At 35.3% G+C, this 72,089-nt stretch overlaps 1 protein-coding gene across 1 annotated transcript; it reads left to right on the forward strand.

Moving 5' to 3' along the window:
• Window positions 1-24,337: 24,337 nt before the first annotated feature.
• On the forward strand, window positions 24,338-24,739 carry LOC148951323 (uncharacterized). The gene has a single exon (XM_089091064.1). It carries the CDS (start codon window positions 24,338-24,340, stop codon window positions 24,737-24,739), a length of 402 nt encoding a protein of 133 aa, XP_088947190.1.
• Window positions 24,740-72,089: the final 47,350 nt, after the last annotated feature.

Genomic DNA, 72,089 nt, shown 5'->3' on the forward strand with positions numbered 1-72,089 from the left:
AATTCAGGATTACGAATCATTGGGGCCTCACCAGATAGTGAAAGCTCCGATTTTTTATCAGGAGCATCCTAGTTGGGAGGATATAGTAGTGCCTGGGAACCAGTCAAAATTGCCAAAATAGGGAATACAGGGCCATAGTGAATCGTGCTTAAGTTTTGTAGTTTGGAATTTACAAGGTTATAGTAGGGAAAAGTTAGAAAATCTATTAGAGTTAAGTACATCAGCCGGTTGTGAAAGTTGGGATGTTGTTTGCCTTGTAGAGACGTGGAATTCTCCAGATGATTTTTTTTCATGTGAAGATTTTGATGTTTTTGAGTGTCGGAGAAAAGTCTCGGAAAACGGCAGATGCTATGGAGGAGTATCCGTGCTTCTAAGGAAGGGTGTATTTAATTTATTTCGTAGGCTAGAAAGTGAGTCTGAAAATTTATTATGGTTATTATTATCAGTTAAAAATTTTCACCTTGTTGTGTGTGTTGTTTATTTGCCTCCGAATAATAGTTCTTACAGCCGTGAAGATACATGGGAATTGGTTGTAAATGGAACTCAGTTGTATAAAAGAATGTACCCTTGCCGTAATTTTATTTTTCTATGAGATTTCAATGCATATACTAGTGAAGAGGACGAGTTTCAGATTGGTGAACCCCTTGTAAATGAACCAGGTAAGAATGTTTGTTTGGAGAATGAATGTGAGTATGTTTTCCCTATTGGGAAAAGTAGGGATAGGTCTTGGAAATTAAATAGATGGGGAAGGAATTTAATAAATTTTGTAAAAAAGAGGGGTTAATAATTATGAACTGAAGGTTGGGGGGAGATTTTTGGTGTTGGTGATTTTACGTGTTATAGTGGGTTTAGCCCGGGTTTAATTGATTATATTTTATGTAGTTTTTCTCTTTGGTCCCGGGCGGTCGACCTCAGGGTCCTAGAGTTGGTTGGATCTGACCATCTGCCAGTGAGTATTATGCTGAGAGCGTGTATTCGACAGTCCGAAAAGGGAAAGGAAAGGTCTACGTGCAAGAAAAGGATCCGTAAACCAGTTTGGTTAGCCAAGGAGAAAGAAGAATTGGTTAAAATGGAACTAGAAAGTGAGGAATTTCAGAATGATTGCCATTCCATTTTGAATTTTTCAGAACCAGCTGATTTGCACCAAATTGTTTGCCAAATTGCTAGATAGTGAAAGCTCCAGTTTTTTATCAGGGGCAGCCTAGTTGGGAGGATATAGTAGTGCCTGGGAACCAGTCGAAATTGCCAAAATAGGGAATACAGGGCCATAGTGAATCGTGCTTAGGTTTTGTTGTTTCGAATTTACAAGGTTATAGTAGGGAAAAGTTAGAACATTTATTAGAGTTAAGTACATCAGCCGGTTGTGAAAGTTGGGATGTTGTTTGCCTTGCCGAAGCGTGGAATTCTCCAGATGAATTTTCGTCGTATGAAGACTTTGATGTTTTTGAGTGTCGGAGAAAAGTCTTGGCAAATGGCAGATACTATGGAGGAGTATCAGTGCTTCTAAGGAAGGGTGTATTTAATTTATTTTGTTGGCTAAAAAGCGAGTCTGAAAATTTATTATGGTTATTATTGTTAGTTAAAAATGTTCACCTTGTTGTGCGTGTTGTGGATTTGCATCCGAAGAATAGTTCTTACAGCCGGGAAGATACATGGGAATTAATTGAAAGTGGAACTGAAAATGAAAATTAAGTTGTATAAAAGAATGTACACTTGACGTAATTTTATTTTTCTAGTAGACTTCGATGCATATACTATTGAAGAGGACGAGTTGCAGGTTCGTGAATCCCTTGTAAATGAACCAGGTCAGAATGTTTGTTTGGAGGATGAATGTGATTATGTTTTCCCTAGTAGGAAAAGTAGGGATAGGTCTCGGAAATTAAATAGATAGGGAAGGAATTTAATAAATTTTTGTAAAAAAGAAGGGTTAATAATTATGAACGGAAGGTTGGGGGGAGATTTTTGGTGTTGGTGATTTTACGTGTTATAGTGGGTTTAGCCCGAGTTTAATTGATTATATTTTATGTAGTTTTTCTCTTTGGCCCCGGGCGGTCGACCTCAGGGTCATAGAGTTGGTTGGATCTGACCATCTGCCAGTGAGTATTATGCTGAGAGCGGGTATTCGACAGTCCGAAAAGAGAAAGGAAAGGTCTACGTGCAAGGAAAGGATCCGTAAACCAGTTTGGATAGCCAAGGAGAAAGAAGAATTGGTTAAAATGGAACTAGAAAGTGAGGAATTTCAGAATGATTGCCATTCGATTTTGAATTTTCCAGAACCAGCTGAATTGCACCAAATTGTTTCGGTACTTACAGATATAATTTATGAGAGAATCAAGCCTTTATCTCAGGATAAAAAAAAATCCGGCCAGTAAAAATGAGGTTTTTTTCGATGAGGAATGTAGGCAGAAAAGGGAAGAGGTAATTAGGGTTTTCAAGCTACTTAAAGCAACAGACCCATTGGATCAGGAAGCGAATTTGAGCAGGTTAGCTGAATATAGGAAACTAAGGTCAGATTATTATAGGGTTAAAAGAGTTAAAAAGAGAGAGCGGCATATGAAAATTAATGAGGAAATTAAGAGAGCTTATAGTGTGAATAATTAAAGAGAGTTTTGGTCGGTTGTTAAATGTTCAATCCAGGGCCCTGGAATAAGAGGTGACGTCTCAGCAGTTGAGACATGGCCAGATTATTTTGAGAATAGAGAGTCAGAATATGTTAGGGCGATTGAGTCGAATGGTTCAGAAGATAGAGAGCCAGGTCTAGGGACGGCAAAATATCCTTTAAGGCAGAAAGATTATGATTAAATTAGGCCTGTATCTCAACAAGAAATTTGGGATCAGTTGAAAAGGATGAATGGAAATTCGTGTCCAGGAACAGAAGTTAGGAACGACAACTTTAATACCCATGTTGGCTGCAATTTTCTCGTTTGTAGTAAAGAAAGCTTGTTGGCCTCGCTCATTGGACATTTCTGTAGCAGTGCCTCTTTTTAAGAAAGGTAATAGGAAGTTACATGAAAACTTTAGGTCTATCTTTATGGGGAAAGTGGTAAGTAAATTGTATTGTAAGGTTCTGAAATTTAGGCTAAGAGATTGGTTAGATAAGGAGGAAATACTTAGCCCGATACAAGCTGGATTCAGATCGACATTCAGGTTAGGTTAGGTTAGAGGAAAAACTGGTCGGCTATTCGTAGCCTTTTTAGACCTGAAAAGTGCTTTTGATTTGGTAAATAGGAGGTTATTAATTGAAAGTCTGTTAGAAATAGGCTTGCCGTCTTGTTTTGTAGCAATAATAGCAGATATGTATCGGAGGGTGAAATTTTCTGTGAAGGTTATGGGAAATTTTTCTAGGCTGGTCACATCTCACGTGGGTGTGAAACAAGGATGTACATTATCTTCTAAGCTCTTCTCCTTGTTTGTTAATGATTTAAACAGGTTTATCAAAAATATTGAAGCCCCTTCTTTATCTTTGGATAGGTTTAGGTTATCATGCATGTTATTTGCGGATGACAAAGCTCTAGAGGCGGATAGCAGAGATAACCTTCAGAAGCAATTAGATATAATAAAAAATTATTTAGAAAGCAAGGAGTTTGAGTTGAACGCTAAGAAATCAGTAGTATTAGTATTTAGGAGTAAAGGAGATGTTGATTCAGAGGTTCATTTTAATTTTGGAGGAAAGGTTTTAGAGGTTAAAGATGAATTCGTTTATTTGGGTGTTAAGTTTAGTGCTTTAAGGGGGTTGTCTAGGCATGTAGAAGATTGTAATTTAAGGGGTAATAGGCTAATAAATATGCTTTTGAGAAGTAATTTAAATCAGCTAGCTTACATGAGGATCCAAAAAAGAGTTTTCCGGACAAAGGTAGCTTCTAGTCTACATTGGGGCTCTGAAGTTTGGGGTTTTGCTAAAGGAGCTAATCAGCTAAGATATTTTAAGAGAATTCTAGGCTTGAAGGATTCATTTAGTTCAGTGGTACTGAAAGGAGATTTGGGCTTTTTTCTTTAAGGAGTGTTAGATTGGTTAGAATGGTAAAATTCTGGGAGAAGATAATTAGGCTACCTGTTGTGAAGTGTTATTTGTGGTATTTGGGTGTTTTAGTCGTAGATGCCTTTATTCTCCCTTTATAGGGGAGATAAACTCTGGCCCTAAGGTAATTAAACTTTGGTAGCGTGCCTTAGGCTATGACCGAACTAATGAGGCGTACCGACTGGGTATGTTCGAGGGCTAAAGGTAGATCGTAGAGAGGTTATCTAAAACACAATACTTTTATTCAATTTACGCATAATAATTACAGGTATAGATATGCTACTGTGACTGGCTGCCCCAAGTAGACCACAAGTCTCAAAAACTACAATAATACATAATAAGATACAGACACTTACAATGATCCGACAAAATCCCAAGGGATTTCTAATGACAAAATAAACGGGCAGAGGTTCACCCGGCAAGTCAAAAAGTCTGCGCCAGTCTCAAAAATCGGGGTATATGTATGAAAAACTAACCACGTCCTTCCGGTACATTGACGCATTTAGCCAGGAAATTGGTTATTGAGCAAGTTCCCTCCAAGCCCACACATTCCACGATTTGTATCTTTATCTTAAAAAGTGGTATTTTGAAACTTTGTTTTTGCGTCTTAATATATTCTTATTCAATTAATAATTAACTAAATTAGAAAGCTTTACCACATACCAAGATTTTGGCTTCTTAAGGCAGCTTATTTGGAGACCTTGAAGGATGGTAGACGTGATACATAGTCAAACCAGGTTAAGAAAATACTGGACTTTTGTGGAATTTCAAAGATGTGGAATTAAGGGAAGGGCCTAAAGGGTGAAACCGTGTTAGCATGGTAGGAAGTCCAGCAAACCCTAAATGACCAAGAAATCCAAGAGTGGCAAGCTCATAAGGACCAATCTATGTCTTTGAGGTTTTACTCTCAAGCCAAAGACGGCTGGGGGGCTGAGGTTTATCTTAAATTTGGGTTATAATAAAGAGGATTTGAAGAATTTGTTGTTGGTAAGAGGGGATAGTTTGGATTTAGGTGAGAGAAGGAAATTTCTGGGAAAGTTTAGACTGGCCCTTATTTTTGCCCAATGTATGGATTGGTGAATGAAAACTTATTTCATTTTGTATCCAAGTGTGAAGAGCTGTCTGAGTTGTGGAATGAATGTTTCGGACGAGTGTTTGGGAGCGAATGCTGGTTAATAGAGCGGATGGTTGAGAGGAACGCATGTGCTATTAAACAGTTGTGTAAGTTTCTTCGTTTAGGGACTAAATATAGGGAATCATGTTTGAGGGGATAGCCTGATACTATTTTTATGATTTGAATTTTATTATATGGTGTTTGTTGGTTAAAAGTCGAACCTTGCTGTGTTTCTTTTTTGTCGTTTTGTTGTTCTTTTTCTTTTTTCCTTTTTTTGATTTTTACTATCTAAAATTGTATTTTGGTCCTGAGTTTTCCTTTGTATATTGTATGATGTGTTTTTATGGGCCAGAGGCTTTTTGCGATAAATCGTATCTTATCTATCTGCATTACTTTAGGAACAGGTAAGAGTATGAACTTGAAACTTTCAGAGCCACTACTACAACTGCTACTATTGCAGCTGCAAATGAGACTGGTTACAACTGCAAATGTGACTACTATCAACTGTGACTGAAACTGTTTGCAACTACTACTAAATCTACTTGTTACTACTTTCAGGGAATGTTGAGGGGGATGTTAAACTTTGAAACTTAATAGTGACAAAAAAACAACAACACTTTGATGTTTTGATACTTTGATGAAACTTTGACGTTGAAAAACTTGTAACTTTGACAATAAAAAACAAAAAAAAAATAATTTATAAAAAAATACAAAAACAGAAGATTTTCAAAGAAAATTTAAGAACCACATTAATTTTAAGACCAGCAGAAATAAATTCCTACAATAAATTGAACTCAAAACAAAAAAATATTACTGACGAAGAATAAATGAAACCCAAAACAAACCAAACTTAAAAAAAAACAATCAGAATAAAATCTCCACCAGAAATAAATTCCTAGAATAATTTAAACTCAAAACAACCAGAAATTACTATTAAAAAAATGAAACCCAAAACAAACACAAATTAAATAAACAATCTCGACTTCAGAGGACAAATTATGTTATGGAAAGATATTTTTAAAATCCCTCTTCCCCCCAAACTCAAAATTTTCCAAAATTTTACTTTTGAAGCTTTTTTAAATATTTCTAAAGCACTAAGACATAGAGCGCTACAAACATCAGAATCAATTTTAGAGGACAAAGTATGTTATGTGTACTATTTATTAGATTAATTCAACATGACAAAAAACATATACCCCCAACAGAGAGCAAAGCTCGTAAAGATGTTATGGAAAGATGTTCTTGAAATCCCCCTTCCCCCAAACTCAAAATTTTCCAAAATTCTACTTTAGAAGCTTTTTTAAATATTTCTAAAGCTCTAAGACATAGAGCACTACAAACATCAGAATTGATTTTAGATGACAAGTTATGTCATGGGAAGATGTTGTTGAAATCCCCCTTTGCCGCAAACTCAAAATTTTCAAAATTCTACTCTAGAAGCCTTTTAAATATTTCTAAGGCACTAATAGATAGTTCGCTACAAACATCAGAATTGAAATTAGAGGCCAAACTAATTCTACAATAATTCCCTCATATGATTTTCCCCTCAAATTCTGCTCAAATTATTTTCAGAACTAAAGCCAGAGAAAAAGAAACTGATAACTGAAAATTAAGGTAAAATGTTGTTTTGTCAAAATAGTTTGGGGTAAAGGGGGATTTCAAAAACATCTTCCTATGACATAACTTGTCCTCTAAAGTTGATTCTGACGTTTGCAGCGCTAAGTGTCTTAGCGCTATAGAAATATTTAAAAAAGCTTCTAAAGTGTAATTTTGGAAAATATTGAGTTTTGGGCGAAGGGGGATTTAAAAAAAAATTAAGTTTTGGGGGAAGGGGGAATTATTGTAGAATTAATTTGGCCTCTAAAGTTGATTCTGATGTTTTTAGCATGCTATCTATTAGTGCATTAGAAATATTTAAAAAGCTACTAGAGTAGAATTTTAGAAAACTTTGAGTTTGGGGGGAAGAAGGATTTCAAAAACATATTCCCATGACATATCTTGTCCTCTAAAATCGATTCTGATGTTTGTAGCACTCTATGTCTTAGCGCTTTAGAAATATTTAAAAAAGCTTCTAAAGTAAAATTTTGAGTTTGGGGGATTTCAAAAACATCTTCCCATAACATAATTTGTCCTCTGAAGTCGATTCTGATATTTGTAGCGCTCTATCTATTAGAGCTTTAGAAATATTTAAAAAGCTTCTTAAGCAGAATTTTAGAAATTTTTGAGTTTTGGGGAGGGGGATTTCAAAAACATCTTCCCATGACATAATTTGTCTTCTAAAGTCAATTCTGATGTTTGTAGCCCTCTATCAATAAGTGTTTTAGAAATATTTACAAAGCTTCTAAAGTTGAATTTTGGAAAATATTGAGTTTGGGGCAAAGGGGGATATGAAAACCTCTTCCCATGACATAAATTGTCCTCTAAAGTCGATTCTGATGTTTGTAGTGCTCTATGTTTTAGGACTTTAGAAGCATTTAAAAAAGCTTCTAAAGTAGAGTTTTGGAAAATTTTAAGTTTGGGGGGAAGGGGGATTTCAAGAACATCTTCCCATAACATAATTTGTCCTCTAAAGTTGATTGTGATGTTTGTAGTGCTCTATGTCTTAGCACTTTAGAAATATTTAAAAAAGCTTCTAAAGCAGAATTTTGGAAAATTTTGAGTTTGGGGGGAAGGGGGGTTTCAAAAACATCTTCCCATAACATAATTTGTCCTCTGAAGTCGATTCTGATATGTGTAGCGCTCTATCTATTAGCGCTTTAGAAATATTTAAAAAGCTTTTTAAGTAGAATTTTAGAATTTTTTGATTTTTGGGGAGGGGGAATTCAAAAACATCTTCCCATCCATGACATAACTTGTCTTCTAAAGTCAATTCTGATGTTGGTAGTGCTCTATCAATTAGTGCTTCAGAAATATTTAAAAAGCTTCATGAGTGCAGGGCCTTATAAAAATAAAAACATATTCTCATAACATAATTTGTCCTCTAAAAACAATTTGGATTTTTTTACTGCTCTATCTCTTGCCAAATCCTTTCCCTAATTAATAAAGTTTAAATTGCTTATCAACACAGAGTCGTCTTCTACCCCATGGCGCCTGCATGCTACTGTTTAAGGGGTTATGATAAGCAAAGTTGTGACATCACAAACGGGTTCCATAAGCAATGCCAGCTTGATAGTAAATAAGTTAAAGCAATGACTGTTAAATGAAAATAGAATTTTGAAATATATTTTAATGAACAAGGTTAAAAGCTGAAGTTTTGTAAGGTAAGCAGTGATTTATAATTATGATAGTAATATAGGATGAAATGTGAGCTAAAACAACTAGTAATGTGCAGTAATTTACCATTATATAGAGGGGGGAGGAGTGGAGATAGGTACTTCTAAGTACGTTCCCGGGACATACCTTAGCATGTAGATCCATCACTGAAAGTTTCATTTTCCTAACCCAACCCCTTTCTAAGATAGTCAAAAGTAACTAGAGTAGAATTTTACCTTTCATTTTCCTAACCCCTTTCCAAGATAGCCAAAAGTAGCTAAAGTTGAATTTTACCAGGGATGGGGGTAAATTTTATTTCTGATGTAAATGAGAGGTGAGTTTAAACTTTCCCCCTCCCCCTAATGTGCAAATATATCCTAACTTTCCTCCTCCCCCCTAATGTGCAAATATATACCCAAATTGGTATAGATAGGGGTGGGGATGAAATTCATTTCCAACAGAAATGATTATTATATTTGAAAAGAGCATAAAAAAAGCATTGAGTGGTATGTTTACTTTATTCATAAGTCAATAATATGATTAAAAAAAAAATTTACCCATAATTTAGCCTATAGACCCATCCCTGAAAGTTTATTTTCCTAGCCTAACCCCTTTCCAAGATAGGTTAGCTAAAAGTAGCTAAAGTAGAATTTTACCCACCTAATGTGCAAATGTATACCCTGAATTGGTATATATAGCAGGCGGGGGGAGGGGGTTAAAATTCATTTCTGACAATAATGATTATTATATTTGGAAAGAGCATAAAAAAAGGCATTGCGTGGCATGTTTACTTTATTTGTAAGCCAATAATATGAATAACAAAATATTTACCAAATTATGTCAGAGGAAGGTATTTTGAAGTGCTTGCCCCCCCCCTCCGTCTCGCAAATGTAACTGCAAACCGTGGATAAATAAAAAAAAATTGTGCCTAATAAATGAACGAGATAAAATCTTTAAGGAAGGATTTTTCCAAGAATCTCAAAAGCTTAGAAACACAAAATATTTACCAAATTATGTTCCAGGGGGTATTTTGAAGTACTTGCCCCCTCCTTATCGCAAATCTAACTGCAAACCGTGGATAAATAAAAAAAAATGTGCCTAATAAATGAACGAGATAAACTCTTTAAGGAAGGATTTTTCCAAGAATCTCGAAAACATAGAAACATTGTTGTTAGCAAAAACTGTAAAGCAAGAAAGGAGCATGGTGCGCACATGCTCAATAAGTTATTGTATTCAGGCCCTAAGAAATTCCACAAAAGTGTCCAAGATTTCATGGGAAAGGTCTCTTCAAAATTTTTCTTACTGGGCAGCAATGGTGACCCAGTGGGTGTGGATGTCATAAATGATCATTTTGCTTAAATTTATAAAATTCACCCGTTACTCCAGCATATGTCGACCAACAGAAGAGTGAGTAACATTCCTGTGATTGAAATTCATCAGACTCAACTTAAACTGGAAACTCTTGTCATAAATAAGTCAGTATACCCAGGTGATATCCCTACCAAATTGATTGTGGAATGTGCCCAGTACTTAAGTGTACCTCTAACTGCTATTTTTAACCAATGTTTTTTTAGATGGTATTTTTCCAGTGTGTTTTAAACGAGCTATTATATCTCCTATACCAAAAACTAAGACCCCAAAATTTCCCTCTGACTTAAGACCAATATCAAAAACCCCCATTTTCTCTAAACTTTTTGAAAGTTTTATTTACCATTTCCTTTTTGACAATATTCATGAAAATCAACCCAAATCAGTTTGGATTTAGGCTGAATCATAGTACTATGCATTGCTTAATTTATATACTTGATACTATTTTCAAACATCCTGAGTTGAATAGTTCCTACGTTGAGGCTGTTTTGGCTGATATTAGCAAAGCCTTCGACAATTTGGATCATCACACAGTTATAGATAATGCAAGGGCTTTAGGTGCAAGAGATTTCTTTTTACGTATGTTAGCTAGCTTTTTGTCTGGCCGTGAGCAATGTGTAGTCCTCCCTAATGGGGATTTATCAGGTGCTTCCTCGATTTCCTGTGGAGCACCTCAAGGGACTAAGTTAGGTCCTTTAGCATTTTTAATAGTTTTTAATAATGTTTTTACCAAGTTTTGACAACTCTTTTAAATTTGTGGATGATTTGACATTACTGAACCTTTGTCAATCATCTAATACTTTGAATGTTAGACTTGATTCACTAATTAACAATTTAAAGAATGATCTTGACAATGTTAAACTCAACTTAAGCATATCCAAAAGCAGTTTCATGTTATTTTTTTTTTTTTAAATGAACCCCCTATAAATAATTACCTTTACATACCAAATTTAAATATGGTTAAACTGCTTGGTGTGCGATTGGACAACAACCTTAAATGGAACTCCACATTTCCCACTTATTTAAGTCAGGTTGTTTTCTCCTTAAATCTTTCTCCCTTCTCAAATGATCCTCCATATCAATCTAAAGCCTTAAAATAATTTATCGTTCTTATATTAGACCCTGTCTGGAATATGCTTGTCCTGTCTGGCACCCTGGGTTGACCAAAGACCAATGTTCTAAAATTGAACTTGTTCAAAAACGAGCAATAAAAATTATTCTGCGGACGGCCTATACTACATACGATGAAGGTTTGGCTAGACTTGAACTTATTACATTGGAATCACTACGCCACATCCTTACCATGAACTTTGGTCACAAGTGCCTTAGTTCTGACTATCATCGACGTTTTCTCCCTCCCTTTAAAGAAAATCCCCCAACCCTTCCTAATACAAGAGTCAATGCTCGTAGAGCTCTTAATACCCAACTGGACCTGTATCCAAATGATGACCATGAGGTACAAAAAACTTTTTGTCCCCTATTTTGTTTCCCATTTTAATAATTGATATAACTTTTGTTTTATGTTCATCCCCTAACATCTGTTTTATTATTGATTCAATTTTTTGTTTTATGTTTATCCCATAACATTTGTTTTGCTATGGTAATTCTGACGTGCTTATGCTAGCTTTTGTGCTATTTTAGCCAATAAATCCTATTCTATTAGGAGGGTTGGGGTAAATTCTATTTCTGATGTAAATGAGAGGTAAGTCTAAACTCCCCCACCCCCCTAATGTGCAAATATATACCCTGAACTGGTATTATATAGAGGTGGGTGTAAAATTCATTTCTGACAAAAATGATTATTATATTTGGAAAGAGCCTAAAAAAGGGATTGAGTGGTATGTTTACTTTATTTGTAAGTCAATAATATGAATAACAAAAAATTTACAGAAATTTTGATTACCTATACCTATTTAAATTTTGACAAAACAACATTTTACCTTAATTTTCAGTTGTCAGTTTCTTTTTCTCTGGCTTTAGTTCTGAAAATGCAATTCCTGGTATTTGAGTAGAATTTTAAGCCTAATCAATGTTTTTCTTCAAAATTTAGGAAATCGATTTGCATATTTTTCAAACCTTATAAATTAGGAGTGAGGAAAGTTGTGAAGCAGAAAATAATTTTATTGTAGCCTACTTCATTTATGCAGAAGATCTATTTTGCAAGGTTTCACTTTTATAACACAGATTTTTAAAGATCAGGACTCTCAAGAGGGAGAAGGAGGTAAGTACTTCAAAATACCTTCCCATGACATAATTTAGCCTGTAGATCCATCCCTGAAAGTTTCATTTTCCTAACCTAACCCCTTTCCATGATAGCCAAAAGTAGCTAAAGATAAAACAAAAAATCGCAAAGAAAGGTAGAAAACGAGGACAATTAACAGCCAGTGAAAAAATTGAAAAATTATGCAAATATTTCGGTCAAGACCTCCGCTTGACCGTCCTCAGTGCAGAATAAAACTGATAAAAATATAAAAACCAAACCTTAAAATAAAAACACCAAACTAAAATTGGACGACCCTTTCCTAGTAATGGTGAAAGGGTAACACCAGTTACCCTTTCACCATTACTAGGAAAGCGTCATCCAATTTTAGTTTTTTTTTTATTTTAAGGTTTTGGTTTTTGTATTTTTATCAGTTATATTCTGCACTGAGGACGGTCAAGCGGAGGTCTTGACCAAAATATTCGCATAATTTTTCAATTTTTTCATTGGCTGTTAATTGTCCTCGTTTTCTTCCTTTCTTCGCGATTTTTTGTTTTATCATTATTAGCCAGCGTGGTCTCAGAAATTATTTAGTAGCTAAAGTAGAATTTTACCCACATAGGAAATAGCCGAGGCCTACACATTTTGGGATGTATATTTGTGCATGAGGGGGGGGGCCTGAGAAAAGAAGAGGAGCATGTATCATCTTAGAGGGTCCATAAAGGGCTTAAAATTGAATTTTCAGTTATTATTATATTCAGAAAGAGCATTTAAAAGGCATTAAGCGGTATGTCTACCTCATTTGGTGGCCAATAGGGCCTAATGTAAAGTGCCCCAAATTTACCAACATTTGTATTTAATTTTGTCTTGCAGCCTAGATTTGTTTTGCTGTAATTAAGTAAACTTTTCATATTTTCATAATAGCCTATTTTGCTTGTTTTTGTTTTTGCTATATCTTGAATTTCATTTTAATATCACAAAGTTTGTCTAAATTCATGACAAGTTTGTCCCTTTTAGAGAAGATAGGCCTAGGGCCAAGGTAGATACTTCAAAAAACCTTCCAAGGGCTTTGCACTTGTTCCTGAATTTTTTATTTACATATATTACCCAATTTCCAAGTGAGCGAAAAACTAGTCTTCTGGAATTTTACCTTTCTATCAATTAGATTTTTGGAGTTGCTTCTTGTTTATGCAAATATGCAGTTTTCAATATAATTTAGCTAAGGTGAAAGTGAATACATCATTTGATGCTTTTTTAGGCCTATGCTCTTTCATAATTCAATCATTCTAACGTTGTTTACAAGCTTTGTAGCAAATTTTGTCAGTTAGAACATATGAAAATGCTGAATTAGGCTATTTTCTGATTTAACATATTTTTCACTATCTGGAGAACAAATGGAAATGCCATGCTTGACACCAGGTTTACATTATTTCCATTTGTAGTTGAACTACTAAAATAATTGTATTGTCTGATGACAGCTAGGACTGTATGAAACATAAGAGGGATATTCTGGAAGAGCTGCTCGTGAGCAAAGGGAGAATTACAGGAAGATCAATTTACTGTTTTGATCAGGAGCTGACTCTAGTGTCTTATTTTGCTAAGCCATCAAAAATGGTTCTGCTTCTGCCAACTTGCCATGAGGATACCAGTATCACGTACCCAATCCAGAAGCCTGAGATCATTGAATACTATAATAATACCAAAGCAATGTTAAAACATTTGACCAACTGCATAGCTTAATGTCAGCCACTTGGAAGGTCAACAGGTGGCCCAAGTCCATGTCTTATGGGCTGATCAACATCCAATGCATCACCAGTTTCATCATCTAGTCATTCACTATCTCCAAATCTGGCAGAAAACCACTTTCACAAAAGGCTTTTGCAATTGTTCAGTTCAAATAGTTGTCCCAACCTTATATGGCTGCTCATTTAGAAAACTCAACTTATCAGCACTTGATTAGACTCTATATAAGTCAAACAACAGGGTTGACAGGTGAACTACGTTTAATGACGTCTGTAGAAGGGGGGAAAAAGGATCTGTAGCCTTTACTTAGTGTACATTTGCTGAATGAATACCAACTTTGGCAACCACTATGAAAAGCTGTTCTGCAGTAAACACCATGTGAAGTTATGGATACCATAACTTTTGTCTTGTTTAAGATATTTTCTGAAAATCTGATTTTGATAATTCCTGCTTACTTTTAAAATATACTTAAATGATGAGTTTTTGAAGTCAATGTCTCTTTAAGTAGTAATTTTTCGAAAGCTTACCATATACCCTATGTAACTTCTGAGAAGCTTTGAGAAACTTTGAGAAGCTACAAAAAAACTTTAAAAATACATAAACAATTTGTTTGTATGCATTTTTGTTACGTTTTTATGAGTTGGATAAAAATGTTTGTGGGGGGGGGGGTTCAATCCCAAACACTCCCCCCCCCTTTGGATACGGCCTTGTCTTTGATACAATTTCCCATTTTCCCGAATCAAATGGGACAGATACTTATCATTTTCTGCTTCATCCTGAAGCTGAGCATACATTCCAATCAGAAATTGCAATGTTTTGAATGATGTATTTTATTTGTATATAGTTCAAATTAGGTCTAAAGGGGTAAATTAGCTCAAAGCCTCAGCTATATTTTCCATATCTCCTTGTTAGCAATTAGGTCTATTATTAAACTAATTTTAAAGAATGTGGAATGTACCGTTTTGTTTTGGAACTAGGTTTCCTAAGTTATTTAACCTTTTCCAGGGTTAAATAAAAAAACAAAAACCAAAAAATGCCCCTTAAAGGTACTTCAGATGAAAATCTTCTGATGTACACCTAGTAGAAGCATTCTTGATTGTAAAGGGTGAACTGGTATCCTGCACTTTAGATGTTGGGACCAAACCAAGTCCAATGGTTTTGGCTTGTATTGTTTACTAAGCTTTTTGGCTGTGGAAATTTGTAGCAATGGCTATCTTGCTCAGCTGTTTGCTAAAACCCACTTACTGTCAACTAAATGTCTTTCTTTTTCTTTTGACGCAGCCTAGTTACTGCTATTGGCTCTACTTGTTGTCCTTGTGTGTCTACTAGCTTAATCTGTTTTCCTCATTTGAGAGATCCAGGTCAAGTCCATATAAGATGCATTGTTATTATTATTTATTGAAAACCCATCTTCATACTAAAAGAAAATGACAGCACCACAAAAAAACAAACAAAGAAAACTATACAACTATGACAGTGTAGGCCTAACTAGTGTAGATGGAGTTGGTTCCAAGGATTTTTTGAAGCATATGTGACAGGAATGATGTATATTTGCATTATTTATTTTAATTGTGCTGTAAACGTATTTTAATTGTTCTATGAGAAAGCACAGCCGAATTACTCTGATTCCTTTTTTTCAATACAGGCATTTGCTGCAGGTGAATAACCCCCAACCAATAGCACAATAAGTGATGCCTGATCTGGCTCAATGAATATTGACTGAAGTGACACCCAATCAAGTTAGTGATTACAGAAGGAACAGAATAATCAAGTGGTACAAACGCATATTTACCAATTGGTTAAATGCATCAAACCCCAAACAACAACAACAACAAGGGGTTCAAACCTGTATTGAATGGTGTATTTTATTTGTAAATAGTTCAAATTAGGTCTAAAGGGGTAAATTAGCTCCAAGACTCAGCTGTATCTTCCATATCTCCTTGTTAGTAATTAGGTCTATTATTAAACTAATTTTAAAGAATGTGGAATGTGCCATTTTTTTTGGAAATAGGTTTCCTAAGTTACGACAACAGCAAGGAACTCAGCAGCAACTGGGTGGTGTGAAAGTGAATAAAGGATTGTTCACCAAATTTGTGAGAAAGAATATTTATTTCTACCCATATTTTAGCATATCTGCTTATATTTGAACTTAAGCGTCATTTTAAGTGGATTTCCCTGGTGTGTCACTTTACTTACCTGAATTTTGAAGTCAGAATTTTTTATTCCCAAGGGACTTGTCCTTTGTCTGCTAATAAACAGCTGTCTTCTTCTTCTTTTCAGCAGGCAGGCTATTCAGTCAATACTATTTAGCCCTTTTCTTTTTGCTTCACTCTGTGGGCTACAGAGCTACTGGCTTGGTTGTCTCTTATTTAATAGATATTCTCAGATATCTTTCAGTAGATCTTTCGACTCAAGGAGTTCAAACATAAGATGATAGATATCAATTTCTGTGCTCAGTGTGCAGGTATAGTTGGCTAGGCTCTTGGCTGATAGTGAGATTTTGTGGTGTTTGAAGCATTTTAACAGTTTACAAAGCAAGGTATGTTGTGCAGACGTCAGCATATTACATTCAAATAGGCAATGGTCAATTGTTTCGTTATTCATATTACAATGCCTGCAAAGACGGGACAGGGGAGTTGAAACACTTGAAATAGAAAACTTATATGAAAATGCAAGAAAATTTATTCTATTTTTTCCAGAACGAATTCTATGATAAATTTTAGAGAGGTACTTATTGGGAAAAGGGGAAGGGATGTGATTATTCTTATTAAAATTAATATCTGATAGCCTCCATCGGTAAGTATCTCTAATTGGGATTGGTCTCCCACTTGTCTGGTCAATATTTATAGCTTTTTTTGCTATTTCATTAACCTGATGATTACCACTTATGCCAGAGTGGCTAGGAATATACTGAAAATAAGTTTTTATGCCACTTGAAGCAAGATTATCTATAATACTGAGACACTGATAAGTGTCAATCTCCAACTTATATTGAGGAGCTGAGGCCAGCAACTCAAGGCTCTATAGAGAGTCAGAATATATCGATAATATTATTTGACTTTGCAATCAAATGTTGGTTTTCCTTAAGGTAATCTAATGCCATGATTATGGCATTTAACTCAGCAGACATTATAGATAAATTATTAAATAATCTCTCGCCCATTGCAATTTTCAGGTGAGGAAGGAAAACACCATTTTCAACCTTCTCATTTATTTTTGACCCATCAACAAATATTTGGAAGTGATTTTTATAGGTAATTGTATTAAGTTCTTCAAATTTTTTCTGGACAAAAGCAATGTGGGTTAAATCTTTATTCCACTTTGGGAAGTCAGTATTTATTATGGGACTTGACCAATTCCATGGGGGGGATCGGGGGAAAGTGGGTGCAATAGGCTTTTCTGGTATGGGGAACTTCTCTGAATATTGGCATACTCATCTGCAATGCCTCTATACATGGCTAGATTTCTTAACCTATTATGTAGTGTGTGTGAGCTATTTGATTCAATTTTTGTAAGATGTTTTGTCAAAAAAAAGCTACGTCTCTCCCTTATTGTTGTTAATCCACTCTCCATAAGCAGAAACTTGGTGCTTGTGGGTTTCCTAAGACCAAATATGAGACGTATTATATCATTTTGTTTTGTTTCAATTTTTTGCATCTGGGTCTTTGCACATGCACCATAGACGATAAGCCCATAGTCAATATGAGGTCTTATATGTGATTTATAAAACTGGAGTAAGGTTTTCTCCTTACAGCCCCAGGGTGTGGAAAGAAATCTTTTTAGTATATTGGTTTTTCTATAGCATTTTTTTATTGTGTTTGAATTGTGGAGGTGGAAATTAAGTTTTTGGACAAGCATGAGACCTAGGTAATTAATATGATTATCTTCTGGAATAGCTGTTTTATTTAGAGTTAGTTTTGCATTAACATGTTTTCGCTTTCGGTGGAATTGAATTATTTTTGAATTGGTAGGTGCAATGGGTAAATCTGAACGTTGAAAGAATTTTTCAAACTAGAAAAGTAACTTCAGCAGATTTTACTGTGCAATCTCAAAGGTGTAGCCAGATGACCATAGCACCAGATCATCAGTATATTTTAGATTCGTGTGGGGTAGGTTCATGTTTAAGAGATATAGGGCACATAGGAGGCAACTGAGGACTGCTCCGTGAGGTAGGCCTTTGGTTATTGTCTTTTGGGGTGAAGAGGCAGAACCAACACAAACGATGAAACTTCGCACTTCTATAAAGGATTTAATAAAAGATACTAGCTTAGGGGGTACTCCAAGGTTTGCAAGTTTGTTTAAAAGGATTTGGTGGTTCACATTGTCATATGCCCCTTCAAAATCTAGGAAAGCTGCAATTAGGACATTATTTTTTTAGAAAGATTCATTGATTGCATTTGTTATCAAAATGAAAGCATCTGTTGAGGAGTGGTGTTTCCTGAATCCAGTTTCAGTGTGAAGGATCATAATATTTTTTTCAACAAACCAGAGGAGTCTCTGATAAATTATTTTCTCCATTATTTTCCCTATCACAGGAGTAATCATTATAGGCCTATAAGACTCAGGGTTTTCTTTGGGTTTATTTTTCTTTAGGATTGGTAGGAGGGACGAGAATTTCCATATATTGGGGAACATAGAAGATGCCCAAGCGTGATTATAACAATTTAGCAGTTCTTGTTTTTATGAAGGGGTGAGATTCTTTATCCATGTAGGGTGTATATTGTCATAACTGCCGCTAATTTTGGTCCTAATATGATGTATTGCATTATTCAATTCCTGGATTGAAAATGGATTAGTTATATACTCGGATCCTGGACGTGGTTGGTAACATGGGTTCATAGGAATTGGGGACAGTTTGCTTCGATTATTTGATGTTAGCTTATTATTAAAAAGAGTTGCAAATAGTTTAGCTTTTTCATTAGCATTGTCATAATGGGTATTATTATGTATAAGCTCATACAGGAGTGGGTTGGGGGAAGTCTTCTTCGCACAGATGTGGCTTATGACCTTATGTATAATTGGCTCATGTGTTTCTCTGGAGAGATTATTTGCAAAATTATTCCAGTATTTATATTTAACATCTATTATAGTCCTTTTTAGATTATATTCTGCTTGTAATTTTTTAAAATATGTAGTAGGTGATGTTTTTTTTATGAATGCTGTCCTAGCTGCCTTTTTTATTCTCCATTTATTTCGGCACTCATTTGTTCACCATGCTTTAGGAATGTGTTTAGGAAATGTTTTCTTAGGTGTTGTCCTGGGGATAGCATGATTAGCTGTATTTATTAGTAAAGATGGCAAGGCTTCATCATGTGTGTCAACTGTTGTGTTTGAAATGCATGAATTTTGGGTGAAACTTGTAATTTCATCATTTAGCTTATTTTGGAACATAGACCAATTTGCTTTAGTGTTGATACATTTGGCGGTATGAGATAGAGTTTCAGCAGGTTCATTTAGGGAGCAAACTACAGCAAAGTGGTCAATACATAGACTATCAATTTTGTGTATGTAAATTTTATTCAAAATATTTAATGCCACAATTTGTAGGTCAATTGTGGAGAGTCTGCCACTTTTGGGGTTGAAATATGTATTCAGGTTTGGATGGGTAACAACAGCTAATTCATTATTATTTGAAGTCACATGCTCAATGAATTTACCAGCTTTATTTGCTGGTTTATTCCCCCACAAAAGGCTGTGGGCATTGAAATCTCCACAAACGATAATATTTTTTAACATATTAAAATTATTTATATTATTAAAGAAATCCATGGCATCTGTAGTTTGGTCATTAGGGTTATAAAAGCTTATTATGTAGGTTTTTATATTATTCAACCAAACACTGATACCAATTGCACCAACATAATTTGCAAAATCTGGAAAATTGATGCCACAGAATTTTATATTATTTTTAACTAATAAAGCTACCCTACCTCCTTTTCTCTCTGAAGATCTATCCTTTCTGAGGATAGTATATCCCAGAGACTTAATTTGTTGATTTTGGGTTAGATGAGTTTCCAGGAGGCAGGTAATATGAATGGAATTATTATTCATAAAAGATATTAGTTTGTTTAGCTTATTTTCTGTGAGTGATCTCACATTCCATTGGAGTATTGATATATGTTGTGTTGTTGATTTATTCTTCATATGACTGTGTATCAATGTTCAGCTTTGTTAAAAGTAAAGCAAGATCTTTTTTTGCTTGAGTGAGCATATCACCAGGGATGTAGATTTTTGGCAATTCTGCAATGATTTTTGTTTTCTGTAGTTGATGTATGTTCATGGCCTGAACTGCATTACAGTTTAGAATGAATAAGCATATATTTGGGGATTGCATTTTTGGTTGTGCATCCTGTTTGTTGGTTAAGAGATTAATTCCTGGTAGTGTTTCTGGTTTGTTTCTTCTTGGGAGGGGGGGCCAGGATGACCTCATCTCACCGGACAAGGAGGCTTTTTGACTTGGTGATTCCTTCTGATAGGGATGTGAGCTAGGGGGCTTAGAAGATGGTGTTTTATATTGGGTGCTTGATGCATTGGGGGCGTTTGACTTGGGGGTTTTGGTAGGTTTCATTACAGGCTTTATTTGGTATTGTTGGGCAGCATTTGCTTGCATTGCTGCAAAGGGGTATGGGATGGCCTTCTCTGTTGCTATTTGCAGTGTTAGAGCTCTTTTCTTATATGCAGGGCATAGTGATTTATTTGTAGATTCATGTGGGCCTTGTAATTGATGCATGTAGGCTGAGTGTTGTTGCAAGTTGTCAACTCTTTAGGATGGAATGCTTTACAGTTACTACACTCTGGAGAATTTTATTGCATTTATTTATTGTGTGTCCCAGTTTGAGACACTTCTGACACTGGATAGGCTTAGGTTTGTATTCCTTGTTTGGTTTGATTTGCCCAAATAGGAATAATTTTTCTTGGATATTAATTTTTTCCTTCAGTGTAAATAAGAAGAATCTACTTGTTTTTAGGCTAGTGGAGTTAGGTTCGCCGAGTTAGGTAACATCTTCAACTGGGACTGTGTTGCCAGCCCTATCTGAGAGCCCTTCTTTTAACTCCTGAATGCATATTTCTGGGGGAACATTATAAACTACCATTTTTGCTGGTGATTCTTTTGGGTTCCTTTTAGATGCATTAATTGGGGTATTCAGAAGTGATTTTAAGTTAATTAAAGTGTCTGCTGATTTCTGATCTTGGACAGATACTAGCAGAGATCCATCACGGTTAATATTAAGGGAGAACATTGATTTTAGCAACTTGAAAATTGCAACTCTTATTGCAGTAATCTTTCTTATTTCCAAGGGGATAGTAGCAGTAATTTTAAGGTAAATTCCTAAGTTTTTGGAGGGAGGATCTTGGGCAGGGGGAGGGTAAATGCTATTTAGCCAAATGTTTAGCCAAGCTGATTCCAGTTTCATTCTCCTTTTTCCGAATTTGTAGCCAGCAACAAAGCGCAGTTGCCAAACGTTAAATATTAGAAACACCATTGATTACGTTTGCTCGTCCGTTTTGGCGTATTTTTCGTGACAATTTGTGCAGAAGGGAGCAATAGCAAACAAACTAGAGGCCGAGTTGGTACCAGCGGGATTTTAATCCTTAAACTGCTGGGAATAGATAATTTGAATATTGCACTTCCCACATTCTGTCTACCTCGAAAATTGTCAAGGCAATAAATTTAGCGTTCTGAGCATCGACGAGATACACTTCTTTCATTTGAGCGCCAGGAGAGGAAAAGCTAGCAGAAGAGGCGATAGTACCTGTGGCAAGTGCTCTAGTGGGATCTGCCGAGAGTTATGTGTCCAAAAGAATTGATAAACTTCCGCTATTTATCCCGAACCAGAAATGGCGAGCAAACGGATGCGTGTTAGCCCGGTGAAGGGTACGGACAAGTGTGCAGTCTGTGAAGATAATTTGAACGAAAGTTCTAAAGCTATTAACTGTGATGATTGTGAGCGATGGCTGTGTGCAGAATGCCTTGATCTTTCGGAACCAGAATATATTTTATTAACGAAGATGACTCGTCGCATGGGCTGTGAGTGGAAATGCCCTATGTGCAAAGGCAACCCAAAAGGCAGTGATAATGCCTCTGAAATAGTGAAAATTGTTGACAGTAGCATAAAAAGGTCACTAGGTGGTCTTGATGACACAATAAAGCACCTGGATGTGAAAATCAAAGAAGCGGTTGAAGACTCCTTTTCAAGCTTGAAAGATGAACTGAAAGCTGAAATTTACACTAAGTTCACAGGCCTTGAAGATAGAGTACGCTCCCTGGAGCAGCACTCGGGAGCTGCCACAGACCAAAAAGTGTTAAAAGACCTTGTAACTGCTGAAACAACTGCTCTAAAGGAAGCCCTAAATAAACAATTTCAAAACAGGGTGAAGGCACTAATCTTTAAAGACCATAACAGACAGAAGAGAAGATTGAATATAGTGGCCTTTGGGGTTGCTACTCGAAGCGATGATGCCCAGTTTGTCCGGGAGCACCAAGCTAACGAATATGGTTTACCTGGTGTCCCTATTTCAAACATCCACCGCCTAGTGAATCCTACTGTCTCCGTAACTCAAAATCCACTACGCCCACCCCAAAGGATGTTCGCTGTCCCCAACTTAAAGATTAAGAAGCCGATTCTCCAGAAATCGTTTGAGAAAAAAAGGGGCAGTTCAGTTCAGAAATGATGCATCGAAAACAGACCGTGACAAAGGACAAAAGTTAATGAAGAACTATACAGAAGGCGGGCAGGTGTTGAATCAAATATTGTGATTGAAGACAACAAGATTGTCCCAAAAAACTTCCAGCAGCCTCCAGCTGCGCTGGGGTCGCAGGTGATGGAGATCTAGGAGTTGATGCCTGTAAAAACAATGTAAATAGTACTGTACATAGAAACTTTAGTGTGAGTGATTCAAACGCAAGCCCCACATTTGAGATGGATAATGATGAATCGTTTGCAAGTGCATTATCACGTATTCATAGCGGAGAACCTTTGGATAGTTCCACTTTCGAATCTTGCGAGTCGGAATTTAGTGATATTGGTGATGCCCATATTGAAAATGAAGAAGGACTATTAATGCTTTACAGTAACGTGGATTGCATCACCACAAAAATAGATGAAATAAAAGCTGTAGCTTCGGCAAGACCTGAAGTGAGTGTGTTTGCCTTCACTGAAGTTAAACCAAAGTATACATCAGTGCCACCGACTGATGTGCAAATCCAGATCACCGGATTCAGAATAATCTCAAACCTGTAGAAACCAGAAGGAAGAGGAATTGTCCTGTACGTCAAATCATCAGTGAAGGTAGGAGACCTTAATCCTGGTTCTCAGTATGAGCCGTGGGTGGAGCAGGTCTGGATAAAAATGGAGCTAAAGGTTCACCCCTTAATTATAGGTTGTATTTATAGAAGCCCAAGCTCTCTCTGTCAGAAAACTTCTCACCTCGCGATTGCGAATTCTATAAGTTCGGTGATGAGTCGTCCTTGCCATTACATTGTAATTGCTGGAGACTTCAACCTGCCTCAGATCCAATGGATTAGTGGTTATGCCGCTACAGGAGATAACGATGACCAGATTGGCACACTCCTCGAATGCCTACAAGATCATTCATTGTACCAGACAATCAATTTTCCGACTAGGTACAGAGAGGGCCAGAACCCATCTCTCTTAGATCTCCTATTTGTCAAAGATGAGGAGGCAATCCAAAGTATAGACTCAGAGCCACCTTTTGGCGCAAGCTACCATGTATCCATAGCTTGTCGACTTAAGTTGTACCCGGAGACAAACAATTTTAGAAAACATGTGTTTACAAATTACAACAAGGTCAGGCAAGATTTGTCTAACCAAGATGGGCTTTTGTCGAAAAGAATAATGTAAAGGGAGCTTGGCTTGAGATGAAAAGGGTCCTCAGTGAGACAATCGCAAAACACACGACAACCACTTGGAAACGAAGACCAAGAACGCTCCCTTTCATCACACGAGAAATCAAGCTAGCAGTCCGGACGAAAAAGAAGTTCTGGAGAAGGTACAAGGACGTGCCAACGCATGCTAATCATGACAAATTCAAACAAATACGAAACAAAGTCCGCTACCTTACAAGAGAAGTTACTAGCAAGTATAAGGAGTCTTTAGCTTCAGCATCGAAAACAAATCCAAAGAAATTTTGGAAGTATGCCTCCACTTAAAAGCCCGGAAGACATTCGGTAACTAAACTCTCAGTTAATGGGAATACCATAAGCAACCCTGGAGATATAGCTGAAGCTCTGAACCAGCAGTTCAAGTCAGTTTTTACACCCCCAGATAATGCCACCTTGCCACAAATGCCGGAATATGATATTCAGAAACCGATGCAAATTATTACTGTCGGCACTTTGGATGTTGAATCACAGCTCAAAAGATTGAACCCAAATAAGTCAGTTGGCCTTGATGGGGTACACCCTCGAACTTTGAAAGAGGCTCATGTGGAGCTTGCCCTCCCCCTAGCAAAACTGTTCCAGAAGTCTCTTGACACGAAACAAGTCCCTCAAGATTGGAGAAATGCGAATATTACACCTGTTGACAAGGGTGGAAGCAGGAACTGTGCTGCCAATTACTGACCTATTAGCATCACCTCGACAGTCTTTAAAATCCTAGAAGGAATTGCGAACACCGCTGTTATGAAACACCTGATTGACAACAAACTACTTACCGATAGCCAACATGGATTCAGATCTGGACGCTCGGTCGAGACAAATCTTATTGACGCATATGAATGTGTCACCGAACTGCTAGACCAGGGTATCCAAGCTGATATGATTTTATTAGACTTTGCAAAGGCTTTTGACAAAGTTTGCCATCGTCATTTGAAGGCTAAACTTTTAGCTACCGGGATACATGTGGAGGTTGTTGAATGGGTGATGCAGTTCCTCTCAGGAAGAAAGCAGAGAGTTAGAGTGTTTGGGGATAACGGGCAAGAGTTTTTATCAGAAGTTGCTGGAGTTGATAGTGGCGTGCCCCAGGAACGATCTTGGGCCCAACACTTTTCAACATTTACATTAATGATGCTTCACGGGCTGTAAGAAATAAGATGAGCCTCTATGCCGATGATTCAAAGCTCATTGGGCCCGCGGAGTCTTCAGCAACTTGAGCCATCATACAGGAAGACCTGGATGCACTTTCCCTTTGGGCCCGTCAATGGAAGCTTGAGTTTAACATCCAGAAGTGCAAAGCGGTTCGGGAAAAAGAATGAGAAGTGGCAGTACCATATGAGTGAGAGGGGGATGGATCTAGACAATCGATTGGTTCCTCGGTAGCTGAAAGAGATTTGGGAATAGTCGTCGGTGAAGAATTAAAATTCAACAAACACACACAAACAGCGGTTGCCAAATCATCTCAGACCCTCGGAATAATTAAGCGTACAGTACGTAGCATATCATCCAAAGTCATGACGAAGCTGTAACAAGGGTCTCGTGCGACCATTGCTGGAGTTTGGGATGTGTGTTGCCACGCCGCTGAATAAGGGTGACCAATAGAAAATAGAGTCTGTTCAAAGGCGCGCAACCAAAGCTGTTAACGGATGCAAGAACTCGACTATCTATCTCGCCTGAACAAACTACAGCTCCCAACACTCGTCTACAGACGGCGGAGGGGCAATGTCATTATGGCTTACAAGCTACTGCATGCTGATTCCTCTTTCAGAGTCCTTTACAACTTGACGAATCATCCAGGACAAGAGGGACAAGACAAGAGTCTGCTGTGAGCTCAAGAAGAGAGCTCACAGCAGACTCCGCAACCACTACTTCTCCAATAGAGTGGTGGGCCCCTGGAACGGTCTTCCCAATGCAGCTATTACCGCTCCCTCTGTCAATCATTCAAGATCGCCATTGATAAGAATCGGTCCACCAAACCATGGAAAAAGAGTGGAACGCCGCCGAACTAGTGACTCCCCATCTTCACTGACCAGCGACTCTATAGGATCCTTCCTTATTTCGCTGGACAATGCGATTTAAGGTAATTTTAAGGTAATTTAAGCTAAAGCCTAACCTAATGTTTAAAAAAAACCTGAATCCCCTTGAAAATGACATCAAAGCAAAACTGACATTGTTTCTGAGTGGCTTCTGGTTTTTATTTTATTTTAATTGCAAATTTGTTTTCATAATAAAATTTTACTATTATGACAAATAAAAATTATAATTAGCCTACCATTTCTGAATCAGCTATTAATGGGATTTTTTTCTCACTTGGAAATTTTTTTAGAAATAAATTTTAAACTTTTGGTTAATCTATCAAATCTAAGATAGGGAGCGCTGTGGACAGCTCTTTTTTGTCCTGCCATCTATTAACTAGAGTTCCTCAACTTAGTTTAAACTGGATAGGGAGCATTGTGAACAGCTCATTTTCTTCTGCATATGATTCATAGTGCCATCATAATCATCATTGTGTATATAAACAAGTATCAACAAGTAGCCTATATTAAATAACCTAATAAATTGAGTATATAATAAACCAATTTGTTGACAATTGGCTAAAGTTTGTTGTGTTTTATATATTTTAATTAGTTTCATTGAGTTTCATTTGCTGATTTAGTTGAATATATTACGTTCAGTAAAGCTAAGAGAAAACACATAAGCCCACTTAAAGGCCATGACAGATGTGCTGCTTGTTCTACTGAATTAGATGAGGGGTCCTTTGCCGTTGAGTGTGATATTTGTGAGAAGTGGATCTGTGGTGAATGTCTAGACCTGTCCCCTGGTGAATATAAATTATTAAGCAAGATAATGCAATCCCTTACCTGTTCCTGGTCATGTCCAGTCTGCAAAATTAACCCTCCTCCCCCCTTTATTGAACAAGCTATGATAAATAACTTAGCATCTGTTATGGATAATTCCTTGAAATCTTTCCGGGAAGATCTTAAGAAGAAATTTGCCACCACTAGTCAGTAGACCCAAAGACTTTCCCAACTGAGAATTGACATTAAAAGTGACATTTCTGCCCAGGTTAGTGATATTGCAAACAGGGTATCCCATATTCAGGGCTGCCACCGAGGTCAGTATTTCCCTAAAAGTCACTATTTTTGAAAAGGTCCCTAAAAAGTTACTATGTTTTAAAAAGTTCCTAAAAGTTACATTTTTGAAGAGGATCCTTGAAAAGCACATCAGGCCTATGAACTGCGTTCCCCTCATAATGCGTAGTGGTTGGCCATGTGCGAGATTATTTTGTTTTATTCTATGGTGCTTGGACTTTTTTTTTCATTCCCTTTTCAAATAATGCTTAAACGTGCGAAAACTTGTAATAAAATGGTTTTGTCAGATACACATCTGACACACATGTAGACACATCTACACATATGTAGTGTAACAAAAACATGATTTGTGTTTCACCTGATCATTTCACAGTTGCAACCATACTTCTTCTTGTCTTAAGAATGTCCAGGACACAGTTTTGGCTGTTTCAATGGCATGCTAACAAAGGCCATGGTAATATCCACTTTGTAGCACTGTTAGATATTAATGAGATTTTAATGTTATTCAGTGTTGAAGGTCTTGGCAATGGGGAAGTGTAAGTTCAACTCCACTTGGTTAAAAAAAAGTCGACGACTCGGGACAATGCGTCGGTGACTAGTGTGCATCGAAAAAGAAATGATGAGGCTTTTTGTAAAGTTTGTTACAAGACTTTAAGTTGTGTTGAAGGGTGGCAAGCAATACTACAACATTCCCAAGGAGCAAAGCACGTCGAAAATGTGAGAGCTTTGCTGAATCTCTTGCAGCGAATTCTTCAGCCAAGATCTGCTGCCTGTAAACATTCGACTCTTGCTTCCGGAAAGGATTGCCAAGTTGAACTGCAAATGATTGCAAAGAGAGATGCGTCGCTAAAGGCAGAACTGATTTGGGCTCTAAAGAATGTGATATCAGATATATCAGCAGCTTTGTGCAACGGTCTTGGTGATGTTTTTAGAGCAATGTTTGGAGGTCCTGCTGCTAAAGACTTTAGTCTTGGGCGAACCAAGCTTGGTTATATAATAACAGAAGCATTGTATCCCTATTTTAGAATAAGGCTCCTTGAATATATTGGCTCTTCCTTTTTCACATTGCTATATGATGAAACAACAAACGCCGAAGGTGTGAAAGAACTGAACGTCATGATATGATATTGGTCTGAGCTGGCAGAAAAAGTTTCCTGCTGTCATTTGGAGACTTTCTTTGTTGGAAGAGCCACAGCAGAAGATCTGGTAGCATATTTGCAACAGTCCTTGGCTAATGCTGATTTACCTTCTGCTAATCTTCTGATGTTGGGTAGCGATGGTCCAAATGTCAACAAGAAAGTGTGGCGACTTTTTAATGAAGATGTTAAGTTGCTACGTAGCGACAGAGGCCTCATTGATGTTGGTACCTGTAGCATTCATATGATTCACAATGCTTTTTTAAAAGGCTTAAAAGTTCATGGACAGGCTGTTCCTGACCTTGAATTCGTGTGTAATACTTTTTTCACGGGTGGCCCCTACGTGCAGAGGAATACACAAAGATATAATGTTCCCTTGGGCTTCCGGCTCATCGTTTTGTGAAACGTGTTACCTCCTGGTGGCTTACTCTTGGAATGAAGAAATGAGCAGGCTTCTACTTATCCTGCTGAGTAGGTGCTTGAAGCTTGATGTTCTAGCGGATATTCACAGGAGATGGAGCGTCGTGGTCGCAGATTTAGACGTGTTTGACAACTTTCTTTCCTTAGAAAACGTAGTGTGGCCAAGGAGTTGGAGAATGACTTGCAAATCTGTCAGAGTTAGAACGTGCTATTTTGCACCAAGGTCAAAGAAGCCTACGTTTCTGCGTCCAAGCATATTTTGCAAAAGATGCCTCCACCTGGATATGTCTTGAAATATTTACGTTGCCTTCGCCGTGAAAGTCGTAAGCTTCCCAGAAGTTCCTCCAACTTGCTGAAGATCTGTCAAGTGACGCTTTTCTCTGTAAACTGTGACAGAGTCAAAGATGAGTGGGCGCTACTACAGCTTGAGCCTGAGCCGACAATTGCCACACATAGTGTTGAAGAATTTTGGAAGTATTTTATTTTACCTGAAAGACGGTCAAGGTAACCCAAAGTACCCCCAGATCTCTGGGGTAGTAAAGGCCAATTTATCCCTGTCACATGGCAATGCCGATGTCGAGAGAACCTTCTCAAATTCGGGTCGTATTTTAACTGAGGATAAAACCTGCATGGGTTTGAAGATGCTAAATACAAGGCTAGTGATTTGTGATGGTATGAAGAGATACGGAAACCGACCTGAATGTTTGCCAATTACGCGAGAGCTGCTTGATCTTGACCGGACTTCAAGTCAGAGTTACAAAGCCCATCTTCAAAATGAGCGTCCGAAAAAAGATGAAATGGAAGCGCGTCGAAATGAGGAAGAAGAGAAACTTGCCAAGCAGAAAGAAAACGAGCATTTGATAGCAAGCGAAAAGAAGAAGATTGAAGCATTGGAAGAAAATCTCAAAGACATAAAATCGAATCCCACTGAACAAAGAAAAGTTACTGATAAGCTGATCGAGGATGCTAATGAAAAACTAAAGAAGGTGATAAAAGCAAAAGACCTCGTGGAAATTGGGATTGCCCAGGCAATGGTTGAAGCAGCAACAAAAAGGCTAAGTGAAGAAAGAGAAACTGCCAAGAAAAACGAGTGCATACAGCAGAAAGTGTCAAAAAGGCAGGCAAGCTTGATTTCGTCACTTCTCCCCAATAAAAAGAAGTGATTTGAAGGCAGTGATTTCTAAAGTCAGTACTTTGCAATTTTCAGCTCTTGTTTTGGGTTTTCTTTCCTTTTTTTCATTGTGTCCTTGTATATGAATAAAGTCAATGTGTCTGAGAAAAAAAGCTAATGATGATCATCTAGACCTGAATTCAGTGTCTAGTTTTCTGAAGCTAACTTGTAACTGTGCCAAAGCTGGCGATCTTGACCGGTCGTTGTTATTTGTGGGTCCCTAAATATGGTCACTTTTTTTTACTTATGGTTACTATTTGGTCAGTCACTTTTTTTTGCTTCAAAAGTACGTAAAGAAACTATTTTTTTTATGGTCAAGACTTGGTGGCAGCCCTATATATTGAAAATTCTGTACATTTGGTTTCCTCTGTTTTTACCATTCAGGACTTAGTGGCTTTTATAGTGTCTTCTAAGTTGTCCCAACTTCCAGTAGCCCAATTAACCAAAACCAATGTTTGTCAAATAGCACTTTCAGAGCGCCAGCGTTTTGAAAGGCATCTTAACATTGTTGCATCTGGTATCCCCACCCAGACTGATGATGCAGTTTTCCTGTACAATTATCTATTATGAAATTATGAAGTTGGCATTGGTGCCCGCCCCCTCCAGGTCAAGTAAAAAGACTCTAATAACCATCAACCATCTGGTAGCCCCCCTCCTTTTCTCTTCTCTGTACCATCAACTGAATTTAGAAGGCAAATAATACAGCAATCCTTTGAAACAAAAGGATCAATCAGTTTCTATGGTGATAGTCCAAGGGAAGATTGCATAAAACATAAAGCTCTAGTTGAGGGGCTGAAATGCAGAATAGCAAAAGGAGAGGCAGATGATTTGTAATGGTGTTATCATCCAAAAAAACTTGCCAGTGGGAGCAACCCCCCAACTACTCCAATGTCCCACTAATGTATGTGCCTCCTTCTACCTGTGTTAATTGTTTAAGTTTTTATGGAGTTGCATCACCAAATTCTGTCTCTCAATGGTCTAGTAGTGAATATAATAATAATGTTTCCTTGTCTGATGCTGGCATTTCCGCTGTTTCTTCAGCAACAACTTGCTTACCTGATGTTTCTTCTTTGTCATTTCATAGTGCTGTATCTGACAATCATAACTCCTTTAATTTAACTGTTATCTTAACTCCTTTAATTCCTGCTTCCTCTCAGATTCCTACCTCTCAGGGAATGAGGTTCCTTAGCTTTAGTGTTGATAGCCTCCCTAATAAGCTTTCTGAACTTTCCTTTTGTATGAAATCTGAAGGAGTGGACGTTGCAGCAATTACAGAAGTTTCACCAAAAAATACCTTGTCAGTCTTAACTCCTGATGTAATCAAAATCAATGGTTACCAATTATTTTCTAATCTGAATTCCCCACTTTGCCACAGAGGAGTGTGCCTTTATATTAGGGATGGACTAAATGTTAGTCAAATTCAATTCAATTCTCTGGATACTGATGGAATTGAGTCGTGTGGACTAAAATACACAATCAAATAATTTCAGCTGTAGTGGGTGATGTTTATAGAAGACCCAGTTCTCTGTGTGTTTTGGAATCTGAATATAATTTGGCTACTATTTTGTCTCATGTGGTGTCCAAATTTGGCAGCTATGATCTTGTCCTTATGAGGGACTTTAACCTTCCTAAAATCCAATGGATGATGGATCTGGCTTTTGTAATAGAGATTCTCTTTTTCGTCTGCCCTCTCTGATAATGCCCTCTGTCAAACAATCTCACAACCTACTTGTTACAGGGAAGGTTATGTCTCCAACATTCTTGATCTGGTTATGCTCAGTAGCCCTGACCTTCTTATTAAGAATGTAATAACCACACCTGCTGGTAACAGCAACCATGTAGTAATTATTTCAGAGCTATGTCTGCCTACCAAACAACGTTCCTCTAAGCAACAAAAATATGTAAACTACAAAATATTCTCTGATAAACTTGTCAAAGTCAACTGGAAAATGCTTATTACTGATGATATTGAGGAGTGTTTGTCAAATGTAAAAACAGAAATTGTAAATGTTGAAAATTCATGCACCAGAATTTTTCAGGTAAAACAGGCAAAAATTTACTTTTTTTAACTACCAATGTAAGCAAGCTTATTAATCAGAAACACAGAGCATGGAATTGGTATAGAAAAAATAAGACAACAGAAAATTATCTAGTCTTCAAATCCTATTGTAACCAAACAACAAACCAAATAAAGGAGTTGAAGAGAAGGTTTGAGGAAAAACTGGCTGAGGAAGTTAAGGATAACCCTAATTCTTTCTGGTATTATGCTACTCAAAAATATAGCAGCAGATGCATAATCCCAGATATCCTGCACAATAGTAAATCAGTTGCTGATGCTGAACTTAAAGTTGAACTTTTCAACCAATATTTCTCTTCTGTTTTTTTTGTCTAACTCCAGTATTCTACATCCTACACCTCCTTTATATGATGTATCATATAATATGTAACCAATTCCGATTACAGATACTTTGGTTCTAAAGGAACTCATATCCCTCAAACTGAATAAATCTACTGGTCCAGACAGCATTCACCCACATATCCTACATGAATGTCGTATAGTCTTGTGTCAACATCTTTCACTGCTGTTCAATTTATCATTAAATCTTTCTAGACTATCTTAGGACTATAAAACTGCACATATCATTCCTATTTTTAAAAAGGGTGGAAAGGACCTTGCTGAAAATTATCAACCCATCAGCATGACTTCAGTAGTTGTTAAGGTTCTTGAAAGAATAATCAATTCTGCAGTTGTTAAACACCTTGAAGCAAACAATGTTTTACACAGTTAACAACATGGCTTTTGTTTTGGAAGATCTGTTGACACCAGTCTCTTTGAATCATATGACCATATCACCAAGTTGCTTGATATTGGGATGCCTGCTGACATGATTCTGCTTGACTTTTCTAAAGCTTTTGACAAAGTTTTTCACAATCGACTTTCAATTAAATTATGCACAGTAAAGCCTGAAGAGAAATCCCTGCTCTGCATCCTTGATTTCCTTTATTTGCATAATGAATGTGTTCAGTTATTTGATGACTCTGGTGATTGTATTCTTTCTTCCTCAATGCGTGTTCTGAATGGAGTTCCTCAGGGAAGCTTCCTGGGTACTATACTATTTAATATCTTCATCAATGATGCTCCTTCCATCATCAGCAGGAAATCAACTCTTTTTGTAGATGACCTGAAGCTTCTTGGACCAGCTTTGTCCTGTGGAGATCATGCCCTGCTACTAATCTTAAATTGCAGGGTCAATGGGCTGAGGCCTGGCTTCTTGAATTCTATGTTGCCAAGTGCCATATCATTCACTTTTGCAAACTGAATCCTTGCCGCTTTTATTTTTTTGTAGGCCAACCATTCTCCTCTGTAAATAATGAGCAAGATTTTGGTGTCACTATTGACAATGAATTAAAATTCCGCACTTCTGCAAACAGGTCTGCTGCTGGGCTAGTTGAACCTTGGGACTGATTAAGCGTACTATTTCATCTCGTTCCTCTAAAGCCATCAGTCTTCTTTATAAGGGACTTGTGTGTCCTAAGCTTGAAATTGGAATGTCTCTTGCCTCTCCATATTTTGAAAAAGACATAAAAGTTCTTGAAGATGTGTAGAGACGTGCTACTAAAGTGATATCTGGCATGCAAGAGCTTTCCTGCCCTGTAAGACTATCAAAGCTGAATCTCCCTATACTAGTTTACAGGAGAAACAGAGGGGATGTCATTTTAGCCTTTAAGTTATTTAGGGCTAATATTCTCCCAGCATTATTCCCTACTGTTGGTACCAATTCAATAACTAGAGGTCATCACCTGAAACTTGCCAAGCAGTCGATGATTTCTAGAGTCCGTACTCGATTCTTCTCAAAACGTATTGCCAAAAATTGAAACAAACTATCTAATGAAAGAGTTACTGCTGAATTCGTCGATGCTTTTAAAGTGTTTACCAATGAACCTGACGGTCCTCTCCCCAACAGTCCAGCATACAGTGTACCTATCATGATTAACCCAGGGTCTGTCACAAAGTAATTTGAAGTGCTAGATGTTAATGAGTCAGCAGGGCCGGATAATATTCACCCATGGCTCCTAAAAGAAGTAGCTCATGAGATATCAACTCCATTATGTCAAATATTTCAGAAGTCCCTCAACTCAAAGACTGTGCCTTCAGATTGGAAGAGCTCTCACATTACACCAGTTAATGGCCAGTGACCAGTGAATGGCTGCTCGAGTTTAACATTAATAAATGCAGTGTCCTCCATTTTGGCAATAACAATCCTCACCACCAGTATACCATGCGTGACCAGAAGCCGCAGTCTGATATTCAGCTACAAACCAGTCGTGAAGAACGAAACTTGGGAGTACTTGTTTCTGAGCAACTGAAGTTTTACGGGCATTGGTAACAAGTGGTGTCAAAAGCTAATTCGAGTCTAGGCCTGCTGAAACGCACTATTCCTAGCCGCTCCCGTAACTGTCTTCCTGAGACTTAACAAGGCTATTGTTAGGCTGTTCTTGGACTTTGAAATATGTCTGACCTCTCCCTTCTACAAGCATGACACCAGAATAACTGAAGGAGTTCAAAGACATGCCACCAAAAGCATCACGGGTCTGCAAAATATGGCATATGATAAGAGACTGAATCACCTAAAATTACCAACGCTGGTCTTCAGACGTCGCAGATGTGATATGATGTTGACTACAATATTCAACCAAACAACACCCTCCTCACAGAACATACAGGTCAACAGAACACTAGAGCAAACTCACAGAAGCTTGCAAAGTAAAGTCTGAAGACCAGAATGTGCCAAAACTCTTTTACCGAGCGTTTTTCCAGCAACTGGAACAATCTCCAAGACAATACCATGACTGCACCCACTAGTGCCTCCATCAAATCAAGACTTGACAAAGAATGGAACAACAAGCCATGGAAATATAAGTGGGACAGTCCATCCCTCTCAGCATGGGCGTAGGCAGCATATTGTCTAGGGGGGGGGCAGTCGATAGTTTGATGGAGGACCTTTTATCAACTGCTTTTCCCACCAACTGCTTTTTCAGCCATATCTAAAGTAAATTTGAAGGTCTAGGGGGGAGGCAGCTGCCCCCCTCCTCACGCCCATGCTTCTCAGCTGCCAGCTAATACAACATCACTGGTCCATTTCACAGTGACTTTCCAAATTAACATCAATGACGTGGAGTAGAACAGATCCAGCATGGACCTTATTTCGCTCCAATGTGCTAATTAAGGTAATTAAGGTAAAGGCTAGATGCTGAGTGGTCCTCCAGACCTCAATTGGGATGCTACTGAAGATGGAACAGCACCTGGTCACCTCTGAGCCTTGCTTACAACTAGTCATCATTCCGGAGCTCTACAAGGAAAAATCCTTAGATTGCTCCTAGCTGCAATTGAAGGTATTTTAAGGTAGTTACCAGTCACTACCTACTCTACCCAAGTATCTACCCCATAGCTCCATTCTTACCCTGTCTTAGTATTAACATGTGTTCCCTCTATGACTGTCCCATGGGGTGGGACCCAGAGGAGGTTATTTCATGCTTGATTGCAATTTGTACCCCATTTTCCTGTGCTAAAATCATCCCTGCAATACTTCATATTTTTTGCCTTGATTAATTGTAAGCAATGCTGTTTGACAACCTTTGTAATGATTCAGATATGGATGTATTTCACTATTGGAGGTTAAGAGGCTAGTTGAGCCAATCCCTCATTCTTTGTTTCTTACACATGTAAATTTAAAAGCGTGAGAGAATTCTATGTTAATTGTGCTGCAAATCCTTACAAGTGATGACCCAGAATCTAACAAATGGTTGTCCTTTCTTGGTTTTTCAATTTTCCACTAATTTTGTAGATTCCCTTCTTTAAAATATAACACATTTTCCCATTGTTCTACATTGGAAACATGTTGCATGGCAGTAGAATATATAGCCAAACTGTTCTGTAGCTGCTGTGAAAGTATTTTGAGGTACCTATTTCCACTCCTCCCTCTAGAGGGCACTGACCTTTAAAAATTGTTTTGTTATAAAAGGGAATCCTTGCAAAATAGATCTTCTGCTTAAATGAAGTAGAAGAAAAGCATTTTCAGCTTTACAACCTTGGTTTCAAAGATGTCTAAACACATTTCCTAAACTTAGGGGGAAAAACCCATTGATATGGATTAAAATTTTAGTCACATAACAGGAATTGCATTTTCAAAACTAAAATCAGAGAAAAGAAGCTGAAAATTAAGATATAATGTGGTTTTGTCAAAGTTCCAGTAGGTCAACCTGTTAAATAGGTAAATTTCTAAGACTTAGCAATCAGAAGAGGATTAACGTATTAGCTTGGCAATACCTCCTTGAAGTATGTTTTTGCCCCGGATCCATTACTGGAAGTTTACTTCTCCTAACCTAGCCCCTCTCCAAAATAGCCGAAATTGGCTTTTCTTGAATTTTACCTACTTTTTGATGTATATCAGTTTCCCTGCAGATTAAACATGCATGAATTGTCTGTTTACTCTTATTTTTTGTGTGGTCATGGTTAAGACTAATAGGCCTTTTGGTGGTTTTACTTAAATGTTTTTGTTCACTATGCTGTGAGATTTTCTGAGATTCAGAGTAGGTTGAATCTGAAAGACGGCAAAAAAAGCTCGACCAATGCAGAGCAAAACTTAAGGTGGAGTAAGTGAGCTACATGACTACATGCACACCCCACCCCCTCCAGCCTTATCCAGAAACTAAAGAGGTTCTTATTGGCCCTCAGGAAATTTGAAGGTAATCAAAGGAAACTCTAGATGTTTCATCTCACATTCCTTTGACTATAGTCGGAGGATAGTTATTAAACTCCTAGCTGTTGTCTAGCTTCCCATAGTCAACAAGCTTGGGCAGTTAGGCCATAGCTGAACTGACTGACCGGCCTATCCCTCATCAATGCTGAAAATGTTATAACAAGGGGAATTTCTGACTATTTCATTTACATTAACTCTAGAAGGACAAATATTTGTAAATTTTACAACACCAAAACACGTTTTTGTAGCTACCATGGAAACGGTTGCATTTAGGAAACCCGCCTCCTATATATGCTAATATTATGATTAACCAGTTCTTCTAGTCACCAAGGTTTTATTACCTGAACTGGTCGAGGAGATAATAAGGGTAAGTTGATAAATTTACAAAAGCTTACCAGCTATGTAACTTTTTCACATGTTTCAGGAAAAGGAATTTTTGATAAAAACTGGGTAATTACTAAGCTTCTTCGGGCTATGAGGTCAGGTCAGTTTTCTAACGTTGTTTACAAGCTTCATAGCAAATTTTGTCAGTTAGAGCATATGAAAATGCCGAATTTGGCTATTTTCTGATTTAACGTATTTGTCCACTATCGGGGGAACAAATGGAAATGCCATGCTTGACAACAAGTTTACATTGATTCCATTTGCAGTAGAACTACTGAAAAAACAGTATTGTCTGATGGCAGCTGGGACTGCATGAAACACAAGAGGGATATTCTGGAAGAGCTGCTTGTGAGCAAAGGGAGAATTACAGGAAGATCAAGGTTTTGATTAGGAGCTGATTCTAGTGTCTTATCTTGCTAAGCCATCAAAAAAGGTCCTGCTTCTGTCAACTTGCCATGAGGGTACCAGTATCACGTACCCAATCCAGAAGCTTGATTTGACTTAACTTGCTTTATTTACTACTAATCACAAAATAAACTATATACAAGCAACCGCCGGGGGAAGGCTCGAAAAGCCTGATTAAAGACGGCTGCAATCCTCTAATTCTCAACCTTTTACAAATTTCATAAAAAAAACAAAAAAACTAAGACATTAATAATGACAATAATAATAAATTACCTCCCGTTTCCCAATAAATGTTTTTTTATTTTTACTTTAAACGACCCAATGTGTTCAGCTTCCCGAACGCCAACTGGGATATCATTCCAAATAGCCGGAGCCAAATACCGAATTCCGAAACCTGCACCTGTGGTGTCTTGATACTCAACCGTAAAATTTTCCGCCTCTCTAGTTGCATACCTGTGGAGTGAACTATTTACGCGAAAAAAATTTGTAAAAACTGGAGGACATGCATCATTCCAACATCTATAGGCAAAAATAGCAGCTTGGTAATCACGAATCTGACCAATGTTAAGCACTCTTAATTTTTTAAAACATGACGCGGTATCATTCAAATTTTCTATATAATTCCCAAGAAGACGTACCTTTTTATTTTGTAAAATCTGCACTCTTTTGAAGTTTGCATAAAAATTGCTAGACCAAATGACACAACCATAAGAAATATAAGGCGCAACAATGCTATGATACAATAATAAAAGAACCAATAATGGTAAAAAATGCTTCAAACAATGCAAAATTCCGAGACCTCTAGCAACTTTAGCTGCAACAAGATCACTATGGTGCTTCCAAGACAAATTACAATCAAGGTGGAAGCCCAAATAACGCACCTCATGCACCTGTGACAAAGGCTTACCATTAAAAATATCTCTCCATCAACACTCAGAGGCTTACTAACTCTCCTAAAAATCATAAAATTAATTTTTTTAACATTCACTGACAAAAGGCTGAAACTTGTAAATACATAAAATGACTTTAAAACCCTATTTACTTTCAACAATAGATCATCAATCATTCGACTAGACATAGTCAAAACAGTATCATCCACAAAAGTCGTGATAAAACACTCTGGTAAGTAAAAACGCATTGAATCAACATACACAAGGTACAGAAGTGGTCACAAGACAAATGACTGAGGTACACCACACTTAACTTGATAGGGAGAAGATAATGCATCATTTAAAACAACTTGAATAGATCTTCCCTTTAAAAAACTATCAAACCATTTCAGATAATTACCACGAACTCCAAGGGACTGTAGACGTTTGAGTAAAATTTTAAAATCCACCGTATCAAACGCCTTTCTAAAATCAATAAAAACAGTCAAAGGGATTTCACCACGTTCAAAGCATCTATTTACAATATCACCGAGAGAATGCACGGCGTCCGACGTCGAGTGACCTTTCCTAAAGTCGAACTGAGTTTCACTTAACATCCCTGTTTTCGTAAGGTAATCATATAGCCTTTTATGCACAATTTTTTCAAATATTTTTGAAACCAGGGGAAGGATTGATATAGGTCTATAATTTTCAATATCTAGACTAGAAGCTACTTTTGTCTGGAAAACTCTTTTCTGGATCCTCATGTCAGCTAGCTGATTTAAATTACTTCTAAAAAGCATATTTATTAGCCTATTACCCCTTAAATTACAATCTTCCACATGCCTAGACATCCCCCTTAATGCACTAAACTTAACACCCAAATAAACAAATTCTTCTTTAACCTCTAAGACCTTTCCTCTAAAATTAAAATGAACCTCTGAATCAACATCTCCTTTACTCCTAAATACTAATACTACTGATTTCTTAGCGTTCAACTCTAACTCCTTCTTTTCTAAATAATTTTTATTATATCTAATTGCTTCTGAAGGTTATCTCTGCTATCCGCCACTAGAGCTATATCATCCGCGAATAACATGCATGATAGCCTAAACAGATCCAAAGATACATAAAGGGCTCCATTATTTTTCATAAACCTATCTAAATCACTAACATTGAAACACACTTGTATTGAACTAAATTAAAACACACTATTCCCATACAGGTTGTGAAGAGGACGTATCAGAAATTCTTCAGGAACGGTTGATGGTATGAAATTGAAACTTTCAGTGTATTTAGAAGAAACCAAAGGTGCTATGTGCATGCTGCTATTAAAACTGTTCTTACTACGCAGGCTAAAGGTATTAAGGGGAAGCTTTCAAGGAATATTTAGGAGGAAGTTGAACTAAATGAGAACAAAGTATGAGTCTGTTGATTTTCAAAAAGGTGACAAAGCAAATATCTTAAGAATGGCTTACATTATTAAGTTAAGACTTTTAAGGGTAAGTTTTGGCGGGTTTTGAACTAGCCAGAAGGCACTGTTTGTATACTATTAATAGTACCACTTAAGTTATTTGAACTAATGAGGCTCAGTGTATTAGAGGTAACTATTAGGGAACGTTTAAGCAATATCATATATCATATGAGCAATATCATTAAGCAATATCATAGGCAGCGGCGCTCTATAATAGCTAGGAATGTCATTGAAACTTTTAAAGTAGAGCTAATTTGATTGGAAATAAAAAATTCTAGTGCCCTTTTAAGAGTCAAAAGTGATTGGAGGGCAAGCAGCCCTTCTCCGAAGCCCATTCATTTTCCAAACGCATCCAGTCAAAACTTTGAGACAGCCATTTTGTTCAGCATAGTAAAACGGTCAAGCAAATATATCTCTAGGGATATTGGAATGTTAACTCCCCACAATTCTGCAATTTGCCCATTATGCTTTAAAACTAAATGTTGCTTGAAACTAAATCAAAAGGCACTCTTTGTATGGTTGCCAGTAAGACACCTCAATAATATCTCAATAACGACTTGGGGTATTAAGTTGAAACTTCAAGAGCTACTTCTATTACTACTTCTGCTCTTACAATTTAAATACATCAAAAGAGTGTAAGTGTATCCAGATTAGTGTATCATAGATTTAATTTTTTGGGGAATGGTATTAAGTTTTATTTTTCATATCAACTTGCGGAAGTGTAAAACTAGACTAAACAAGAAAATTGTTGAAACAGTTTTTCCAATATACAAATAGCAAGCCAAACTATGGATTCTTATAGAAAAAAAAACGAAAAGAAATAAAATGTTTTTTGCTAATGAGAAAGGCCATATAAATAAAAAAACGAACAGAAGTTAATTTAAAAGTCTTTGTTCAACAAAATAAGTTTTTCAAAGAAAAGTAAAGAGCTTTATTAAACCAAAAAATGAGCAGTAATAAAGTCAAATAATCTACCAAGCGTAAAACTACCACAAGTCACCACCAAGAAAAAAATGAAACCCAAAACGAAGAGAAACTACAATAGATAATCGAGTCAGACTCAAAACGAGCAAAAATTAACATTAGCAGGGCTGATAACCCCCATGCCTTCTCCTGACCAGAACATAATTTGAACTTAACTGAAAAAAAGACTGTGGATTGTCAATTTAATGTAAATATACATATATCTATTCCTTAAGAGCTTAATAATTTTTTTTTTATTAAAATACAAGTTATATTCTGGTCTTGAGAACGCATGGGAGTTTTCAACCATACTGATTTTAATTTTTGCTCGTTTATAGTTTGACTCGGTTTTTTATTGTAATTTCTGTTTGTTTTAGGTTTCATTCATCTACTGATTTAGATTTGTGGTAGTTTCACGCTTGGAAACTTTTTGACTTTAATTCCGCTCATTTTTAGTTTTATGAAGCTCCTTACTTTCCTTTGAAAAATTTATTTTATGGAAGAAGTTCCTTAAATTAATAATAATAAAAATGGAGAGCTGTTTTATCCCCTTTGGATAAAATAGGCTATTAGGTAGATAGTGACAGGATGTGTGGGATAACAATAACGCTAAAGGCCCCTAAGCCAAAGCAGCAGTCTATTGGTAATAAGGAGTATGTAGGTACGGTGGGCCTTTTCTGCAAGATGCTGAACAAGAGTCAAACGAGTCGACTTAATATTTGATGCAATTGGAAGACCAGAATATGTAATGTTACTAGGATCTATACAAACTTGATTACAAAGCTAAGTAGAAAAGATAAAGAGCTTTTGAGAATGAGATCAAACGCAAGCACTTCACTTGCACTCTCATTAAACAAAAGATTGATAGATAAGCATGTGCCAGGTGAAAAACATTTTCCTCAGCTCGGCAAAACCATCTAATAGGACTCAGGATGTCATAAGCATAATTCAGTTGTGTAATATCCATTCTATGAAGTACACAACTCTGTAGTACTCTGTACCTGCTACAGCTCAACAACACTGTTGTTATACAAAGGAGGTGAGCTGATAGCTCCCTTTCTAATACTTTTATAAACTGGCATTAGTTATGTTGGCCAATAAGTTGGAGTAGATAACCCAAGAAAAATTGCCTGTACTTATAACTTATGATACAGATCTCTAAGCGTTGTTATAATAGATCTAAACAGATTACCCTGACAAGCGCTTAAAAGGAGCTGCGCGTGTATGCTGGAGTCAAAAACTCCTAACATCATGCACAGTCAGTTTAATTTTTCCCCCTTTTCATCACAATTAATACAAAAGTGTGCAAGGTGACAGTATACATGCTCTCTACTTAGGCCTGCTTTAAAGCCAAACTGACTATCAAAAGCAGAACTCGAACTTTTCACATATTTAATTATATGCAACTCTATTAATCACAGTATCAGGGTAACATTAATAAAACAGCTTGACGTACATTGCTTCTGCTCTTTATCTTTTTTAGGGTTGGGATAACTATAGCTACTGAAAAAACATAAGGCACTGATCTAGAACAAAAAAAATCATCTAATAAAAGCAAAGCAAGGTGTTCAGTGAACTTAGACTGCTATAAGGCAAATGCATGCTGCCTGATTTATTAAAACTTCTTAAATATTTTTTCTTAGCTTAGGAGCTTAGCATCAAAAAGGGCACAGAATTTCTTTAGCAGCATCCACAACAAGTTGAGATTTGAATGGACTAATTCACTATATTAATCTGCTATGTTAGTAGGCACATTTTGCGAAGTGATGACAGTCACATCGTAAAATGGTATTTAGTATGCAAATGAACTCTATTCACAAGACTGCTACGAGGGTTTCCACACTCTTTCAACCAGGAATACTATCAGGGTTGCCAACCGCCGACGTAAAAAAAGAGTGCAAATAAAGGTCAAAAAAGAGTGCAAGTTCTTAAAAGCGTGTGCAATTCAAAAAATTTGCGTCCTCGATCTCCAGCGTAGTCATCTTCTCCATGGTTGGTAAAGAATAAAAGGATACGGGTTCCACTGCTCAAGGATCTACTTCCGCAGAAGCTTCAAGAGTGAGCCATCGCGTACTTGAAGTCTGCAAAAGTTTATGGTTTTCCACATGACAGAAATTTTGGTAAATCTTTACTTCATCCTGTATTTTTGGGCTATTTGCCACATATGCAACTACATCACGAATGAAAATGTCAATTCCATTGGGCAGCTTCTTAGCTGCATATGCAGAGCAGAGAGCAAGGGAATGGCTAGTGCAGCCTAGCACAAACAAATCTGGCACATATTCTTTTAACAGTACACCAAAACTATTTTGATGTCCAGTGGTAACACTGGCATTGTCAAAGCCAATCGCCATCAAATTTTGCAAAGGAATTCCTAGGTTTTCCAAATGTCCAAGTATTAGACGTTTTTGCCCTTCTGAACTGGCATCACTTACTGGCAAAAGCCCCAGAAAGTCTTCTCGCACTGTATCTTTGGAGTCTTTGTACTTTGCTATAAGGACCAAGACCTTCTGCCAAGATTTATCGGTAGATTTGTCAACTATTAAAGATATATGAACTTTTTTCAGTTCAATAGAAAACAGATCTCTCTCTACAGGGGCAATGACGAGTCTAATTATCCCACTAGTCTTAGTTCTGCCCTGATTTAAGCTTTTACAAAGTTCTGAGTTTCCAAAAGCATTTTTCAGGACTGGTATTAAAATGTCCATTTTTCTAATGGGAATGTCTTCCAAGACGACCCACGACGTAAGCTTCAAGCTTGCTTCAATTATAGACTCAGCATATAACTTTTTGGGAAGGTCTTCATGCTGCTGCGTTGATTTCGGATTGTTCTGAACCCCGCTCTTGTGGAAATTTGTTCAAAGATGGCCCCTCACGTTTGCCACACAACCGATTATGTCTTTATACCACACTTTACAGTAATCTAAGTCCTGGCATGACTTAAAAAACGATCAGAAATTAAATAAAAAAAAACAATTTTTCTCAACTGAAAGTAAGGAGCAACACTAAAAATTCAACCGAACAAAAATTACAATGTATATAAATGGGGTTGCCTGCTCCTCAACACCTCACTCTTTACACTAAAGTTTCAATTTTGTCCCAATTCTTTAAAAAAATACTCCTGAAACACAAGGGTCGTTTAAGTAGAACAATAAGAAGCTTTTTTAAAAGTACTAAAAAACATTAGCGCGACCATGAAGAGTAAAGTATCGAGGAGGAGGCGACCCTCTTAAAATGCGTAGTAATTTCTGTTCGTTTTAAGGTTTAGTGTTGCTCCTTACTTTCAGTTGAAAAAAATCACGTTTTTTTTAAGTGTTAAAAAACCAAGGCTGAAAGTAGTATGCAAAAAAGGAAAAAGGCTTGGACAGAAATACTAGACACATTTTTTCTCCTTGTCTCTTGTACAAAATTATTACTTACTGTATAAGCTCTCGGGAATGTTAAAAGGGGTGGTTAGCCTATTCTACAATCAGCTTCGCTTAAAATTGAGAATATAAGCACTTTGTAATTCTGCCAAGCTTTGTCCATAAGCAAAGCTTGGCAAAGACAAAGATGTTTTAAACTCAGTTCTACTTCAAATTCAGCAGCCGAAATGGATGTGGATGATTTTAATACCTGGCCACCACAGCTTGCCCCCCCTCCCCCAATTGAAATTTGAGTCTTCAAAAATCTTATTAAACCTAAGATAGGCCCGCAAACCGCCGTGGAAATAAGGCTATCCAAATTTGAGAGTTTTATTCGAGTTTTAGTTTTTTAATTTCCGTAGGGGGAAGAAATTTTGGTACTTGTGTATTATGCACCACTCACTCCAGTTTACACTATGTGTAAAACACGAGAACAAACTGGTTTCTTCGTTACTTTATAAACAAATTTCGGCAATAGATTTGCACATAGGGGGGGGGGGGGCGTGTAGCGGGTATATATTTAAAATGTGTTAGATACAATTATTCTGCATGTTACGAAGTAAGAATTATTTTCTGACTTCAAACTATCCAAATACTTTGCCTCCCCCCCTTATGTGCAAATATATAGCCCAAATGGTACTTGTGTTGAATCTGGGTACACACGCGAGAAGGGACGCTTCGTTAATGCTAGTGAAATAAAACAAAATAAGATGAAAATATAATAGTTCAGAAACAAATTTGGGCTTAATGTTTGCATATTAGGGGGAGGGGGTAAAGTATAGCATATATTAAATACGTTGGTACTTTTCAATTAGCTGGTACCCACGCGATAATGCGAAGATCAGATAGGATAAAAACCTGTTAGTCTGCACCACGCGAGACAGATACCCGATACTAAAACAGGGGTACTAAAATAAAACAAAATAGGATCAAAATATAATGGTTTATAAACAAAATTATAAGATTTGCAAATTACAATTGTGCGCCCAAAACGCTGTAATATCGTGAGTTCTGTCTTTGGCAGAACCCACTCTCTTTTTTTGTCTTTGGCAAATCCCAACTTGTAATTTTAACATCCGTGTCAATTCAATCACTTATCATTGCAGACAAACAGGTTTTTATCTGATCTTCGCATTATTGCGTGGGTACCAGCTAATTGAAAAGTACTAATATGCACCTAGCCTAACCTAGCTACCTTTTAGTCCCCCTAAACCCCAAAATGCTAAAGTTTAAATCTTTGTAACGGAGTGAGCAATATCTCACTATGCAGCGGAAACCTGTTTACAGCGGCTTTGAGATTTCGATGCGGTCTTTCTTTTGTATGTACCCAGATTCTACACAAGTACCCTCAAATTGTATATTTCCCATGTAATCTGTCACTTGTCTTTGTCTTGTCTTGCGCTAAGCTGAAAGAAACTAACGAAGAAACGGGTTTGTTCTCTAGTTTTACACAGCGTAAACCTGAGTGAGTGGCGCATAATACATAAGTGTCAAAATTCCTTCCCCCTAAGGAAATTAAAAAAAAATTGACCCCTCACTACTCTTGAGCAGTCGTTCTTAAAGAATTGGGACAATGTCACTTTAGCTTAAAGAGCGGGGAGAGGGAGGGGGACTGATTGGACAGGCCTCCTCATATAGGGAATAATTTATGCTTCTTTTAAGTTTTAATATTGCTCTTTACTTTTATTTCAGAAACTAGTGTTATTTTTATTCGTTGGCCACTCTGGAAGGAAATATAATAAAATTCTGAATACTACCATAAAGAATTCTAAAACTCTAACTTTTTAAGATTAGATAAGTTTTATTCTTCATTAGATACACATACAATATTACATGGTATTATTCCCCCAAAAGGCTCATTGGCCTGTACATAGGGGGAAGACACATGCTTACTCAGAGACGAAAAACAAAAAAAAAATTAAAATGATCACTTACTCACATGCGAAGGAGAAGAAAAGAAAATATAGATAAAACGAAAAGTATAGAGAATAGAATAAATAAACTAAAATAATTAATTAGATTAAATAGACTAAAAAAAAATAAATAAATGAATAAATAAAAATAAAAACATAAATAAAAATAACTTCTACGAAACCAAAGAATTTTTAACAATTTTTTTAAACAAACCGAATGAGTGGCACCTTTGAGCTGATTCAGTCAACTTATTCCAAACAATATGATACGCCATTAGATTAATATCTGACCTTATGCAAGGAGTAAATGGAACTTGAACATGATTTGTCATATTGCGAAGATTATAATTATTTTGATCAGAGGTAAAGATAGTGGAACACTTAGGGGCCGGGGAAGGTCACCATGAAGCTGAGGAAAAGTAAAACATGCACATGAAAGAATATACAGTGACTCAAGATCAAGTAATGGTATAACTATTGAACGATTAGTCTAAAAAAATAAGGTTTCTAGCTTTATTGTAAACCTTAGAAAGTGGTTTTAACAGTGAAGGAAAAGTTGACATCCACACAATTGGACAGTAGGAAACGTAAGATTGGACAAATAGGGAAAAAGGATTTTCAAAATCGATCCTGGAAAAGTGTGTCTAAGTTTCAATAAAATACCAAGACTCCTGCATATCTTCATTTTAATAAAAATCAATGTGACGTTTGAAAGATAGGTTTTCATCATCAATAAGAATGCCCAAAAAACGAACATATCGGTCTTTAGATCTGTGAATTATTCCATTTGGCTTGTGAATTTCTGATAACTGGGGATAATCCTGAGAAACACTCGAATAAGTAAAAAAACTGGACTTGGAAAAATTTAGAGTAAGATAATTAGCATCAAGCCACAAAATCACCCTCTCAAACAAATTTTCCAAATTCAACCGAAGCTCGGATTCGCAGTTTCCCAAAGTGTCAAGTGTGCTGTCATCTGCAAAACAAACAAGGACATCGGAATAAGGCGAACTATAGTTGCCACTATGGGCAAGGGAAGGTTTAGGATGACAAAGTCGACAGCAATTAATAAGTTTTTGCTTTTTTAAAACATAATATAGATCATTTACATAAATGAAAAATAGCACAGGCCCTAAAACTGATCCCTGGGACACACCGAAATTCACTTGCGAGGGTGACCGGAAAAGTGGACCAACAGAAATTAACGTATTCTTCAAATAAGACTGGAAAAAAAAAAAAAAAAAAAAAAAAAAAAAAAAAAATTCCTCTTATGCCAAAATGAGACATCTTTGATAGAAGAATTTCATGGGTTAAGGAATCGAAAGCCTTACGAATATCGAGGAATACAGCAGCCGGAATCAATCTCGAATCTAACGCCGAATGAAAAAATTCAAAAGGGTCATACAGGCATGTTCAGTGGAGTGCTTCATTCGGAAACGAAATTGAAAATCATGAAGAAACTTTTTAGATTTTAAGAAAGTAAGGAGACGAGAATGCATTGCCTTTTCAAATATTTTACTGAATACTGATAAAATTGAAATTGGTCGATAATTTGCCGGATCATTTCTAGGTCCACGGATCATTTCTTTATGCAAAACAATAATCCGAGCACGCTTGAGAGCATCCGGAAAAACACCACATTCAAATGAAAGATTAACAAGTTTTGTTAGAGGCAATACTATTGAAGGAAGAATAGACTTAACTACCTTATTAGGGATAGAATCTGGCCCAGATGAAGACGAGTTTTTCAGGTCATTAATAATTTTAGTAATTTCACTTACTGTTACTGGCTCTAGAAACATAGACTTAACACAAGATGGCCCGAGGTAAGATCTAAAGTCCGGCCTAGGCCGAGACAAAGTAATTGTAGAAGTAATATTCTTACCAATATTAGCGAAGAATGAGGTGAATGCCTCTTGGACATTAAGCTCACCCTCCACAGCTCCATTGCCAATGGCCAGACTCATAGGTAGAGCTAGATTGAGAACCGGGTTTAAGTACAAAATTTATTACCTTCCAAATTTTACGAATATCATTGCCACAAGCAGCAAAATTATTTAGATAATACAGAGATTTGGCTTTCCTACACAAGGAATTATATATATTCCGGTAGATCTTGAATTGACAATGACGAATAGCACCTGCTGAAAGTGTAGCGCATTTATAAGCTCTCCAGCGATTATTTTTCCTTCTCCAGCTTTTGAGGAGTCTGGATGTCATCCATGGGTTTAGAGGAATAATCCTTTTAGACCTATGATAAGAAGGTGGTACTTTACAAATGCTAAGAATAGCCTCTTTTATGGTTCCGTAAAAGGACTCAAATAAACAAGAAAAACCCTTATCATTATTAAGCAAGCTCCACGAATTTTCCGCTAATTTGGACCCAAGAATAGATAACTTTTTCTCACCAAACCTAACAGAATAGGAATGAAACACCTAAGCCCGGTTACTTTTTCCCTGTTTAAAGCTAAATCGAGAATATATTGGAAAATGCTAGGATATATCACTAAATAAACTTGAGTTTTCCTTCAAACTAACAGTAAAGAAGATATTGTCAATCAAAGAAGTTGTAACAATAGTTACTCGTGTGGGGATGGATACAGATGGTAGAGTTCCTGCGGCAAGCATGGTTGAAAGAAAATCAACTGAAGCCGAAGACTTTGAATCTATCAAATTTATATTAAAGTCACCCATTATGATTAACTGACACGGACGTTTCAGTATTATGTCAAGTAATTCCTCAAGATTCCGAAGAAACAACTGAATAGCACTACTAGGAGAACGATAAATATTGCCTATGATTAGAACAATACCATTAGATCTAATTTCTATAAATTGAGACTCGAAAACACCTTCAAAATTCCTTGATAAGTCATCACGCAAGCAATAAAACAAATTGCAAGATATATGCATGGCAAGACTTCCTTTAGCCATCTTTCAGCGGTTTATATGTTCCATTTTATAATCATGGATATCCAATAGCATTTCATTGCCAAAATCCAAAAATGTCTCACACAAACCGACAACATCAGGCTGTCCATCCGAAGTGGCCTCCTTCTTCCCCAAATTCGAAACATATTTACTATTGCAAATGGGGTTTATATTGATCGGATTTTGATTAACCTGACCCACAGAACTATTTACTATACTAATGACATCGAAAGGATTACTTTCAAGCTCACAAAGCCGACTCTCATGGCTTAAAATATTCACAATAGCAGGTTTCACTTGGGGTCCATTCAAGTCACCAGAGGAACCAAAAAGAAATCATTACTTAAAATAATTGTAAAAGAAAAATCTGTCAAAGGATTACAAACACATAAATAACTAACAGCACAATAGGCATTATTGGAAGGAACCATTAGCACGGAAGGAGAAACTAAAATGAAAAAAAACAAACAAATAAATATAAAGTAAAAAAATGCAAATTAATGACCTGAGGAAGGCATTTAAAAGTTAAGAAAATACTAACATCGAAAAATGACGCAACCGAAGTAATAAAAAGAGAAAAAAACCGAAAAGTGCACCCAAAAATAAATAGAAACAAACGATATTTTTACTACTACTACTACTAACAACTCATCGCAGCACCAAGGCGCCAGAGGCCAACACAGCTACGCACGCTCCTCCTCCACCCCAATCGATTCAAAGCCTGCCTTTTTACACCCGCCCACGAATTTCCCATTTCCTTTAAATCTTTCTTTATGACGTCCTCCCACCCCAGATGGGGACGACCTGCTTTCCGTTTAGCCCTAGATGGTTGGCCGAAAAGAACAATCTTCGGCAATCTGTCATCCTTCATCCGCACAACGTGCCCTAACCACCTTAATCTTTCTTTCATTATAGAACAATCCCAGAACAATCCTTAAGGAATTTCTCTGGAAAACATCTAGCAAATCTTCATCCGCTTTTCGGAGCGTCCATGCTTCAGAGCCATATTTGACCACTGTCATCACTGTAGCTTCTAAGATTCTAATCTTGGCTTGCAGACTTATCTTACTATTCTTCCAGACTTTTTTTAACTGTGAAAAAACACCCTGAGCCTTGGCTATTCTATTTTTAACATCTTCACTGCTCGCAACATCTTTACTAAGAATACAACCAAGGTAAGTGAAGCTGTCCACCTGATAAATCTTTTCATTATCCAACGTCACCTTTTCATCTTCACTTATTCCTAGCCTTAGTGACTTAGCATTCTTAACATTAATTTTCAAACCAATTCTAGCACCCTGAACTCGCAAAACCTCTAAAACTCCATTTATTTTGCTCACACTTTCATCTAGGATGCTTAAATCATCAGCATAATCTAAGTCCAGGAGACTTTTTCCTCCCCATTTGATTTCGTGGTCTCCCATTGCCTTTCCTGTGCTCCTTAAAACAAAGTCCATCAAAATGATCCATATAAAGGGGGATAGAACACAACCCTGCTTAACTCCTGATTTAATAAAAAACCAGCTGCTAACCTCATTTCCTACCTTAACCGCAGCAGTGTTATTCTCTTAGAGAGCATTAATCACTTTAATGTATTTGTCTGGTAAAACCTTTACTAAAGCTCCTCTATCAACAGAATCGAACGCTTGCTCATAATCTATAAAACTGAGGACCAAAGGTGTTTGAAAACTTAGGCACTTCTCAATTATGAACCTAAGTCTATACACGTTCACGACCTCATTTGTACTAATTTCCGGCAAACACATCTTCTGATTAATAGTTAGCAGCACAGTAGAACGAGTGTCAACACCACCTAACACCGTGAAAAACCAGGCTGTCTAGTAGTGATTCTTGCTCATAACTATCCAACTTATTCTCAATCCTGTTAAGTCTGTCCTCTAGATTTTCAAGTTCATTACTTAGTCCCTTTAGCGACTTTTCGATTCACTGAAACTTGGGGTTAAATTCAATCGTGAGAGCATCATAAATTTGACTAGCAATAAGCTCAGTCGATTCCTTAAGAGAGTCTGAGCTAGCCAGCTTTTCCAAAATTTTTTGAGTTATACTGTCCATCAGGTCATTTTTGGTTTTATCGAGTTCAGCTTGGGTAGCTGCAAGTTGCTGTTGTATCGGGCTAATACTGCTAGATAAAGCTAATGCTGGGCCATTTTCTTTGCTTTTATCATTACCTCTCAGCGCAAGGTATGTTTTTGACAGTCTCATGTAAATATCGGGCGTAGTAGCAAGCTCTTCAAAAGCTTTTTTTGAAGCAGGAGTAGACAAATTAACAGTGGTAGGATCATAAACTTGGAGATTTGCATCCACGAGGCAAAATTCCTCATGCAATCCATAGCAAAATGCCGTATAAACTGGCTTGCCTCGTGTATCTTTGCTAACTTTGATTCTTCTTGCTGGCCAGAGAGGATAATCCTTGAACTTTGCAAGAGCAAGATCAAACTGTTTAAAAGCCATGATTATCAGTAGCAAAATAAAAAAAAGAAGCAAAAGACTTATCTTTACGTGAGGCCAAACAAAATATTCCAAATAACTATTCAAAAGGTCCAGCACCAGCCAGCTAATGTATAAACCAAAACAGGTATTCAATCGATTATTACGTCACAACACTGGTGAAATGAAAATAGGTCTTGCTTCGGGAGTATTTTCCACGGAGGCTGGGGGGAGGGAGGTTAAACACCAGCCACCATTCAAAATTGGGTGTAAAGATTATCCAAAATCTAAATGAATATCCTGAATCTAGGTCACTTTAACCCACAGTAAAATGTTTCGAAATAACAGTCACTGAATTAGCTACGGACTCTAATTGATTCCGGATATAATCCTTTTTCAACACTTGTCCAATTCTGGTAATTTATCCTTTTGAAAGAACAAATTGGTCTTCACAGGTAAGAGACTGAATAGCAACTTAGATATATAATTCCTAAAAACACTTAATTTAGTTCATACCTAATGATAGCCATAATTATAAGAGAGCCCAAATTATATATATTCATGAATTTTGTAAAATATGATATCATAGACAGTGCAATAGCGCTGCCTAAGTGGGCACAATGTATTATTTATTTAGTTTTTTTTTCTCCCTACCTGGGAACTTCGTATCAAAGGAGTTGTCGTAGAAACTTCGAAAAGGGCTCATTCAATTGGAAATTGGAGTGGGTAGTGCCCTTTTTAGTAGTCAAAACTGATTGGAGGGCAACTAGCCCCCTCTCCCCACGCCCATCATTCCCCCAAACACATCCAATCAAAATTTTGAGATAGACATTTTGTTCAGCGTAGTTGATTTCTAGATAGAAAATATGTTTTTGGGGAGGACACTCCCCTACAACCCTAGGGGAAAAGATTTTAAGTTATGCCCCGAGGGCATATATGAACGATGTTGGCACACTATATCATTCAGTATTTTTTTTCCTTTAGAGCAGGGCACTTCGTATTGAAGACGTTGGCGTAGAAACTTCGAAAAGGGCTCATTCAATTGGAAATTGGAATAGCTTATGTCTTTTTAATAGTCGAAAGTAATTGTAAGGCAACTAACACCCCTTCCACGCCCATCATTTCCTGAAACATATTTAATCAAAATTCTGAGATAACCATTTTGTTCAGCGTAGTTGATTTCCAGATAGAAAGTATGTTTTTGAGGAGGACACTCCCGCACAACAGTAGAGAGGGGGGTGCCAGTCGTGACTGGGCATAATTTATGCATATTTTTATGGTTTTTGTCACTGAGAATGAAAAAACAGGATTTTTCTCACTTTGATGTATTTTCATGGTTTCGTTCTGTTTGATGGTTAAGATACAGAGGAGAATGCATATGGCTTCCCTTAGGGGAAGAGATGCATTGATCTAGGACAAGAGGGGGAAGTGAATTTCCGAGAAATTGATTTGCATAATCGAGGGGAATTATTGATCTACGAAAGGGGAATTAATTTGTTGTTTCTAAGGGGAATTATTGATTCACGAAAGGGGAATTAATTTGTTGTTTCTAAGGGGAATTATTGATTCAAGAAAGGGGAATTTATTTGTTGTTAGAAATGACATCACTTGTTTCCTAGGAATTATACGGGATTCTAAAGGGATGAATTAATATTCTATTTTTAAATACGTTTTTTTTGATATTTTGGTCACAGAGATAAATTAATATTCTATCGAAACCTTAACATTGTAGCCAGGAACATCTATGAGATGAAGAGATTAACGCGGGAAAAGGGTTTCCTAGGAATTTCAAATGTCAAAGCGCAGGGAGGTCAAAACAAAAGGAACACGCAGAAATTACGTTTAGGGATTATTTGGGCGAAACCGTTTTGAGACATTTCAGAAGATGATTTGGGCGAAACAGTTAAGAACATTTTAGAAGATGATTTTAGAAGATGATTTAGAAGATGATTTGGGGTGAAACTCTGTGGTCGTTGTAATACACAAGTTCTATTTGAACAGTGTTGTCAGGTCCTCTACCCCAAACCCAAAGGGCCCTCCTACCCCAACCCCAATGGGCCCTCCTACCCCAACCCCAAAGGTTCCTCCCCAACCCCAATGGTCCCCCGGGGCCCCCGAGCCCAAAAATGCCCCCGGGCCCCCAAAGGCCCCTTGGCCCCGAAATGCCCCCGAGCCCCCAAGGCCTCCAGGCCCCTCCCAACGAATTTGCCCCCCCCCCATTTTTTAATACTTTTTTATTTGCGCATTTTTAGATACAAAAGGGCCCCATCCTCCCAACTTTTTGCCTCTCCCTCCCACCATTAGTGTTTTGTTCAGGTTTACCATGTCACAGTTACATTCTCTTGATTTTTCAAAGTTCATTTCGATTTTCTTTCATTGAAATGCAAGAGTTGGAATATTTCAGTAGTGTTTTGTCATGGTTTACCTTGTCACAGTTACATTCCCTTGATTTTTCAAAGTTCATTTTGAATTTCTTTCATTGAAATGCAAGAGTTGGCATATTTCAGTAGTGTTTTGTCGTGGTTTACATTGTCACAGTTACATTCTCTTAATTTTTAAAGTTCATTTTGGATTTCTTTCATTGAAATGCAAAAGTTGGAATATTTCATTAGTGTTTTGTTGTGGTTTACTTTGTTACAGTTACATTCTCTTAATTTTTCAAAATTCATTTTGGATTTCTTAATTGAAATACAAGAGTTGGAATATTTCAGTAGTGTTTTGTCGTGGTTTACCTTGTCACAGTTACATTCTCTTGATTTTTCAAAGTTCATTTTGAATTTCTTTCGCTGAAATGCAAGAGTTGGATTATTTCAGTAGTGTTTTGTCATGGTTTACTTTGTCACAGTTACATTCTCTTGATTTTTAAAGTTCATTTTGAATTTGTTTCGTTGAAATGCAAGAGTTTGAATATTTCAGTAGTGTTTTGTTGCAGTTTACCTTGTCACAGTTACATTCTCTTGATTTTTCAAAGTTCATTTTGAATTTCTTTCATTGAAGTGCAAGAGTTGGAATATTTCAGTAGTGTTTTGTCGTGGTTTAACTTGTCACAGTTACATTCTCTTGATGTTTCAAAGTTCATTTTAAATTTTTTTCATTGAAATGCAAGAAATGGATTATTTCAGTAGTGTTTTGTCGTGGTTTACATTGTCACAGTTACATTCTCTTGATTTTTCAAAGTTCATTTTGATTTTCTTTCGTTGAAATGCATGAGTTGGATTAATTGAGTAGTGTTTTGTTGTGGTTTACCATGTCACAGTTACATTTTCTTAATTTTTCAAAGTTCATTTTGGAATTTCTTTCTTTGAAATGCAAGAGTTGGAATATTTCAGTAGTGTTTTGTCGTGGTTTACCTTGTAACAGTTACATTCTCTTGATTTTTTAAAGTCTATTTTGGATTTCTTTCATTGAAATGCAAGAGTTTGAATATTTCAGTCATGTCATTGTGTACCATGTCACAGTTATATTCTCTTAATTTTTCAAAGTTCGTTTTGGATTTCTTTCATTGAAATGCAAGAGGTGGAATATTTCAGTAGTGTTTTGTCGTGGTTTACCTTGTCAAAGTTACATTCTCTTAATTTTTCAAAGTTCATTTTGAATTTTTTTCATTGAAATACAAGAGTTGGAAGATTTCAGTAATGTTTTCTCATGGTTTACCTTGTCAAAGTTACATTCTCTTAATTTTTCAAAGTTCATTTTGAATTTCTTTCATTGAAAGGCAAGAATTGGAATATTATAGTAGTGTTTTGTCGTGGTTTACCTTGTCACAGTTACATTCACTTGATTTTTCAAAGTTCATTTTGGATTTCTTTCATTGAAATGCAAAAGTTGGAATATTTCATTAGTGTTTTGTTGTGGTTTACTTTGTCACAGTTACATTCTCTTAATTTTTCGAAGTTCATTTTGGATTTCTTAATTAAAATGCAAGAGTTGGAATATTCCAGTAGTGTTTTTTCATGGTTTACCTTGTCACAGTTACATTCCCTTGATTTTTCAAAGTTCATTTTGAATTTCTTTCATTGAAATGCAAGAGTTGGAATATTTCAGTAGTGTTTTGTCGTGGTTTACATTGTCACAATTACATTTTCTTAATTTTTAAAGTTCATTTTGGATTTCTTTCATTGAAATGCAAAACTTGGAATATTTCATTAGTGTTTTGTTGTGGTTTGCTTTGTCACAGTTACATTCTCTTAATTTTTCAAAGTTCATTTTGGATTTCTTAATTGAAATGCAAGAGTTGGAATATTTCAGTAGTGTTTTGTCGTGGTTTACCTTGTCACAGTTACATTCTCTTGATTTTTCTAAGTTCATTTTGAATTTCTTTCGCTGAAATGCAAGAGTTGGAATATTTCAGTAGTGTTTTGTCCTGGGTTACCTTGTCACAGTTACATTTTCTTGATTTTTCAAAGTTCATTTTTGAATTTCTCTCGTTGAAATGCAAGAGTTGGAATATTTCAGTAGTGTTTTGTCGCGGTTTACCTTGTAACACTTAAATTCTCATGATTTTTCAAAGTTCATATTGAATTTGTTTAGTTGAAATAAAAGAGTTGGAATATTTCAGAAGTTTTATTTTTTGTTTTACCTTGTCACATATACATTCTCTTGATGTTTAAAAGTTAATTTTGGATTTCTTTCATTGAAATGCAAGAGTTGGATTATTTCAGTAGTATTTTGTCGTGGTTTACATTGTCACAGTTACATTTTCTTGATTTTTCAAAGTTCATTTTGATTTTCTTTCGTTGAAATGCAAGAGTTGGATTATTTGAGTAGTGTTTTGTTGTGGTTTACCATGTCACAGTTACATTCTCTTAATTTTTCAAAGTACATTTTGAATTTCTTTCATTGAAATGCAACAGTTGGATTATTTCAGTAGTGTTTTGTCGTGGTTTACCTTGTCAAAGTTACATTCTCTTAATTTTTCAAAGTTCATTTTGAATTTCTTTCATTGAAATGCAAGAGTTGGAATATTACAGTAGTGTTTTGTTGTGATTTACCTGTCACAGTTACATTCCCTTGATTTTTCAAAGTTCATTTTGAATTTCTTTCATTGAAATGCAAGAGTTAGATTCTTGCATTTCAAGATTCAATGCAAGAGTTAGATTCTTGCATTTCAATGAAAGAAATTCCAAAATGAAATTTGAAAAATCAAGAAAATGTAACTGTGACAAGGTAAACCACAACAAAACACTACTGAAATATTCCAACTCTTTCATTTCAACGAAAGAAATCCAAAATGAACTTTGAAATATTAAGAAAATTAACTGTGACAAGGTAAACAACAACAAAACACTACTGAAATATTCCAATTCTTGCATTTCAACGAAATAAATCCAAAATGAACTTTAAAAAATTAAAAGAATGTAACACTGGCAAGGTAAACCATGACAAAACACTACTGAAATATTCCAACTCTTGCATTTCAATGAAAGAAATCTAAAATGAATTTTGAAAAATCAAGAGAATGTAACTGTGACAAGGTAAACCACAAAAAAACACTACTGAAATATACCAACTCTTGCATTTCAACGAAAGAAATACAATATGAACTTTGAAAAATCAAGAAAATGTAACTCTGACAAGGTAAACCACAACAAAACACTACTGAAATATTACAACTCTTGCATTTCAACGAAATAAATTCAAAATAAACTTTGAAAAATCAAGAGAATGTAACTGTGACAAGGTAAACCATGACAAAACACTATTGAAATATTCCAACTCTTGCATTTCAATGAAAGAAATCTAAAATGAACTTTGAAAAATCAAGAGAATGTAACTGTGACGAGGTAAACCACAAAAAAATACTACTGTAATATTCCAACTCTTGCATGTCAACGAAAGAAATCCAAAATGAACTTTGAAAAATCTAGAAAATGTAACTGTGACAAGGTAAACCACAACAAAAAACTAATGAAATATTCCAACTCTTGCATTTCAACGAAAGAAATCCAAAATGAACTTTGAAAAATCAAGAGAAGGTAAGTGTGACAAGGTAAACTACGACAATACACTACTAAAATATTCCAGATCTTGCATTTCAACGAAAGAAATTCCAAAATGAACTTTGAAAAATCAAGAGAATGTAAGTGTGACAAGGTAAACTACGACAATACACTACTGAAATATTCCAGATCTTGCATTTCAACGAAAGAAATTCCAAAGTTAACTTTGAAAAATCAAGAGAATGTAACTGTGACAAGGTAAACCACAACAAAACACTACTGAAATATTCCAATTCTTGCATTTCAACGAATGAAATCCAAATGAACTTTGAAAATTCAAGAGAATGTATCTGTTACAAGGTAAACCACAACAAAACACTACTGAAATATTCCAACTTTTGCATTTCAACGAAAGAAATCCAAATGAACTTTGAAAAATCAAGAAAATGTAACTGTGTCAAGGTAAAACGCACAACAAAACACATTTCAACGAAAGAAATCCACAATGAACTTTGAAAAATCAAGAGAATGTAACTGTGACAAGGTAAACCATGACAAAACAATGCTGAAATATTTCAACTCTTGCATTTCAACGAAAGAAATCCAAAATAAACTTTAAAAATCAAGAGAATGTAACTATGACAAGGTAAACCACGATAAAACACTACTGAAATTATCCAACTCTTGCATTTCAATGAAAGAAAATCAAAATGAACTTTGAAAAATTAAGAAAATGTAACTGTGACAAAGTAAACCGCAACAAAACACTACTAAAATATTCCAACTCTTGCATTTCAATGAAAGAAATTCAAAATGAACTTTGAAAAATCAAGAGAATGTAACTTTGACAAGGTAAACCATGACAAAACACTACTAAAATATTCCAACTCTTACATTTCAACAAAAGAAATTCAAAATGAACTTTGAAAAATCAAGAAAATGTAGCTGTGACAAGGTAAACCACAACAAAACACTACTGAAATATTCCAACTCTTGCATTTCAACGAAAGAAATCCAAAACAAACTTTGAAAAATCAAGAGAATTTGACCGTGACAAGGTAAACCACAACAAAACACTACTGAAATAAACCAACTCTTGCATTTCAGCGAAAGAAATCCAAAATGAACTTTGAAAAATCAAGAAAATGTAACTGTGACAAGGTAAACCATAACAAAAAACTACTGAAATATTCAAACTCTTGCATTTCAACGAAAGAAATCCAAAATGAACTTTGAAAAATCAAGAGAATGTAACTTTGACAAGGTAAACAACGACAAAACACTACTGAAATAATCCAAATCTTGCATTTCAACGAAAGAAATTCCAAAATGAACTTTGAAAATCAAGAGAATGTAACTATGACAAGGTAAACCACGAAAAAACACTACTGAAATATTCCAACTTTTGCATTTCAACGAATGAAATTCAATTGAACTTTAAAAAATCAAGTGAATGTATCTGTGACAAGGTAAACCATGACAAAACACTACTGAAATATTCCAACTCTTGCATTTCAATGAAAGAAATCTAAAATGAATTTTGAAAAAACAAGAGAATGTAACTGTGACAAGGTAAACAACAAAAAAACACTACTGAAATATACCAACTCTTGCATTTCAACTAAAGAAATACAAAATGAACTTTGAAAAATCAAGAAAATGTAACTCTGACAATGTAAACCACAACAAAACACTACTCAAATATTCCAACTCTTGCATTTCAATGAAAGGAATCCAAAATTAACTTTGAAAAATTAAGAGAGTGTAACTGTGACAAGGTAAACCACGACGAAACACTACTTAAATATTCCAACTCTTGCATTTCAATGAAAGAAATCTAAAATGAACTTTGAAAAATCAAGAGAATGTAACTGTGACGAGGTAAACCACAAAAAAATACTACTGTAATATTCCAACTCTTGCATGTCAACGAAAGAAATCCAAAATGAACTTTGAAAAATCAAGATGTTGTAAGTGTGACAAGGTAAACTACGACAATACACTACTGAAATATTCCAGATCTTGCATTTCAACGAAAGAAATTCCAAAATGAACTTGGAAAAATCAAGAGAATGTAAGTGTGACAAGGTAAACTACGACAATACACTACTGAAATATTCCAGATCTTGCATTTCAACGAAAGAAATTCCAAAGTGAACTTTGAAAAATCAAGAGAATGTAACTGTGACAAGGTAAACCACAACAAAACACTACTGAAATATTCCAATTCTTGCATTTCAACGAATGAAATCCAAATGAACTTTGAAAAATCAAGAGAATGTAACTGTTACAAGGTAAACCACAACAAAACACTACTGAAATATTCCAACTTTTGCATTTAAACGAAAGAAATTCAAATGAACTTTTAAAAATCAATAAAATTTAACTGTGTCAATGTAAAGCATGACAAACACATTTCAACGAAAGAAATCGACAATAAACTTTGAAAAATCAAGAGAATGTAACTGTGACAAGGTAAACCATGACAAAACAATGCTGAAATATTTCAACTCTTGCATTTCAACGAAAGAAATCCAAAATAAACTTTAAAAATCAAGAGAATGTAACTATGACAAGGTAAAACACGAAAAAAACACTACCGAAATATTCCAACTCTTGCATTTCAACGAATGAAATTCAAATGAACTTTGAAAAATCAAGAGAATGTATCTGTGACAAGGTAAACCATGACAAAACACTACAGAAATATTCCAACTCTTTCATTTCAACGAAAGAAACTCAAAATGAACTTTGAAAAATTAAGAGAATGTAACTGTGACAAGGTAAACCACGATAAAACACTACTGAAATTATCCAACTCTTGCATTTCAATGAAAGAAAATAAAAATGAACTTTGAAAAATTAAGAAAATGTAACTGTGACAAAGTAAACCGCAACAAAACACTACTAAAATATTCCAACTCTTGCATTTCAATGAAAGAAATTAAAAATGAACTTTGAAAAATCAAGAGAATGTAACTTTGACAAGGTAAACCATGACAAAACACTACTGAAATATTCCAACTCTTACATTTCAACGAAAGGAATTCAAAATGAACTTTGAAAAATCAAGAAAATGCAGCTGTGACAAGGTAAACCACAGCAAAACACTACTGAAATATTCCAACTCTGGCATTTCAACGAAAGATATCCAAAACAAACTTTGAAAAATCAAGAGAATTTGACCGTGACAAGGTAAACCACAACAAAACACTACTGAAATAAACCAACTCTTGCATTTCAACGAAAGAAATCCAAAATGAATTTTCAAAAATCAAGAAAATGTAACTGTGACAAGGTAAACCATGACAAAACACTACTGAAATATTCCAACTCTTGCATTTCAACGAAAGAAATCCAAAATGAACTTTGAAAAATCAAGAGAATGTAAGTGTGACAAGGTAAACTACGACAATACACTACTGAAATATTCCAGATCTTGCATTTCAACGAAAGAAATTCCAAAATGAACTTTGAAAATCAAGAGAATGTAACTATGACAAGGTAAACCACGAAAAAACACTACTGAAATATTCCAACTTTTGCATTTCAACGAATGAAATTCAATTGAACTTTAAAAAATCAAGTGAATGTATCTGTGACAAGGTAAACCATGACAAAACAATACTGAAATATTCCAACTCTTTCATTTCAACGAAAGAAATTCAAAATGAAATTTGAAATATTAAGAGAATGTAACTTTGACAAGGTAAACCACGACAAAACACTACTGAAATTATCCAACTCTTGCATTTCAATGAAAGAAAATCAAAATGAACTTTGAAAAATTATGAGAATGTAACTGTGACAAAGTAAACCTCAACAAAACACTACTGAAATATTCCAACTCTTGCATTTCAATGAAAGAAATTCAAAATGAACTTTGAAAAATCAAGAGAATGTAACTTTGACAAGGTAAACCATGACAAAACACTACTGAAATATTCCAACTCTTACATTTCAACAAAAGAAATTCAAAATGAACTTTGAAAAATCAAGAAAATGTAGCTGTGACAAGGTAAACCACAACAAAACACTACTGAAATATTCCAACTCTTGCATTTCAACGAAAGATATCCAAAATAAACTTTGAAAAATCAAGAGAATTTGACCGTGACAAGGTAAACCACAACAAGACACTACTGAAGTATTCCAACTCTTGCATTTCAGCGAAAGAAATCCAAAATGAATTTTGAAAAATCAAGAAAATGTAACTGTGACAAGGTAAACCATGACAAAAGACTACTGAAATATTCTAACTCTTGCATTTCAACGAAAGAAATCCAAATTGAACTTTGAAAAATTAAGATAATGTAAATGTGACTAGGTAAACCACGACAAAACACTACTGAAATATTCCAGATCTTGCATTTCAACGAAAGAAATTCCAAAATGAACTTTGAAAAATCAAGAAAATGTAACTGTGACAAGGTAAACCACAACAAAACACTACTGAAATATTCCAATTCTTGCATTTCAATGAAAGAGACCCAAAAGAACTTTGAAAAATCAAAAAATGTAACTGTGTCAAGGTAAAGCACAACTCTAAAGCACAACTAATGTTTTGCTAATTAGTTGTAAAGCACAACTAATGAAATATTCCAACTCTTGCATTTCAACGAAAGAAATCCCAAATGAACTTTGAAAAATCAAGAGAATGTAAGTGTTACAAGGTAAACTACGACAATACACTACTGAAATATTCCAGATCTTGCATTTCAACGAAAGAAATTCCAAAGTGAACTTTGAAAAATCAAGAGAATGTAACTGTGACAAGGTAAACCACAACAAAACACTACGGAAATATTCCAATTCTTGCATTTCAACGAATGAAATCCAAATAAACTTTGAAAAATCAAGAGAATGTAACTGTTACAAGGTAAAGCACAACAAAACACGACTGAAATATTCCAACTCTTGCATTTCAACGAAAGAAATTCAAATGAACTTTGAAAAATCAAGAAAATTTAACTGTGTCAAGGTAAAGCTTAACAAAACACATTTCAAAGAAAGAAATCCACAATAAACTTTGAAAAATCAAGAGAATGTAACTGTGACAAGGTAAACCATGATAAAACAATGCTGAAATATTTCAACTCTTGCATTTAAACGAAAGAAATCCAAAATGAACTTTAAAAATCAAGAGAATGTAACTATGACAAGGTAAACCACGAAAAAAACACTACTGAAATATTCCAACTCTTGCATTTCAACGAATAAAATTCAATTGAACTTTAAAAAATCAAGTGAATGTATCTGTGACAAGGTAAACCATGACAAAACACTACTGAAATATTCCAACCCTTTCATTTCAACGAAAGAAATTCCAAATGAACTTTGAAATATTAAGAGAATGTAACTGTGACAAGGTAAACCACGACAAATCACTACTGAAATTATACAACTCTTGCATTTCAATGAAAGAAAATAAAAATGAACTTTGAAAAATTAAGAGAATGTAACTGTGACAAAGTAAACCGCAACAAAACACTACTGAAATATTCCAACTCTTGCATTTCAATGAAAGAAATTCAAAATGAACTTTTAAAAATCAAGAGAATGTAACTTTGACAAGGTAAACCATGACAAAACACTACTGAAATATTCCAACTCTTACATTTCAACGAAAGGAATTCAAAATGAACTTTGAAAAATCAAGAAAATGTAGCTGTGACAAGGTAAACCACAACAAAACACTACTGAAATATTCAAACTCTTGCATTTCAACGAAAGAAATCCAAAATAAACTTTGAAAAATCAAGAGAATTTGACCGTGACAAGGTAAACCACAACAAAACACTACTGACATATTCCAACTCTTGCATTTCAACGAAAAAAATCCAAAATGAACTTTGAAAAATTAAGAGAATGTAACTGTGACTAGGTAAACCACGACAAAACACTAATGAAATATTACAGATCTTGCATTTCAACGAAAGAAATTCCAAAATTTACTTTGAAAAATCAAGAGAATGTAACTGTGACAAGGTAAACCACAACAAAACACTACTGAAATATTCCAATTCTTGCATTTCAACGAAAGAGACCCAACAGAACTTTGAAAAATAAAAAAATGTAACTGTGTCAAGGTAAAGCACAACAAAACACATTTCAACGAAAGAAATCCACAATGAACTTTGAAAAATCAAGAGAATGTAACTGTGACAAAGTAAACCACGACAAAACACTACTGAAATATTCCAACTCTTGCATTTCAATGAAAGAAATTCACAATGAACTTTGAAAATCAAGAGAATGTAACTTTGACAAGTTAAACCATGACAAAACACTACTAAAATATTCCAACTCTTACATTTCAACGAAAGGAATTCAAAATGAACTTTGAAAAATCAAGAAAATGTAGCTGTGACAAGGTAAACCACAACAAAACACTACTGAAATATTCTAACTCTTGCATTTCAACGAAAGAAATCCAAAATAAACTTTGAAAAATCAAGAGATTTTGACCGTGACAAGGTAAACCATAACAAGACACTACTGAAGTATTCCAACTCTTGCATTTCAGCGAAAGAAATTCAAAATGAATTTTGAAAAATCAAGAAAATGTAACTGTGACAAGGTAAACCATGACAAAACACTACTGAAATATTCCAACTCTTGCATTTCAACGAAAAAAATCCAAAACGAACTTTGAAAAATTAAGAGAATGTAACTGTGACTAGGTAGACCACGTCAAAACACTACTGAAATATTCCAGATCTTGCATTTCAACGAAAGAAATTCCAAAATGAACTTTGAAAATTCAAGAGAATGTAACTGTGACAAGGTAAACCATAACAAAACACTACTGAAATATTCCAATTCTTGCATTTCAACGAATGAAATCCAAATGAACTTTGAAAAATCAAGAGATTGTAACTGTTACAAGGTAAACCATAACAAAACACTACTGAAATATTCCAACTCTTGCATTTCAGCGAAAGAGACCCAAATGAACTTTGAAAAATCAAAAAATGTAACTGTGTCAAGGTAAAGCACAACAAAACACATTTCAACGAAAGAAATACACAATGAACTTTGAAAAATCAAGAGAATGTAACTGCGACAAAGTAAACCACGACAAAATACTACTGAAATATTCCAACTCTTGCATTTCAACGAAAGAAATCCAAAATGAACTTTGAAAAGTTAAGAGAATGTAACTTTGACAAAGTAAACCACGACAAAACACTACTGAAATATTGCAACTCTTGCATTTCAACGAAGGAAATCCAAAATGAACTTTGAAAAATCAAGAAAATGTAACTGTGACAAGGTAAACCACGAAAAAACACTACTGAAATATTCCAACTCTTGCATTTCAATGAAAGAAATTCAAAATGAACTTTGAAAAATCAAGAGAATGTAACTTTGACAAGGTAAGCCACGACAAAACACTACTGAAATGTTCCAACTCTTACATTTCAACGAAAGAAATTCAAAATGAACTTTTACAAATCAAGAAAATGTAGCTGTGACAAGGTAAACCACAACAAAACTCTACTGAAATATTCCAACTCTTGCATTTCAACGAAAGAAATCCAAAATAAACTTTGAAAAATCAAGAGAATTTGACTGTGACAAGGTAAACCACAATAAAACACAACTGAAATATTCCAACTCTTGCATTTCAGCGAAAGAAATCCAAAATGAACTTTGAAAAATCAAGAAAATGTAACTTTGACAAGGAAAACCATGACAAAACACTACTGAAATATTCCAACTCTTGCATTTCAACGAAAGAAATCCAAAATGAAGTTTGAAAAATTAAGAGAATGTAACTGTGACTAGGTAAACCACGACAAAACACTACTGAAATATTCCAATTCTTGCATTTCAACTAATGAAATCTAAATGAACTTTGAAAAATCAAGAGATTGTAACTGTGACAAGGTAAACCATAACAAAACACTACTGAAATATTCCAACTCTTACATTTCAACGAAAGAGACCCAAATGAACTTTGAAAAATCAAGAAATGTAACTTTGTCAAGGTAAAGCACAACAAAACACATTTCAACGAAAGAAATCCACAATGAACTTTGAAAAATCAAGAGAATGTAACAGTGACAAAGTAAATCACGACAAAACACTACTGAAATATTCCAACTCTTGCATTTCAACAAAAGAAATCCAAAATGAACTTTGAAAAATGAAGAGAATGTAACGGTGACAAAGTAAACCACGACAAAACACTACTGAAATATTGCAACTCTTGTATTTCACGAAAGAAATCCAAAATGAACTTTGAAAAATAAAGAGAATGTAACTGTGACAAGGTAAAGCATGAAAAAACCCAACTGAAATATTCCAAATCTTTTATTTCAGCGCAAGAAATCAGAAATGAACTTTGAAAAATCAATAGAATGTGACTGTGATAAAGTATACCACAACAAAACACTACTGAAATATTTCAACCCTTGCATTTCAAAGAAAGAAATACAAAATGAACTTTGAAAAATCAAGAGAATGTAACTGTGACAAGGAAAACCATGACAAAACGCTAATGAAATATTCCAACTCTTACATTTCAACGAAATAAATTCAAAAATGAACTTTGAAAAATCAAGAAAATGTATCTCTGACAATGTAAACCACAACAAAACACTACTGAAATATTCCAACTCTTGCATTTAAACGAAAGAAAACCGAAATGAACTTTGAAAAATCAAGAAAATGTAACTGTGACAAGGTAAACAATGACAGAACACTACTGAAATATTCCAACTCTTGCATTTCAACGAAAGAAATCCAAAATGAACTTTGAAAAATCAAGAAAATGTATCTGTGACAAGGCAAACCATGACAAAACACTACTGAAATATTCCAACTCTTGCATTTCAATGAAAGAAATTCAAAATGAACTTTGAAAAATTAATAGAATATAACCGTGACAAGGTAAACCACGACAAAACACTACTGAAATTATCCAACTGTTGCATTTCAAAGAAAGAAAATCAAAATAAACTTTGAAAAATTAAGAGAATGTAACTGTGACAAAGTAAACCACAACAAAACACTACTGAAAATATTCCAACTCTTGCATTTCAATGAAAGAAATTCAAAATGAACTTTGAAAAATCAAGAGAATGTAACTGTGACAAGGTAAACCACGACAAAACACTACTTAAATATTCCAACTCTTGCATTTCAACGAACGAAATCCAAATGAACTTTGAAAAATCTAGAAAATGTAACTGTGTCAAGGTAAAGCACAACAAAACACATTTCAACGAAAGAAATCCAAATGAACTTTGAAAAATCAAGGGAATGTAACTGTGTCAAGGTAAAGCACAACAAAACACATTTCAACAAAAGAAATCCACATTGAACTTTGAAAAATCATGAGAATGTAACTGGGACAAAGTAAACCACGACAAAACACTACTGAAATATTCCAACTCTTGCATTTCAACCAAAGATATCCAAAATGAACTTTGAATAATAAAGAGAATGTAACTGTGACAAAGTAAACCAAGACAAAACACTACTTAAATATTGCAACTCTTGCAACTCACGAAATACTTTCCAACTTACCTTTGAAACATCATGAGAATGTAAGAGTGATAATGTAATCCATGGATAGCCAAGCTTGAATTATCCCAACTCGTGTATTTTATTGAAGGAAAACCAAAATTAGCTGTCAAAAATCAAGAGAATGTCGCAATGACAATGTAAAGCAACACAAACCACTAATGAAATATTCATAGTCTTGAATTTCAACGAAAGAAATTCAAAATGAACTTTGAAAAATAAAGAGAATGTATCTGTGACAAGGTAAACAATGAAAAAACACTACTGAAATATTCCAACTCTTGCATTTGAACGAAAGAAATTCAAATTCAACTTTGAAAAATTAAGAGAATGTAACTGTGACAAGGTAAACCAGGACAAAACACTACTGAAATTATCCAACTCTTGCGTTTCAAAGAAAAAAATCAAAATGAACTTTGAAAAATTAAGAGAAAATATCCGTGACAAGGTAAACCATGACAAAACACTACTGAAATATTCCAACTCTTACATTTCAAGGAAAGAAATTCAAACTAAACTATGAAAAATCAAGAAAATGTAACTATGACAAGGTAAACCACAGCAAAACACTACTGAAATATTTCAACTCTTGCATTTCAACAAAAGAAATCCAAAATAAACTTTGAAAAATCAAGAGAATGTAACTGTGACAAGGTAAACCACAACAAAACACTACTGAAACATTCCAAATCTTTCATTTCAGCGAAAGAAATCCAAAATGAATTTTGAAAAATCAAGAAAATGTAACTGTGACAAGGTAAACCATGACAAAACACTACTGAAATATTCCAACTCTTGCATTTCAACGAAAGAAATCCAAAATGAACTTTGAAAAATTAAGAGAATGTAACTGTGACTATGTTAAACCACGACCAAACACTACTGAAATATTCCAGATCTTGCATTTCAACGAGAGAAATTCAAAAATGAACTTTGAAAAATGAAGAAAATGTATCTCTGACAATGTAAACCACAACAAAACACTACTGAAATATTCCAACTCTTGCATTTCAGCGAAAGAAATCCAAAATGAACTTTGAAAAATCAAGAAAATGTAACTGTGACAAGGTAAACCATGACAAAACACTACTGAAATATTCCAACTGTACTGAAATGCATTTCAACTGCAACAGAAATCCTACTGAAATGTTCCAACTCTTGCATTACAATCAAAGAAAATGTAACTGTGACAAGGTAAACCACAACAAAACACTACTGTCAAAGTAATTCACAACTACTTGCATTTCAACGAATAGAAATCCAAAATGAACTTTGAAAAATCAAGAGAATGTATCTGTGACAAGGCAAACCATGACAAAACACTACTGAAATATTCCAACTCTTGCATTTCAATGAAAGAAATTCAAAATGAACTTTGAAAAATTAAGAGAATATAACCGTGACAAGGTAAACCACGACAAAACACTACTGAAATTATCCAACTGTTGCATTTCAATGAAAGAAAATCAAAATGAACTTTGAAAAATTAAGAGATTGTAACTGTGACAAAGTAAACCACAACAAAACACTACTGAAAATATTCCAACTCTTGCATTTCAATGAAAGAAATTCAAAACGAACTTTGAAAAATAAAGAGAATGTAACTGTGACAAAGTAAGCCACGACAAAACACTACTGAAATATTCCAACTCTTGCATTTCAACGAAAGAAATCCAAATTAACTTTGAAAAATCAAGAAAATGTAACTGTTTCAAGGTAAAGCACAACAAAACACATTTCAACGAAAGAAATCCAAAATGAACTTTGAAAAATAAAGAGAATGTAACTGTGACAAAGTAAACCACGACAAAACACTACTGAAATATTCCAACTCTTGTATTTCAGCGAAAGAAATCCAAAATGAACTTTGAAACATTAAGAGAATGTAACTGTGACAAGGTAAACCACAACAAAACACTACTGAAATATTCCAACTCTTGCATTTCAGTGAAAGAAATCCAAAATGAACTTTGGAAAATTAAGAGAATGTAACTCTGACAAGGTAAACTAAGACATAAGACTAATGAAATATTGAAACTCTTGAATTTGAACTAAAGAAATCAAAATTTAAATATGGAAAATTAAGAGAATCAAAGTGTGACAAGGTATACGCAAACAAAACACTATTGAAATATTTAAACTCTTACATTTCAAAGATAGAAATCTAAAATGAACTTTGGAAAATCAAGAAAATATAACCGTGACTAGGTAAACCACGACAAAACACTACTGAAATATTCCAACTCTTGCATTTCAACGAAAAAAAACCAAAATAAGCTTTGAAAAATCAAGAGAATGTAACTGTGACAAGGTAAACCACGACAAAACACTGCTTAATATTCCAACTCTTGCATTTCAACTAATGAAATTCAAATCAACTTTGAAAAATCAAGAAAATGTAACTGTGTCAAGGTAAACGACAAACACTACGAAACATTTCACTCTTGCATTTCAACGAAAGAAATCCAAAATGAACTTTGAAAAATAAAGAGAATGTAACTGTGACAAAGTAAACCACGACAAAACACTACTGAAATATTCCAACTCTTGCATTTCAGCGAAAGAAATCCAGAAATGAACTTTGAAACATCAAGAGAATGTAACTGTGACAAGGTAAAGCACAACAAAACACTACTGAAATATTCCAACTCTTGCATTTCAACGAATGAATTCCAAACTGAACTTTGAAAAATCAAGAGATTCTAACGGTGACAAGGTAAACCACAACAAAACACTACTGAAATATTCCAACTCTTGCATTTCAACGAAAGAAAACCAAAATGAACTTTGAAAAATCAAGAAAATGTAACTGTGTCAAGGTAAAGCACAACAAAACACTACTGAAATATTCCAACTCTTGCATTTCAACGAATAAAATCCACAATGAACTTTGAAAAATCAAGAGAATGTAACTGGGACAAAGTAAACCACGACAAAACACTACTGAAATATTCCAACTCTTGTATTTCAACCAAAGATACACAAAATGAACTTTGAAAAATTAAGAGAATGTAACTTTTACAAAGTAAACCACGACAAAACACTACTGAAATATTGCAACTCTTGCACTTCACGAAAGAAATCCAAAATGAACTTTAAAAATCAAGAGAATGTAACTGTGACAAGGTAAACCACGACAAAACACTACTGAAAATATTCCAACTCTTGCATTTCAATGAAAGAAATTCAAAACAAACTTTGAAAAATCAAGAGAATGTAACTGTGACAAGGTAAACCACGACAAAACGCTACTTAAATATTCCAACTCTTGCATTTCAACGAAAGAAATCCAAATGAACTTTGAAAAATCAAGAAAATGTAACTGTTTCAAGGTAAAGCACAACAAAACACATTTCAACGAAAGAAATCCAAAATGAACTTTGAAAAATAAAGAGAATGTAACTGTGACAAAGTAAACCACGACAAAACACTACTGAAATATTCCAACTCTTGTATTTCAGCGAAAGAAATCAAAAATGAACTTTGAAACATCAAGAGAATGTAACTGTGACAAGGTAAACCACGATAAAACACTACTGAAATATTCCAACTCTTGAATTTCAGTGAAAGAAATAAAAAGTGAAATTTGGAAAATTAAGAGAATGTAACTGTGACTAGGTAAACCCCGACAAAACACTACTGAAATATTCCAACTCTTACATTTCAACGAAAGAAATCCAAAATGAACTTTGGAAAATTAAGAGAATGTAACTGCGACTAGGTAAACCACGACAAAACACTACTGAAATATTTCAACTCTTGCATTTCAACGAAATAAATTCCAAAATGAACTTTGAAAAATTAAGAGAATGTAACTGTTACAAGGTAAACCACAACAAAACACTACTGAAATATTCCAACTCTTGCATTTCAACGAAAGAAAACCAAAATAAGCTTTGAAAAATCAAGATAATGTAACTGTGACAAGGTAAACCACGACAAAACACTGCTTAATATTCCAACTCTTGCATTTCAACTAATGAAATTCAAATCAACTTTGAAAAATCAAGAAAATGTAACTGTGTCAAGGTAAAGCAAAACAAAACACATTTGAACGAAAGAAATCCAAAATGAACTTTGAAAAATAAAGAGAATGTAACTGTGACAAAGTAAACCACGACAAAACACTACTGAAATATTCCAACTCTTGCATTTCAGCGAAAGAAATCCGAAATGAACTTTGAAACATCAAGAGAATGTAACTGTGACAAGGTAAACCACAACAAAACACTACTGAAATATTCCAATTCTTGCATTTCAACGAATGAAATCCAAATGAACTTTGAAAAATCAAGGGAATGTAACTGTGACAAGGTAAACCACAACAAAACACTACTGAAATATTCCAACTCTTGCATTTCAACGAAAGAAAACCAAATGAATTTTGAAAAATCAAGAAAATGTAACTGTGACAAGGTAAAGCACAACAAAACACATTTCAACGAAAAAAATCCACAATGAACTTTGAAAAATCAAGAGAATGTAACTGGGACAAAGTAAACCACGACAAAACACTACTGAAATATTCCAACTCTTGTATTTCAACCAAAGATACACAAAATGAACTTTGAAAAATTAAGAGAATGTAACTTTTACAAAGTAAACCACGACAAAACACTACTGAAATATTGCAACTCTTGCACTTCACTAAAGAAATCCAAAATGAACCTTTAAAAATCAAGAGAATGTAACTGTGACAAGGTAAACCACGACAAAACACTACTGAAATATTCCAACTCTTGCATTTCAATGAAAAAACAATCCAAAATGAACTTTGAAAAATTAAGAGAATGTAACTGTGACATGGTAAACCACAACAAAACACTACTGAAATATTCCAACTCTTGCATTTCAACGAATGAAATTCAAAATGAACTTTGAAAAATCAAGAGAATGTATCTTTGACAACGTAAACCATGACAAAACACTACTAAAATATTCCAACTCTTGCATTTCAACGAAATAAATTCAAAATGAACTTTGAAAAATTAAGAGAATGTAACTGTGACAAGATAAACCACGAAAAAACACTACTGAAATTATCCAACTCTTGCATTCCAATGAAAAAAAAATCAAAATGAACTTTGAAAAATTAAGAGAATATAACTGTGACAAAGTAAACCACAACAAAACACTACTGAAATATTCCAACTCTTGCATTTCAATGAAAGAAATTCAAAATGAACTTTGAAAAATCAAGAGAATGTAACTGTGACAAAGAAAACCATGACAAAACACTACTGAAATATTCCAACTCTTACATTTCAACGAAAGAAATTCAAATTGAACTTTGAAAAATCAAGAAAATGTAGCTCTGTCAAGGTAAACCACAAAATGAACTCCAAAATTCCAAAATTAACTTTGAAAAATTAAGAGAATGTAGCTGTGACAAGGTAAACCACAACAAAACACTACTGAAATATTCCAACTCTTGCATTTCAACGAAAGAAAACCAAAATGAACTTTGAAAAATCAAAAGAATTTAATTGTTACAAGGTAAACCACAACAAAACACTACTGAAATATTCCAACTTTTGCATTTCAACGAAAGAAATCCAAATGAACTTTGAAAACTCACGAAAATGTAACTGTGTCAAGGTAAAGCAAAACAAAACACATTTCAACGAAAGAAATCCACAATGAACTTTGTAAAAT

Source organism: Artemia sp. Qi Xiang Cuo, chromosome 6 (assembly GCF_049724085.1).
Source record: "Artemia sp. Qi Xiang Cuo chromosome 6, ASM4972408v1, whole genome shotgun sequence".
In the NCBI taxonomy this organism is placed as follows: domain Eukaryota; kingdom Metazoa; phylum Arthropoda; class Branchiopoda; order Anostraca; family Artemiidae; genus Artemia; species Artemia sp. Qi Xiang Cuo.

Bases quoted from the DNA above. Each gene is read 5' to 3' on its own strand.
- LOC148951323 (XM_089091064.1), top strand. From the start codon at position 24,338: ATGAAACACCTGATTGACAACAAACTACTTACCGATAGCCAACATGGA.